This window comes from Cherax quadricarinatus, chromosome 98 (assembly GCF_038502225.1).
Source record: "Cherax quadricarinatus isolate ZL_2023a chromosome 98, ASM3850222v1, whole genome shotgun sequence".
Taxonomy (NCBI): Eukaryota; Metazoa; Arthropoda; class Malacostraca; order Decapoda; family Parastacidae; genus Cherax; species Cherax quadricarinatus.
The window spans coordinates 10,254,202-10,326,290 of record NC_091389.1 but is presented as its reverse complement, the minus strand read 5'-3'; the positions used below and the strand labels follow the sequence as shown (position 1 = coordinate 10,326,290).

Sequence of the window (72,089 nt, the reverse complement as noted above, 5' to 3'; positions counted from 1 at the left end):
ATCGGGGGATCGACGCCATGCCCAGCCCTTCTAGGGTAGGGTAGGTCCCTGAGCCAGAGCTTGTACATCAACACCATGCCCAGCCCTTCTAGGGTAGGGTAGGTCCCTGAGCCAGAGCTTGTACATCAACACCATGCCCAGCCCTTCTAGGGTAGGGTAGGTCCCTGAGCCAGAGCTTGTACATCAACACCATGCCCAGCCCTTCTAGGGTAGGGTAGGTCCCTGAGCCAGAGCTTGTACATCACCACCATGCCCAGCCCTTCTAGGGTAGGGTAGGTCCCTGAGCCAGAGCTTGTACATCACCACCATGCCCAGCCCTTCTAGGGTAGGGTAGGTCCCTGAGCCAGAGCTTGTACATCAACACCATGTCCAGCCCTTCTAGGGCAGGGTAGGTCCCTGAGCCAGAGCTTGTAGCTTACAAGACTGTCATTCCCATTAGCCCCCTTGGGGGGGGGTTGGCAGACCAAAGAGGCCTAGCTTGTGGCTAGGCCTGGGGACAGTTGGTCCCAAAAATGAGGAGGTACTTGTGCCTCCTCCCATGGCAGACTTAGGTCTCACACACTCCCTAGACAGGGAGCCAAGGCCTGGGCCACCACTTGGAAATGGCCGGGGCCGGAAAAATACCGGCGAATCTTTACTAATAACAATAGTAATATCTGGGGTAAAGGAATTTCTGTACTGAGAGTGTTAAGTCTGGACGTGAGGGGTTGGGATGAGTGTCATCAGGGCTGTCAGGTACATTAAAGTACATTATATATACAGTATATATATATATATATATATATATATATATATATATATATATATATATATATATATATATATATATATATATATATATATTGATCTCTGGCTGAAGGAGACTCGAACCTACGAACCTTAGGACAAGGTACGCAGTGCTTTACCAATCTACCCACACTGGACAATACCTTGGCGTGTAGCATGCGCTACACGTTTTGATCCAAGGCAGCCAGCTTTCAGGGAGAAGGCTTGCAGCTTTTCATCTCATCCCCTGCATGCATCAGCCTTACTAGAGATTTGAACAATGCAAGGAATTCGCGAGAGCATGCGAAATATACACAAACACTGATCTCTGGCTGAGTTCGAGTCTCCTTCAGCCTAGAAGTAGGGAAATCTATGGGAGGAGGTGGGAGAGGGATATTTCAGGGGGATACAGGGAACTTACGTTAGGGGTTTTATTAGATTTGTAATGTATGGAACGTAGGTACATGCACCTGTGGAGATGTCTAGTGTCTTATGTGTGAGGACTTAATGTTAAGAATTAATCTAAGTCTGCTGGAAATGCCTAGCCATGCTAGGTGTCCTAGTGGCGCCCTCTGTAATACCTAGCCATGCTAGGTGTCCTAGTGGCCCCCTCTGTAATTAGTATTTTATAACAAGTAAACCATAAAATACCCAAAACCTGTAAATCCCACATTGTAACCATTATAGAGAATAAACTTGAATTGACTGTACACCATACAGTCCTTATGTACCTTCAAGATAGAAGTGAATGATGAATAAGGTATAAGTGTGGGGGGGGGGTCTTTGCCTCTATCACTGTGCAGAGTGAGGCGTAGGTACATTATATTGTGATGGAAGTGAGGGGTCCCCTCAAGGAAGGTTCCTTGATGTTGGTGAGGGGCTCTTGATTTAGAGAATTGGATCTGTGCTCCAGTTCCCCGAATTAAGCCTGAATGCCTTCCACATCCCCCCCCCCAGGCGCTGTATAATCCTCCGGGTTTAGCGCTTCCCCCTTGATTATAATAATAATAATGGAAGTGAGGGACAGTTGATTGTCCATTGATGTTGTACTGTCTCACACGTGGAGATAAGAAGTATATTGTATGGAGAAACCTGGAGTTTACCTGGAGAGAGTTCCGGGGGTCAACGCCCCCGTGGCCCGGTCTGTGACCAGGCCTCCTGGTGGATCAGAGCCTGATCAACCAGCCTGTTGCTGCTGGCTGCACGCAAACCAACGTACGAGCCACAGCCCGGCTGGTCAGGAACCGACTTTAGGTGCTTGTCCAGTGCCAGCTTGAAGACTGCCAGGGGTCTGTTGGTAATCCCCCTTATGTGTGCTGGGAGGCAGTTTAACAGTCTCGGGCCCCTGACACTTATTGTATGGTCTCTTAACGTGCTAGTGACACCCCTGCTTTTCATTGGGGGGATGTTGCATCGTCTGCCAAGTCTTTTGCTTTCGTAGTGAGTGATTTTCGCGTGTAAGTTCGGTACTAGTCCCTCTAGGATTTTCCAGGTGTATATAATCATGTATCTCTCTCGCCTGCGTTCCAGGGAATACAGGTTTAGGAACCTCAAGCGCTCCCAGTAATTGAGGTGTTTTATCTCCGTTATGTGCGCCGTGAAAGTTCTCTGTACAAGTGGGACACGGAACTGTTATAACGAGAATTACTCTGTTATGTCTGATTACGTTAAGGCGGATTCTATCTGTTCAAAGGTAATCCATTGTGTACGAAAGTTGTTTTCGGGATTAGTGGAACTTCAAGCCGAGATGTTCAAGGAATCATTAATGCAGTGATTGTATATCCACCTGGCTGAGGAGATACGGTGTATTACGGTGTATGCCTCCCAGCATACATAAGGGGGATTACCAATAGACCCCTGGCTGTCTTCAAGCTGGCACTGGACAAGCACCTAAAGTCGGTACCTGACCAGCCGGGCTGTGGCTCGTTCGTTGGATTGCGTGTAGCCAGCAGTAACAGCCTGGTTGATCAGGTTCTGATCCACCAGGAGGCCTGGTCACAGACCGGGCCGCGGGGGCGTTGACCCCCGGAACTCTCTCCAGGTAAACTCTAGTAAGGTGAGTGGAAGCAGGAGGAGGCGGGGTCACAGTGGGACCTGCCACTGCTGTAAGTAGGTCCCATAATGTTGCAGTGTCTGACAGATGTGATGAATGGTTTTGAAAACCTTTGAACGACGACCTACTTACAGCAGTGGCAGGTCCCACTGTGACCCCGCCTCCTCCTGCTTCCACTCACCTGACTGCAGTATATAAACCACCTCTCTGGCCCTTATTATCATTATTTATTATTAAAGATTAGCCGGTATTCTCCCGGCCCGGGCCTTTTCCAAGTGGTGGCCCGGCCTTGGCTCCCTCTTTAGGGAGTGTCTGAGACCTAAGATAAGATAAGATAAGATTTCGTTCGGATTTTTAACCCCGGAGGGTTAGCCACCCAGGATAACCCAAGAAAGTCAGTGCGTCATCGAGGACTGTCTAACTTATTTCCATTGGGGTCCTTAATCTTGTCCCCCAGGATGCGACCCACACCAGTCGACTAACACCTGGGTACCTATTTGCTGCTAGGTGAACAGGACAATAGGTGTAAGGAAACGTGTCGGAATTTCCACCCGCCGGGAATCGAACCCGGGCCCTCCGTGTGTGAAGCGGGAGCTTTAGCCACCATGGGAGGAGGCACAAGTACCTCTTCATCTTTGGGACCAACTGTCCCCAGGCCTAGCTTCTGGGACCAACTGTCCCCAGGCCTAGCCACAAGCTAGGCCTCTCTGGTCTGCCATCCCCACCACAAGGGGGCAAATGGGAATGACAGTCTTATGAGCTAAAGGCTCGGGCTCAGGCACCTACCCTACCCTAGAAGGGCTGGGCATGGTGTCGATCAGATTTAAATTTTTATTATTATTAAAGATTAGCCGGTATTTTCCCGGCCCGGGCCTTTTCCAAGTGGTGGCCCGGCCTTGGCTCCCTCTTTAGGGAATGTCTGAGACCTAAGTCTGCCATGGGAGGAGGCACAAGTACCTCCTCATCTTCGGGACCAACTTTCCCCAGGCCTAGCCACAAGCTAGGCCTCTCTGGTCTGCCATCCCCGCCACAAGGGGCTAATGGGAATGACAGTCTTGTGAGGTAAAGGCTCGGGCTCAGGCACCTACCCTACCCTAGAAGGGCTGGGCATGGTGTCGATCAGATTTAAATAATATTCCCAGACATTAATCAATAATTTAATTTACTAAAATAAACACCATTAAAGGTGTATATAAAAATTTATTTAGATACAATATTTCTTATGTATAAAAAGTTTAACTTTAATTATATATAAAAATTTAATATTTTATTTTTACGAACTTTTATATTTTATGTCAATTTATTAAAATTTTTGAGAATATCTAAACTTATTTTATTGTTTGTTTTTAATTTTCTTTGTTTTAATTTTTGTTAATTGTGTAATTAAGAAAATTTTATTGATTAATAGATAATTAAATATTTATTTATTGGGGGAAACTTAGTTAATTTTTGTTGTTTTATTAGGGGAAACTTAATTAATTTTTGTTTTGTTAGGGGAAACTTAATTAATTTTTGTTTTGTTAGGGGAAACTATCTTTTTGTATTGATTTACTTATAAGAAAGTAGGGTAGGTCCCTGAGCCAGAGCTTGTACATCAACACCATGCCCAGCTCTTCTAGGGTAGGGTAGGTCCCTGAGCCAGAGCTTGTACATCAACACCATGCCCAGCCCTTCTAGGGTAGGGTAGGTCCCTGAGCCAGAGCTTGTACATCAACACCATGCCCAGCCCTTCTAGGGTAGGGTAGGTCCCTGAGCCACAGCTTGTACATCAACACCATGCCCAGCCCTTCTAGGGTAGGGTAGGTCCCTGAGCCAGAGCTTGTACATCAACACCATGCCCAGCCCTTCTAGGGTAGGGTAGGTCCCTGAGCCAGAGCTTGTACATCAACACCATGCCCAGCCCTTCTAGGGTAGGGTAGGTCCCTGAGCCAGAGCTTGTACATCAACACCATGCCCAGCTCTTCTAGGGTAGGGTAGGTCCCTGAGCCAGAGCTTGTACATCAACACCATGCCCAGCCCTTCTAGGGTAGGGTAGGTCCCTGAGCCAGAGCTTGTACATCAACACCATGCCCAGCCCTTCTAGGGTAGGGTAGGTCCCTGAGCCAGAGCTTGTACATCAACACCATGCCCAGCTCTTCTAGGGTAGGGTAGGTCCCTGAGCCAGAGCTTGTACATCAACACCATGCCCAGCTCTTCTAGGGTAGGGTAGGTCCCTGAGCCAGAGCTTGTACATCAACACCATGCCCAGCCCTTCTAGGGTAGGGTAGGTCCCTGAGCCAGAGATTGTACATCAACACCATGCCCAGCCCTTCTAGGGTAGGGTAGGTCCCTGAGCCAGAGCTTGTACATCAACACCATGCCCAGCCCTTCTAGGGTAGGGTAGGTCCCTGAGCCAGAGCTTGTACATCAACACCATGCCCAGCCCTTCTAGGGTAGGGTAGGTCCCTGAGCCAGAGCTTGTACATCAACACCATGCCCAGCCCTTCTAGGGTAGGGTAGGTCCCTGAGCCAGAGCTTGTACATCAACACCATGCCCAGCTCTTCTAGGGTAGGGTAGGTCCCTGAGCCAGAGCTTGTACATCAACACCATGCCCAGCCCTTCTAGGGTAGGGTAGGTCCCTGAGCCAGAGCTTGTACATCAACACCATGCCCAGCCCTTCTAGGGTAGGGTAGGTCCCTGAGCCAGAGCTTGTACATCAACACCATGCCCAGCCCTTCTAGGGTAGGGTAGGTCCCTGAGCCAGAGCTTGTACATCAACACCATGCCCAGCCCTTCTAGGGTAGGGTAGGTCCCTGAGCCACAGCTTGTACATCAACACCATGCCCAGCCCTTCTAGGGTTTACCTGGAGTTTACCTGGAGAGAGTTCCGGGGGTCAACGCCCCCGCGGCCCGGTCTGTGACCAGGCCTCCTGGTGGATCAGAGCCTGATCAACCAGGCTGTTGCTGCTGGCTTCACGCAAACCAACGTACGAGCCACAGCCCGGCTGATCAGGAACTGACTTTAGGTGCTTGTCCAGTGCCAGCTTGAAGACTGCCAGGGGTCTGTTGGTAATCCCCCTTATGTGTGCTGGGAGGCAGTTGAACAGTCTCGGGCCCCTGACACTTATTGTATGGTCTCTTAACGTGCTAGTGACACCACTGCTTTTCATTGGGGGGATGATGCATCGTCTGCCAAGTCTTTTGCTTTCGTAGTTTACCTGGAGAGAGTTTACCTGGAGAGAGTTCCGGGGGTCAACGCCCCCGCGGCCCGGTCTGAGACCAGGCCTCCTGGTGGATCAGAGCCTGATCAACCAGGCTGTTGCTGCTGGCTGCACGCAAACCAACATACGAGCCACAGCCCGGCTGATCCGGAACTGACTTTAGGTGCTTGTCCAGTGCCAGCTTGAAGACTGCCAGGGGTCTGTTGGTAATCCCCCTTATGTGTGCTGGGAGGCAGTTGAACAGTCTCGGGCCCCTGACACTTATTGTATGGTCTCTTAACGTGCTAGTGACACCCCTGCTTTTCATTGGGGGGATGGTGCATCGTCTGCCAAGTCTTTTGCTTTCGTAATGAGTGATTTTCGTGTGCAAGTTCGGTACTAGTCCCTCTAGGATTTTCCAGGTGTATATAATCATGTATCTCTCCCTCCTGCGTTCCAGGGAATACAGGTTTAGGAACCTCAAGCGCTCCCAGTAATTGAGGTGTTTTATCTCCGTTATGCGCGCCGTGAAAGTTCTCTGTACATTTTCTAGGTCGGCAATTTCACCTGCCTTGAAAGGTGCTGTTAGTGTGCAGCAATATTCCAGCCTAGATAGAACAAGTGACCTGAAGAGTGTCATCATGGGCTTGGCCTCCCTAGTTTTGAAGGTTCTCATTATCCATCCTGTCATTTTTCTAGCAGATGCGATTGATACAATGTTATGGTCCTTGAAGGTGAGATCCTCCGACATGATCACTCCCAGGTCTTTGACGTTGGTGTTTCGCTCTATTTTGTGGCCAGAATTTGTTTTGTACTCTGATGAAGATTTAATTTCCTCATGTTTACCATATCTGAGTAATTGAAATTTCTCATCGTTGAACTTCATATTGTTTTCTGCAGCCCACTGAAAGATTTGGTTGATGTCTGCCTGGAGCTTTGCAGTGTCTGCAATGGAAGACACTGTCATGCAGATTCGGGTGTCATCTGCAAAGGAAGACACGGTGCTGTGGCTGACATCCTTGTCTATGTCGGATATAAGGATGAGGAACAAGATGGGAGCGAGTACTGTGCCTTGTGGAACAGAGCTTTTCACCGTAGCTGCCTCGGACTTTACTCTGTTGACGACTACTCTCTGTGTTCTGTTAGTGAGGAAATTATAGATCCATCGACCGACTTTTCCTGTTATTCCTTTAGCACGCATTTTGTGCGCTATTACGCCATGGTCACACTTGTCGAAGGCTTTTGCAAAGTCTGTATATATTACATCTGCATTCTTTTTGTCTTCTAGTGCATTTAGGACCTTGTCGTAGTGGTCCAATAGTTGAGACAGACAGGAGCGACCTGTTCTAAACCCATGTTGCCCTGGGTTGTGTAACTGATGGGTTTCTAGATGCGTGGTGATCTTGCTTCTTAGGACCCTTTCAAAGATTTTTATGATATGGGATGTTAGTGCTATTGGTCTGTAGTTCTTTGCTGTTGCTTTACTGCCCCCTTTGTGGAGTGGGGCTATGTCTGTTGTTTTTAGTAACTGTGGGACGACCCCCGTGTCCATGCTCCCTCTCCATAGGATGGAAAAGGCTCGTGATAGGGGCTTCTTGCAGTTCTTGATGAACACAGAGTTCCATGAGTCTGGCCCTGGGGCAGAGTGCATGGGCATGTCATTTATCGCCTGTTCGAAGTCATTTGGCGTCAGGATAACATCGGATAGGCTTGTGTTAATCAAATTTTGTGGCTCTCTCATAAAAAATTCATTTTGATCTTCGACTCTCAGTCTGGTTAGTGGCTTGCTAAAAACTGAGTCATATTGGGACTTGAGTAGCTCACTCATTTCCTTGCTGTCATCTGTGTAGGACCCATCTTGTTTAAGTAGGGGCCCAATACTGGACGTTGTTCTCGATTTTGATTTGGCATAGGAGAAGAAATACTTTGGGTTTCTTTCGATTTCATTTATGGCTTTTAGTTCTTCCCGCGATTCCTGACTCCTAAAGGATTCTTTTAGCTTAAGTTCGATGCTTGCTATTTCTCTGACCAGTGTCTCTCTACGCATTTCAGATATATTGACCTCTTTTAGCCGCTCTGTTATTCTTTTCCGTCGCCTGTAAAGGGAGCGCCTGTCTCTTTCTGTTTTACATCTACTCCTCCTTTTTCTTAGAGGAATAAGCCTTGTGCATACATCGAGTGCCACCGAGTTAATCTGTTCTAGGCATAAGTTGGGGTCTGTGTTGCTTAGTATATCTTCCCAGCTTATATCGGTTAGGACTTGGTTTACTTGGTCCCACTTTATGTTTTTGTTATTGAAGTTGAATTTGGTGAATGCTCCCTCGTGACTAGTCTCATTATGTCGGTCTGGGGCTCCGCGCATACATGACTGAACCTCAATTATGTTGTGATCTGAGTATATTGTTTTTGATATGGTGATATTTCTTATCAGATCATCATTGTTAGTGAAGATGAGGTCTAGTGTATTCTCCAGTCTAGTAGGCTCTATTATTTGCTGGTTTAAATTGAATTTTGTGCAGAGATTTAAAAGCTCGCGTGAGTGTGAGTTTTCATCAGAGCTGCCTCCTGGTGTTATTACTGCAACAATATTATTTGCTATATTCCTCCATTTTAGGTGCCTTAAGTTGAAATCCCCCAGGAGCAAGATGTTGGGTGCAGGAGCTGGAAGGTTTTCCAGACAGTGGTCAATTTTTAACAGCTGTTCCTGGAATTGCTGGGATGTTGCATCCGGAGGCTTGTAGACTATCACAATGACTAGGTTTTGGTTCTCGACCTTTACTGCTAAAACTTCCACTACATCATTTGAGGCATTTAGCAGTTCTGTGCAAACAAGTGACTCTGCAATGTACAGGCCAACCCCCCCCCTTTTGCCTGTTCACTCTGTCACATCTGTATAGGTTGTAACCTGGGATCCATATTTCGTTGTCCAAGTGATCCTTTATGTGGGTCTCAGTGAAAGCCGCGAACATTGCCTTTGCCTCTGCAAGCAGTCCACGGATGAAAGGTATTTTGTTGTTTGTTGCTGGCTTTAGACCCTGTATATTTGCAAAGAAGAATGTTATCGGACTGGTGGTATTGTTGGTACTGGGGGGGGATTTTTTTTCCGGCATTAGTATCTGTATCTGTTGGTTTGGAGTGGAGGCCATCGACTGTGGTTCCACTCCAGGAATGACTGGATTTGGTGTACGATTTCTGCCATTTCCTGCCAGTTTTTTTTCCTTCCTGGCACTAAAAAACCTCTCCCTCTTGAGTGGCTGTGGCTACCCAGGTTTTCCCATGGCCTGGATGTTTTGTATCTTTTTGTCCCCTTTAGATGGTATGCCTGGCAATTTAAGTTATAGCACAGTCTTTCCTGTACTGAAGAGGTACACAGTTCAGGGTGAAAAAGCTTACAGGAAGGGAGTTTGCATTTTCCTGTTGTCATATGGGCATGGCATTTCCTAGGGTGGTCATAGTTGCACGTCCCATCTGTTTTTCCAGATTTCCCATGCCAGCAGATACCGAGTGCATAGTATGTGCACAGGCTTGGTTTCCGTTTGCCTTGGGTTTCTGTGACTGTATTCCCTGTTGGTGCATGTTTCCCTGTCTTACTTCTATCCTCCCTAGCACCAACAATGGAGCTCCCACCATTTGTTTTTGGTAATATATCCTCACTATTGCTAGTGGAGTCCTCTTGTTTGCTATTTCCTGCGGTATTTCTAGTTTGCAATATTGGTTTTATCTTATCTTTGACTACACTTGTTTCCCTACTATGGCTCCTGTCCCCTATGGGGTCATTTATATGTATTCCTTCCTGCGTATAATTCCCGACTACCTGGACAAAATCTCCAGCTTCACCATTACTGTCTCCCAGGACAGCATCTCCAGCTTCCCCATTACTGTCTCCCAGGACAGCATCTCCAGCTTCACCATTACTGTCTCCCAGGACAGCACCTCCAGCTTCACCATTACTGTCTCCCAGGACAGCACCTCCAGCTTCCCCATTACTGTCTCCCAGGACAGCACTATCAGCCCCCCATTTACTGACTACCAGGACATCATCTCCAGCCTTACAGTTTCTGACTACATGGCCAGTATCAAGGGCAGTACCATTCAGCCCGGACTTTTTATGTTCCCATCTGTTGTAGAAAGCTTCCAGGTTTTCTATGAAAGCAGCTTTGATGTTGACCTCCTTTAATACCCTTGTGATTTTAGTCCACAGATTTATCTCATTTGGGCATACCCAAAAACACTTCCCTGTTTTAATACTGCTTGTAGCTAGTTCTTGGATATCTGCACAAGGGGCGTGACACCAATTTCCACAGAAATGACAATTTATGCATGTGGAAGCCCGTTTGTTTGACTGACCACAGACTACACACAGCTTCATAATGATTTGAATGGTTGATTTACTGCAATTCTACTAGCAACCTCTTGAATATTCTATTAATAACCTGCTAGGTGGTGCACAACGAAACCGTTTGAAACCAGTCCAGGGTTCGGACCAGTCAAGGGTTCGGACCAGTCCCGGGTTCGGACCAGTCAAGGGTTCGGACCAGTCAAGGGTCCGGACCAGTCGATCTGCTCTGATCAGTGGGTCACTTATTTAAAACATACTGGTCGGTGATTTGATGCTAACACATGAAGGATCTACTGGAAATTATCTACCCGAGTAATATGTGATTTGACTGATACAAAAGTATAACTTGCGTGTTGAAGAGCCGGTGATTACTGGCAGCTCCTACAATGACGAACGGTCACCTCCTTGTTTATCAATCGCTGTATCTGGCTTTTCTAGTGAGTGATTTTCGTGTGCAAGTTCGGTACTAGTCCCTCTAGGATTTTCCAGGTGTATATAATGTATCTCTCCCTCCTGCATTCCAGGGAATACAGGTTTAGGAGCCTCAAGAGCTCCCAATAATTGAGGTCTGAAAAATGGCAGATGAAGTTCAATGTGGATAAGTGTAAGGTACTTGCCCTTGGTAATGAAAATAACCCTCGTGATGAATGGTTTGAAAAACCGACAAGTTGAAGATTGAGACACTTATGCAGCATATGGGAATCTTTATTCAGGAAACGTTTCGCCACACAGTGGCTTCATCAGTCCAATACAAAGAGGAAGGCGTAAGGAGAGGAGGAGTATGAGGTAATCAGTCCCTCAGCCTGGAGTCGATGTGTTCAGTCCATCAATCTTGTAGAATGTACAGCATAGGGCCGTAGACGTGGCTTATATACTGTAGTGAGGTGACTTGAAGCAGGGGGAGGCGGGATCATAGTGGTACCATCCACTAGTCGAAGTAGGTCTTTGTCCAAAGGTTGAACAAGCGTTGAAGAATTCTTTGTAAGAAGATCCCATGATGCTGCAGTGTCTGACAGTTGTGATGAATGGTTTGAAAAACCGACAAGTTGAAGATTGAGACACTTATGCAGCATATGGGAATCTTTATTCAGGAAACGTTTCGCCACACAGTGGCTTCATCAGTCCAATACAAAGAGGAAGGCGTAAGGAGAGGAGGAGTATGAGGTAATCAGTCCCTCAGCCTGGAGTCGATGTGTTCAGTCCATCAATCTTGTAGAATGTACAGCATAGGGCCGTAGACGTGGCTTATATACTGTAGTGAGGTGACTTGAAGCAGGCGGAGGCGGGATCATAGTGGTACCATCCACTAGTCGAAGTAGGTCTTTGTCCAAAGGTTGAACAAGCGTTGAAGAATTCTTTGTAAGAAGATCCCATGATGCTGCAGTGTCTGACAGTTGTGATGAATGGTTTGAAAAACCGACAAGTTGAAGATTGAGACACTTATTCTTCAACGCTTGTTCAACCTTTGGACAAAGACCTACTTCGACTAGTGGATGGTACCACTATGATCCCGCCTCCGCCTGCTTCAAGTCACCTCACTACAGTATATAAGCCACGTCTACGGCCCTATGCTGTACATTCTACAAGATTGATGGACTGAACACATCGACTCCAGGCTGAGGGACTGATTACCTCATACTCCACCTCTCCTTACGCCTTCCTCTTTGTATTGGACTGATGAAGCCACTGTGTGGCGAAACGTTTCCTGAATAAAGATTCCCATATGCTGCATAAGTGTCTCAATCTTCAAAATAACCCTCGAAGCTATAATCTAGGTGAAGTAGAGCTTGGTCATACAGAATGTGAAAAAGACTTGGGAGTCATGGTAAGCAGAAATCTAAAGCCAAGACAGCAGTGCCTCAGTGTGCGCAACAAGGCCAACAGATTACTTGGATTTATCTCAAGAAGTATAAGTAACAGAAGTCCAAAAGTTATTTTACAGCTCTATACATCACTAGTGAGGCCTCATTTAGATTATGCTGCTCAGTTTTGGTCCCCTTACTACAGGATGGACATAGACTCATTAGAGAACATACAGAGAAGAATGACTAAAATGATTTACTGTGTAAGGAACCTCCCGTATGAAGATAGACTTAAAGCCTTAAATCTCCACTCTCTGGAGAGGCGTAGAATGAGGGGAGATATCGTTAGGTAAGACACATATGCAACAGTTAGGTATCTTTATTTCGAAACGTTTCGCCTACACAGTAGGCTTCTTCAGTCGATAGGTAAGACACATATGCAACAGTTACCTGTCTTACCTAACAACCTGTCGGTATTGTATACCATTTTGATGTTCTTCTTCAGTCGAGTACAGAAAAGTTGATAGAAGCAGAAGATACTTGAAGACGATGTAATCAGTCCATCACCCTTAAAGTTTTGAGGTGGTCAGTCCCTCAGTCTGGAGAAGAGCATTGTTCCGTTGTCTGAAACAATATGAAGTTGAAGTGACAGGATGGAGCCTTTATATAGTGCCAGGAGGTGAGACGTAGGTTGCTTTGGGAGGGCAGGTCCCTCTCAAATCCAGCCGTTCTCACTAGTAGAGGTCGAAGTTGATGGTCTGTACCAAGATACCCTTGTGTTGCAGACACTGCAAGGTTTATACCACAACCTACGTCTCACCTCCTGGCACTATATAAAGGCTCCATCCTGTCACTTCAACTTCATATTGTTTCAGACAACGGAACAATGCTCTTCTCCAGACTGAGGGACTGACCACCTCAAAACTTTAAGGGTGATGGACTGATTACATCGTCTTCAAGTATCTTCTGCTTCTATCAACTTTTCTGTACTCGACTGAAGAAGCCTACTGTGTAGGCGAAACGTTTCGAAATAAAGATACCTAACTGAACATTAAAATGGTATAAAATACCGACAGATTGTTAGGTAAGACACATATGCAACAGTTAGGTATCTTTATTTTGAAACGTTTCGCCTACACAGTAGGCTTCTTCAGTCGAGTACAGAAAAGTTGATAGAAGCAGAAGATACTTGAAGACGATGTAATCAGTCCATCACCCTTAAAGTTTTGAGGTGGTCAGTCCCTCAGTCTGGAGAAGAGCATTGTTCCGTTGTCTGAAACAATATGTTTCAGACAACGGCGTATCAAAAGAGGCGAGGGTCATCTTATGAATCAGTATATTGACATTAAGAGGGACATTAAAAAGGGGATAAGAAAAGCTAAAAGGGACTATGAAATTAAAGTTGCTAGGGATTCTAAAACTAACCCAAAAAGTTTTTTCCAGGTATATAGAACAAAAGTCAGAGATAAGATAGGTCCCCTTAAAAATAACTATGGGCATCTTACTGGCAAAGAGAATGAAATGTGCTCGATTTTAAATAATTATTTTCTCTCGGTTTTTACACAGGAAGACACTAATAATATTCCGGTAATTAATTTTTATAGTGGATCAGAAGAAGATAAATTATGTAACATCACAGTCACTAGTGAAATGGTTGTGAAGCAGATAGACCGACTGAAGCAAAATAAGTCACCAGGTCCTGATGAGGTTTTTTCAAGGGTTCTTAAGGAATGCAAAATGGAAGTCTGTGAACCATTAACTAATATTTTTAATTTATCTCTTCAAACAGGTGTAGTGTCTGATATGTGGAAGATGGCGAATGTAATTCCTATTTTTAAAACAGGGGACAAGTCGTTACCGTCAAATTACCGCCCAATAAGCCTGACCTCAATTGTAGGCAAATTACTATAGTCAATTATAGCTGAGATTATAAGAAGCCATCTCGATAAGCATAGCCTGATTAATGATACTCAGCATGGATTCACAAGAGGCCGGTCTTGTCTAACTAATTTATTAACTTTCTTCAGTAAAGCTTTTGAGGCTGTTGACCATGATAAAGAATTTGATATTATTTACTTAGATTTTAGTAAGGCATTTGATAGAGTTCCGCACCAAAGACTGTTGAAGAAAGTAGCAGCTCATGGCATTGGGGGAAGGGTGCTCTCGTGGATCGAGTCATGGCTCACAGACAGGAAGCAGAGAGTGTCCATAAATGGGGTTAAATCCGAGTGGGGATCAGTTACAAGTGGCGTTCCACAGGGATCAGTCTTGGGCCCGTTGTTGTTTATAATATATATCAATGATCTTGATGAAGGAATTACTAGTGATATGAGCAAATTCGCTGATGACACGAAGATAGGTAGGATAATTGATTCAAACGTAGATGTTAGGGAACTTCAGGAGGATTTAGACAAACTCTACTCTTGGTCAGAAAAGTGGCAGATGCAGTTCAATGTAGATAAATGCAAGGTTCTGAAGCTCGGGAGTGTCCATAACCCTAGCACTTATAAGTTAAATAATGTAGAACTTAGCCATACAGATTGCGAAAAGGACTTGGGGGTTATGGTAAGCAGCAACCTTAAACCAAGACAGCAATGCCTAAGCGTACGTAATAAGGCAAATAGATTACTGGGATTTATATCAAGAAGTGTAAGCAACAGAAGTCCAGAGGTCATACTGCAGCTTTATACATCATTAGTAAGGCCTCACCTAGATTATGCAGCTCAGTTCTGGTCTCCATATTACAGAATGGACATAAATTCGTTAGAAAACATTCAGCGTAGGATGACTAAATTAATACATAGCATTAGAAACCTTCCTTATGAAGAAAGATTGAAGACTCTTAAGTTACATTCACTTGTTAGACGAAGAATGAGGGGAGACCTGATCGAAGTGTATAAGTGGAAGATAGGTATTAATAAAGGGGATATTAACAAGGTCTTGAGGATATCTCTCCAAGAGAGAACCCGCAGTAATGGATTTAAATTAGATAAGTTTAGATTTAGAAAGGACATAGGAAAGTATTGGTTTGGAAATAGGGTAGTTGATGAGTGGAACAGTCTACCTAGTTGGGTTATTGAGGCTAGGACTTTGGGTAGTTTCAAATTTAGGTTGGATAAGTACATGAGTGGGAGGGGTTGGATTTGAGAGGGGCTTGCACATCGGAGCATGTTTCTTATCTCAAGAAGTATAAGTAACAGAAGTCCAAAAGTTATTTTACAGCTCTATACATCACTAGTGAGGCCTCATTTAGATTATGCTGCTCAGTTTTGGTCCCCTTACTACAGGATGGACATAGACTCATTAGAGAACATACAGAGAAGAATGACTAAAATGATTTACTGTGTAAGGAACCTCCCGTATGAAGATAGACTTAAAGCCTTAAATCTCCACTCTCTGGAGAGGCGTAGAATGAGGGGAGATATCATTGAAGTGTATAAGTGGATGACGGGCATAAACAAGGGAGACATTAATAAAGTACTGAGGGTGTCGAACCAGGTAAGAACCAGGAATAATGGATTTAAGTTGGATAAATTTAGATTTAGAAAGGACATAGGTAAGTACTGGTTTTCTAACAGAGTTGTAGATGCGTGGAACAGTCTTCCCAGTGGGGTGATAGAGGCTAGGACCTTGGGTAGCTTTAAGAAGAGACTGGACAAATATATGAGCGGGAGGGGCTGGGTTTGATTGGTGTTGGGGGGTGCGGGAGTTGTTTCTTGAGTAGCTTTAGGTAGATGTCGTTTTGATAAGGACCTGCCTCGTATGGGCCAGTAGGCCTTCTGCAGTGTTCCTACATTCTTATGTTCTTATGTTCTTGGGTGGCATTGAAAATTGGGTTGGTCAAATGTTTGTTAGTGGGATGAATTGTAAAGGACCTGCCTAGTATGGGCCAACAGGCTTGCTGCAGTGTTCCTCTTTTCTTATGTTCTTATGTTCTTATGTTTCCCCAATATCTCGTTGTTTCCCCAACATCTCGTTGTGTCCCCAATATCTCGTTGTTTCCCCAATATCTCGTTGTGTCCCCAATATCTCGTTGTGTCCCCAATATCTCGTTGTTTCCCCAATATCTCGTTGTGTCACCAACATCTCGTTGTGTCCCCAATATCTCGTTGTGTCCCCAATATCTCGTTGTTTCCCCAATATCTCGTTGTTTCCCCAATATCTCGTTGTGTCACCAATATCTCGTTGTGTCACCAACATCTCGTTGTTTGTAATAAAGTTGGTAGAATTACCGACAATATGTAAAGTAAAAGGACACAAGTGCAACTAATGTGACATTTATTGTGGCAACGTTTCGCTCTCCAGGAGCTTTATCAAGCCATTACAAACAATACATGGACACAGAGGGTATATAAAGGCTCAGAGTGAGGTGAATACTAGTGAGGTACCATTTCGATGTTCACTAGTGGTAGTAGTAGTAGTAGTAGTAGTAGTAGTAGTAGTGGTAGTGACAAAAGTAATACAATATGGTAGAGCAATTAATTCGTACATGAGTAAAAGGATATAAAAGCTATTACTTGGGTAACATAAAAATAGGTTGGACAAATATAGACTGGAATGAGGCAGGTTGTTTCAGTGTTCACTCTCTGTGCTTTGTGTAGTATAACAGGAGAGACTATGTGATGGCAGGGTTTACTGTTTTCAGGAGGATTCTTGCTAAGACTTCGGAGATGGTGAAGCTGCCGTTGTTTTGTTTAATTGTATTCGAAACAGCGATCAGTGCTGATTCAAGGCACTTGCGTGTGCGGAAATTAGTTTCTTTTATCACTAATTGGGCGTCTCTGAATTTCATAAGATGATTGGTGGAATTTCGGTGTTGTACACAGGCGTTGTTTAAGTTGTCGTTCCTACATGCGTATATGTGTTCATTGAGGCGGGTGTCGAGGTTTCTTGCTGTTTCACCTACGTAGATCTTGTCACAGCCTCCACTATACCCTGTGGAGGCTGTGACAAGATCTACGTAGGTGAAACAGCAAGAAACCTCGACACCCGCCTCAATGAACACATATACGCATGTAGGAACGACAACTTAAACAACGCCTGTGTACAACACCGAAATTCCACCAATCATCTTATGAAATTCAGAGACGCCCAATTAGTGATAAAAGAAACTAATTTCCGCACACGCAAGTGCCTTGAATCAGCACTGATCGCTGTTTCGAATACAATTAAACAAAACAACGGCAGCTTCACCATCTCCGAAGTCTTAGCAAGAATCCTCCTGAAAACAGTAAACCCTGCCATCACATAGTCTCTCCTGTTATACTACACAAAGCACAGAGAGTGAACACTGAAACAACCTGCCTCATTCCAGTCTATATTTGTCCAACCTATTTTTATGTTACCCAAGTAATAGCTTTTATATCCTTTTACTCATGTACGAATTAATTGCTCTACCATATTGTATTACTTTTGTCACTACCACTACTACTACTACTACTACTACTACTACTACCACTAGTGAACATCGAAATGGTACCTCACTAGTATTCACCTCACTCTGAGCCTTTATATACCCTCTGTGTCCATGTATTGTTTGTAATGGCTTGATAAAGCTCCTGGAGAGCGAAACGTTGCCACAATAAATGTCACATTAGTTGCACTTGTGTCCTTTTACTTTACATCTCGTTGTTTCCCCAATATCTCGTTGTTTCCCCAATATCTCGTTGTGTCCCCAATATCTCGTTGTTTCCCCAATATCTCGTTGTTTCCCCAATATCTCGTTGTTTCCCCAATATCTCGTTGTTTCCCCAACATCTCGTTGTGTCCCCAATATCTCGTTGTTTCCCCAATATCTCGTTGTGTCCCCAATATCTCGTTGTTTCCCCAATATCTCGTTGTGTCACCAACATCTCGTTGTGTCCCCAATATCTCGTTGTGTCACCAACATCTCGTTGTGTCCCGAATATCTCGTTGTTTCCCCAATATCTCGTTGTTTCCCCAATATCTCGTTGTTTCCCCAATATCTCGTTGTTTCCCCAATATCTCGTTGTTTCCCCAATATCTCGTTGTTTCCCCAATATCTCGTTGTTTCCCCAATATCTCGTTGTGTCCCCAATATCTCGTTGTTTCCCCAATATCTCGTTGTTTCCCCAACATCTCGTTGTGTCCCCAATATCTCGTTGTTTCCCCAACATCTCGTTGTGTCCCCAATATCTCGTTGTTTCCCCAACGTCTCGTTGTGTCACCAACATCTCGTTGTGTCCCCAATATCTCGTTGTGTCCCCAATATCTCGTTGTGTCCCCAATATCTCGTTGTTTTTGGGGGGAGGGGGGTAAAAAGGGCAGATTTTTTCAACGTCAAACCGTACCAAATGTTTTTTTTCCGGCAGGAAGACAAGATATATAACATTATTTAATTTCACCAGAAATTCGGGTTATTCCTGATGGCTAAAGCTTTGTAGATGAATGGTTCAGAGAAAGCTTTGTAGATGAATGGTTCAGAGAAAGCTTTGTAGATGAATGGTTCAGAGAACCGACATGTTGATAAATTAGACACATGTGCAACTCTTGGGTATCTTTATTGAGGAAACGTTTCTCATTCTCCTCCTGTTCTTCAAGATTCTCCTTTGTGAACATCAAAATGGTATACAATACCGACAGGTTGTTAGGTAAGACACATATGCAACAGTTAGACAACTTTATTCCGAAACGTTTCGCCTACACAGTAGGCTTCTTCAGTCGAATACAGAAAGTAGGCAGGAACAGTAGAGATGTGAAGACTTTAAGGGTGATGGACTGATTACATCGTCTTCACATCTCTACTGTTCCTGCCTACTTTCTGTATTCGACTGAAGAAGCCTACTGTGTAGGCGAAACGTTTCGGAATAAAGTTGTCTAACTGTTGCATATGTGTCTTACCTAACATTCTCCTTTGTATGGACTGATGAAGCCACTGTGTGGCGAAACGTTTCCTCAATAAAGATACCCAAGAGTTGCACATGTGTCTAATTAATCAACATGGCTAAAGCTGTCGATTCAGACGCTGAGATTCCAGGTTCGATTCCCGGCGAGGGTAGAAACATTAGACGTGTTTCCTTACACCTATTGTCCTGTTCACATAGCAAGTAGGTGACTGGTGTGGGCGGCATCCTGGGGGGACGAGACTAAAGCACCACAATGGAAATAAGACAGACAGTGGGTTATCCCGGGTGGCAAACCCCCCGGGGTTAAAAAAGTGGGTTATTCCGGGTGGCAAACCCCCCGGGGTTAAAAAAGTGGGTTATCCCGGGTGGCAAACCCCCCGGGGTTAAAAATCCCAACAAAATCTTACCTTAAGTCATCCGCCTCCTCGCTCAAGACACTGTGAAAACCCGGAACTGCATTTGGAAGACCCGGACCGGGATCCAGACCAGCGGAGAACCTACAAAAAAATAATTTAATTATCCACGTTATACAGACCATAGCTGATATTAATAACGAATTACTATGTAGGAAGTTCCTGGTTATGTTGAGCACTTCCCGTAAATTATGTCAGTTTTGTGCCAGGATGTGACCCACACCAGTCCACTAACACCCAGGATGTGACCCACACTAGTCCACTAACACCCAGGATGTGACCCACACCAGTCCACTAACACCCAGGATGTGGCCCACACCAGTCCACTAACACCCAGGATGTGACCCACACCAGTCCACTAACACCCAGGATGTGACCCACACCAGTCCACTAACACCCAGGATGTGGCCCACACCAGTCCACTAACACCCAGGATGTGACGCACACCAGTCCACTAACACCCAGGATGTGACCCACACCAGTCCACTAACACCCAGGATGTGACCCACACCAGTCCACTAACACCCAGGATGCCACCCACACCAGTCCACTAACACCCAGGATGCCACCCACACCAGTCCACCGGTGTAAGGCAACACTACCAATGTGTCAGCCCTCGCCGAGAATCGAACCCGGACACCATCGCGTGAAGTGAGAACTTTGCCTACCAGGACACGGGCCAGTTACCCATGTACAGGTACACGTAAATATAATTACACGTTAGTACACGTATATTAAGAGAAAAAAAATGTTTCTCAAATATGGTGGAAATTAGGCGAGTTTCCCCTAGCAAATAATTATCATCTAATTATCTACTAATTATTTATCTAATTATCTACTAATTAACAAAGTATTTATTAAATTTGTTGTTGTAATAAAATAATACGATAAATAATAATGTCAAATCTATAAAAATATTATCAAAATTCGATAGAAATATGAGAGAACTTACATAAGAATCTCAAGTTCGTTATAAAAAGTCAACTAATTTATATATGAGTTTATTCGGGGGACCATAAATAATCGGGGGTAATTTAGCCCCTTCACCACGACAAATATTTTTTATAGACACCTTAGGTGTTAATTATGACGATAATTACTTTAAATTGTTGTATAATTATTTAAATGAATAGTACAAACAGTAATGCTTGCAACAGAAACAGGAGCTACTGTTGACTTAGGTGACTTAAGAAATCGTAATGACACGATTGCAAATAAACCATACCCCCGGCCGGGATTGAACCCGCGGTCATGTTGACGGCAGTGAAGGGACTTGAGCTAGAGTTCGTCACGGCCACGCTAGCTGGAGATTCGTCTGTAAAAACTTGCATTTGTGGTCACAGAGGTGCCTGTGCTAACCTTCCTATGGTGTAGAAATATACCTAGTTGGATGAATCTTATTGTGGCTAGCTGGTCTAGTGGCTAGCGCGACGGGCTGGGGTTTTGAGACTCTATGACCGCGGGTTCAATCCCGGCCGGGGGTATGGTTGACTTAGGTATCTGAAGGTAGGTATCTAAAAATTGATGTTAGGTGCAACTCTGACCACCTCAGTATTATAATCATGGGGGGGGGGGGGCGCTAAACCCATAGGATTATACAGCGTCTGTGGGGGGGGGGAGATGTGGAAGGTATTCAGACTTAATTTAGGGAAGTGGAGCACAGATCCAATTCCCTAGATGAAGAGCCCCCTCACCAGCGTACCACCTCAGTATATGTCATGGACATATTGCCAGGTACATCCGAATCACAGACGATGGCCTCCACTACTTGGTTATTTCTGGAGTGGAATCACAGTCGATGGCCTCCACTACTTGGTTATTTCTGGAGTGGAATCACAGACGATGGCCTCCACTACTTGGTTATTTCTGGAGTGGAATCACAGACGATGGCCTCCACTACTTGGTTATTTCTGGAGTGGAATCACAGTCGTTGGCCTCCACTACTTGGTTATTTCTGGAGTGGAATCACAGTCGATGGCCTCCACTACTTGGTTATTTCTGGAGTGGAATCACAGTCGATGGCCTCCACTACTTGGTTATTTCTGGAAGTGGGCCTCCACTACTTGGTTATTTCTGGAGTGGAATCACAGTCGATGGCCTCCACTACTTGGTTATTTCTGGAGTGGAATCACAGTCGATGGCCTCCACTACTTGGTTATTTCTGGAGTGGAATCACAGTCGATGGCCTCCACTACTTGGTTATTTCTGAAGTGGAATCACAGTCGATGGAGGTTATTTCTGGAGTGGAATCACAGTCGATGGCCTCCACTACTTGGTTATTTCTGGAGTGGAATCACAGTCGATGGCCTCCACTACTTGGTTATTTCTGGAGTGGAATCACAGTCGATGGCCTCCACTACTTGGTTATTTCTGGAGTGGAATCACAGTCGATGGCCTCCACTACTTGGTTATTTCTGGAGTGGAATCACAGTCGATGGCCTCCACTACTTGGTTATTTCTGGAGTGGAATCACAGTCGATGGACTCCACTACTTGGTTATTTCTGGAGTGGAATCACAGTCGATGGCCTCCACTACTTGGTTATTTCTGGAGTGGAATCACAGACGATGGTCTCCACTACTTGGTTATTTCTGGAGTGGAATCACAGTCGATGGCCTCCACTACTTGGTTATTTCTGAAGTGGAATCACAGTCGATGGACTCCACTACTTGGTTATTTCTGGAGTGGAATCACAGTCGATGGTCTCCACTACTTGGTTATTTCTGGAGTGGAATCACAGTCGATGGTCTCCACTACTTGGTTATTTCTGGAGTGGAATCACAGTCGATGGTCTCCACTACTTGGTTATTTCTGGAGTGAAATCACAGTCGATGGTCTCCACTACTTGGTTATTTCTGGAGTGGAATCACAGTCGATGGCCTCCACTACTTGGTTATTTCTGGAGTGGAATCACAGTCGATGGCCTCCACTACTTGGTTATTTCTGGAGTGGAATCACAGTCGATGGTCTCCACTACTTGGTTATTTCTGGAGTGGAATCACAGTCGATGGCCTCCACTACTTGGTTATTTCTGGAGTGGAATCACAGACGATGGCCTCCACTACTCGGTTATTTCTGAAGTGGAATCACAGACGATGGCCTCCACTACTTGGTTATTTCTGGAGTGGAATCACAGACGATGGCCTCCACTACTCGGTTATTTCTGAAGTGGAATCACAGACGATGGCCTCCACTACTTGGTTATTTCTGGAGTGGAATCACAGACGATGGCCTCCACTACTTGGTTATTTCTGGAGTGGAATCACAGACGATGGCCTCCACTACTCGGTTATTTCTGAAGTGGAATCACAGACGATGGCCTCCACTACTCGGTTATTTCTGAAGTGGAATCACAGACGATGGCCTCCACTACTCGGTTATTTCTGAAGTGGAATCACAGACGATGGCCTCCACTACTCGGTTATTTCTGAAGTGGAATCACAGACGATGGCCTCCACTACTCGGTTATTTCTGAAGTGGAATCACAGACGATGGCCTCCACTACTCGGTTATTTCTGAAGTGGAATCACAGACGATGGCCTCCACTACTCGGTTATTTCTGAAGTGGAATCACAGTCGATGGCCTCCACTACTTGGTTATTTCTGGAGTGGAATCACAGTCGATGGCCTCCACTACTTGGTTATTTCTGGAGTGGAATCACAGTCGATGGTCTCCACTACTTGGTTATTTCTGGAGTGGAATCACAGTCGATGGCCTCCACTACTTGGTTATTTCTGGAGTGGAATCACAGTCGATGGCCTCCACTACTTGGTTATTTCTGGAGTGGAATCACAGTCGATGGCCTCCACTACTTGGTTATTTCTGGAGTGGAATCACAGTCGATGGCCTCCACTACTTGGTTATTTCTGGAGTGGAATCACAGTCGATGGCCTCCACTACTTGGTTATTTCTGGAGTGGAATCACAGTTGATGGCCTCCACTACTTGGTTATTTCTGGAGTGGAATCACAGTCGATGGCCTCCACTACTTGGTTATTTCTGGAGTGGAATCACAGTCGATGGCCTCCACTACTTGGTTATTTCTGGAGTGGAATCACAGTCGATGGCCTCCACTACTTGGTTATTTCTGGAGTGGAATCACAGTCGATGGACTCCACTACTTGGTTATTTCTGGAGTGGAATCACAGTCGATGGCCTCCACTACTTGGTTATTTCTGGAGTGGAATCACAGTCTCCACTACTTGGTTATTTCTGGAGTGGAATCACAGTCGATGGACTCCACTACTTGGTTATTTCTGGTGGAGTCGATGACTCCATACTTGGTTATTTCTGGAGTGGAATCACAGATGGCTCCACTACTTGGTTATTTCTGGACACAGTCGATGGTCTCCACTACTTGGTTATTTCTGGAGTGGAATCACAGTCGATGGTCGGTTATTTCTGGAGTGAAATCACAGTCGATGGTCACTACTTGGTTATTTCTGGAGTGGAATCACAGTCGATCCCCTCCACTACTTGGTTATTTCTGGAGTGGAATCACAGTCGATGGCCTCCACTACTTGGTTATTTCTGGAGTGGAATCACAGTCGATGGTCTCCACTACTTGGTTATTTCTGGAGTGGAATCACAGTCGATGGCCTCCACTACTTGGTTATTTCTGGAGTGGAATCACAGACGATGGCCTCCACTACTCGGTTATTTCTGAAGTGGAATCACAGACGATGGCCTCCACTACTTGGTTATTTCTGGAGTGGAATCACAGACGATGGCCTCCACTACTCGGTTATTTCTGAAGTGGAATCACAGACGATGGCCTCCACTACTTGGTTATTTCTGGAGTGGAATCACAGACGATGGCCTCCACTACTTGGTTATTTCTGGAGTGGAATCACAGACGATGGCCTCCACTACTCGGTTATTTCTGAAGTGGAATCACAGACGATGGCCTCCACTACTCGGTTATTTCTGAAGTGGAATCACAGACGATGGCCTCCACTACTCGGTTATTTCTGAAGTGGAATCACAGACGATGGCCTCCACTACTCGGTTATTTCTGAAGTGGAATCACAGACGATGGCCTCCACTACTCGGTTATTTCTGAAGTGGAATCACAGACGATGGCCTCCACTACTCGGTTATTTCTGAAGTGGAATCACAGACGATGGCCTCCACTACTCGGTTATTTCTGAAGTGGAATCACAGACGATGGCCTCCACTACTCGGTTATTTCTGAAGTGGAATCACAGTCGATGGACTCCACTACTTGGTTATTTCTGGAGTGGAATCACAGTCGATGGACTCCACTACTTGGTTATTTCTGGAGTGGAATCACAGTCGATGGACTCCACTACTTGGTTATTTCTGGAGTGAAATCACAGTCGATGGACTCCACTACTTGGTTATTTCTGGAGTGGAATCACAGTCAATGGCCTCCACTACTCGGTTATTTCTGAAGTGGAATCACAGACGATGGACTCCACTACTTGGTTATTTCTGGAGTGGAATCACAGTCGATGGACTCCACTACTTGGTTATTTCTGGAGTGGAATCACAGTCGATGGACTCCACTACTTGGTTATTTCTGGAGTGGAATCACAGTCAATGGCCTCCACTACTCTGTTATTTCTGGAGTGGAATCACAGACGATGGCCTCCACTACTTGGTTATTTCTGAAGTGGAATCACAGACGATGGCCTCCACTACTTGGTTATTTCTGAAGTGGAATCACAGTCGATGGCCTCCACTACTTGGTTATTTCTGAAGTGGAATCACAGTCGATGGCCTCCACTACTTGGTTATTTCTGGAGTGGAATCACAGTCGATGGCCTCCACTACTCGGTTATTTCTGAAGTGGAATCACAGACGATGGCCTCCACTACTCGGTTATTTCTGAAGTGGAATCACAGACGATGGCCTCCACTACTCGGTTATTTCTGAAGTGGAGTCACAGACAGGGCCGCGGGGGCGTTGACCCCCAGAACTCTCTCCAGGTAACCTCCAGGTAAACAGACGATGACCTCCACTACTTGGTTATTTCTGGAGTGGAATCACAGTCGATGGACTCCACTCCGACACAACAGATATTAGTGCCAGGAAAGAGAGATCCCCTACATACCACCAATATGGCGACCTTCATCTTTGCAAATATACAGGGTCTAAAACCAGTAACGAACAACAAAATACCTTTCATTCGTGGACTGCTTACAGAGTCAAACGCAATGTTTGCGGCTTTCACAGAGAAACCATACCATGGGTGGGGTTAGAACCCGCGGTCTGTCATAAAACTCCAGACTGTCGCGTCAGCCACTGGGCCAGCTAGCTTCAATGAGATTCATCCAACTAGGTATATTTCTACACCATAGGAAGGTGGTGCCTATGCTAACCTTCCTAGTTTTGAGACTCTTTGACCGTGGGTTCAAACCCCACCCATGGTATGGTTTGTTTACAATCGTGTCATTACGATTTCGTGAGTCATTTCACAAAGACTCACATAAAGGACCACTTTGACAAAGAAATATGGATCCTGGGTTATAACCTATACAGATGCGACAGTGAACAGGCAAAAGGGGAAGTTGGCCTGTATATCACAAGTCACTTATATGCCGGGAACTGATAAATGTCTCAAATGATGTTGTTGAAGTTTTGGCAGTAAAGGTCGAGAACCAAAACCTGGTCATTATGGTCGAGAACCAAAACCTGGTCATTGTGGTCGAGAACCAAAACCTGGTCATTGTGGTTGTATGCAAGCCTCCAGATGCAACTTCCCAACAATTCCAGGGACAGCTTTTAAAAATAAGACAATGTCTGGAAAATCTTCCAGCTCATGGCCCAAATAAATTGCTCATGGGGGATTTCAACCTAAGGCACCTAAAATGGAGGAATGTAGTAAATAATGTTGTAGCAGAGGTAACCCCAGGATGCAACTCAGATGAAAACTCGCGCGCACACACCAGCTTTCAAATCTTTGCACCAAATTTCCTTTAAACCAGCGATGAAGTCACACATAGTGTGGTAGTCACCACGTACCCCTAGTGTGGGTGGTAGTTACTTCTTGATTCACCGGTATTATCCCGGCCCGGGCCTTTTCCAAGTGGTGGCCCGGGCCTTGGCTCCCTGTCTAGGGAGTGTGTGAGACCTAAGTCTACCATGGGAGGAGGCACAAGTACCCCCTCATCTTTGGGACCAACTGTCCCCAGGCCTAAAATCTAGGCCACTCTGGCCTGCCATCCCTGCCCCAAGGGGGTTACTGGGAATGACTTTTAAGCTGCAAGCTCTGGCTCAGGGACCTACCCAACCCTAGAAGGGCTGGGCATGGTGTTGATCTTCCAGATGGTGACCTGGTCTTGGCTCTGTCCTGGGAGTCTGAGAATTATGTCTCTCAGGGGAGGAGGTACAAGTACCCCCTCATGGGAGGAGGTACAAGTACCCCCTCATGGGAGGAGGTACAAGTACCCCCTCATGGGAGGAGGTACAAGTACCCCCTCATGGGAGGAGGTACAAGTACCCCCTCATGGGAGGAGGTACAAGTACCCCCTCATGGGAGGAGGTACAAGTACCCCCTCATGGGAGGAGGTACAAGTACCCCCTCATGGCAGGAGGTACAAGTACCCCCTCATGGCAGGAGGTACAAGTACCCCCTCATGGCAGGAGGTACAAGTACCCTCTCATGGCAGGAGGTACAAGTACCCTCTCATGGCAGGAGGTACAAGTACCCTCTCATGGCAGGAGGTACAAGTACCCCCTCATGGCAGGAAGTACAAGTACCCTCTCATGGCAGGAGGTACAAGTACCCCCTCATGGCAGGAGGTACAAGTACCCCCTCATGGCAGGAGGTACAAGTACCCCCTCATGGCAGGAGGTACAAGTACCCCCTCATGGCAGGAGGTACAAGTACCCTCTCATGGCAGGAGGTACAAGTACCCCCTCATGGCAGGAGGTACAAGTACCCCCTCATGGCAGGAGGTACAAGTACCCCCTCATGGCAGGAGGTACAAGTACCCTCTCATGGCAGGAGGTACAAGTACCCCCTCATGGGAGGAGGTACAAGTACCCCCTCATGGCAGGAGGTACAAGTACCCCCTCATGGGAGGAGGTACAAGTACCCCCTCATGGGAGGAGGTACAAGTACCCCCTCATGGGAGGAGGTACAAGTACCCCCTCATGGGAGGAGGTACAAGTACCCCCTCATGGGAGGAGGTACAAGTACCCCCTCATGGCAGGAGGTACAAGTACCCTCTCATGGCAGCAGGTACAAGTACCCCCTCATGGGAGGAGGTACAAGTACCCCCTCATGGGAGGAGGTACAAGTACCCCCTCATGGGAGGAGGTACAAGTACCCCCTCATGGGAGGAGGTACAAGTACCCCCTCAAGGCAGGAGGTACAAGTACCCCCTCATGGCAGGAGGTACAAGTACCCCCTCATGGCAGGAGGTACAAGTACCCCCTCATGGCAGGAGGTACAAGTACCCCCTCATGGCAGGAGGTACAAGTACCCTCTCATGGCAGGAGGTACAAGTACCCTCTCATGGCAGGAGGTACAAGTACCCTCTCATGGCAGGAGGTACAAGTACCCTCTCATGGCAGGAGGTACAAGTACCCCCTCATGGCAGGAAGTACAAGTACCCTCTCATGGCAGGAGGTACAAGTACCCCCTCATGGCAGGAGGTACAAGTACCCCCTCATGGCAGGAGGTACAAGTACCCCCTCATGGCAAGAGGTACAAGTACACTCTCATGGCAGGAGGTACAAGTACCCCCTCATGGGAGGAGGTACAAGTACCCCCTCATGGGAGGAGGTACAAGTACCCCCTCATGGGAGGAGGTACAAGTACCCCCTCATGGGAGGAGGTACAAGTACCCCCTCATGGGAGGAGGTACAAGTACCCTCTCATGGCAGGAGGTACAAGTACCCCCTCATGGCAGGAGGTACAAGTACCCCCTCATGGCAGGAGGTACAAGTACCCCCTCATGGGAGGAGGTACAAGTACCCCCTCATGGGAGGAGGTACAAGTACCCCCTCATGGGAGGAGGTACAAGTACCCCCTCATGGGAGGAGGTACAAGTACCCCCTCATGGGAGGAGGTACAAGTACCCCCTCATGGCAGGAGGTACAAGTACCCCCTCATGGCAGGAAGTACAAGTACCCCCTCATGGCAGGAGGTACAAGTACCCCCTCATGGCAGGAGGTACAAGTACCCCCTCATGGCAGGAGGTACAAGTACCCCCTCATGGCAGGAGGTACAAGTACCCTCTCATGGCAGGAGGTACAAGTACCCCCTCATGGCAGGAGGTACAAGTACCCCCTCATGGCAGGAGGTACAAGTACCCCCTCATGGCAGGAGGTACAAGTACCCCCTCATGGCAGGAGGTACAAGTACCCCCTCATGGCAGGAGGTACAAGTACCCCCTCATGGCAGGAGGTACAAGTACCCCCTCATGGCAGGAGGTACAAGTACCCCCTCATGGGAGGAGGTACAAGTACCCTCTCATGGCAGGAGGTACAAGTACCCCCTCATGGGAGGAGGTACAAGTACCCCCTCATGGGAGGAGGTACAAGTACCCCCTCATGGGAGGAGGTACAAGTACCCCCTCATGGGAGGAGGTACAAGTACCCCCTCATGGGAGGAGGTACAAGTACCCCCTCATGGGAGGAGGTACAAGTACCCCCTCATGGGAGGAGGTACAAGTACCCCCTCATGGGAGGAGGTACAAGTACCCCCTCATGGGAGGAGGTACAAGTACCCCCTCATGGGAGGAGGTACAAGTACCCCCTCATGGGAGGAGGTACAAGTACCCCCTCATGGGAGGAGGTACAAGTACCCCCTCATGGGAGGAGGTACAAGTACCCCCTCATGGGAGGAGGTACAAGTACCCCCTCATGGGAGGAGGTACAAGTACCCCCTCATGGGAGGAGGTACAAGTACCCCCTCATGGGAGGAGGTACAAGTACCCCCTCATGGGAGGAGGTACAAGTACCCCCTCATGGGAGGAGGTACAAGTACCCCCTCATGGGAGGAGGTACAAGTACCCCCTCATGGCAGGAGGTACAAGTACCCCCTCATGGCAGGAGGTACAAGTACCCCCTCATGGCAGGAGGTACAAGTACCCCCTCATGGCAGGAGGTACAAGTACCCTCTCATGGCAGGAGGTACAAGTACCCTCTCATGGCAGGAGGTACAAGTACCCTCTCATGGCAGGAGGTACAAGTACCCTCTCATGGCAGGAGGTACAAGTACCCTCTCATGGCAGGAGGTACAAGTACCCTCTCATGGCAGGAGGTACAAGTACCCCCTCATGGCAGGAGGTACAAGTACCCCCTCATGGCAGGAGGTACAAGTACCCCCTCATGGCAGGAGGTACAAGTACCCTCTCATGGCAGGAGGTACAAGTACCCTCTCATGGCAGGAGGTACAAGTACCCCCTCATGGCAGGAGGTACAAGTACCCCCTCATGGCAGGAGGTACAAGTACCCCCTCATGGCAGGAGGTACAAGTACCCCCTCATGGCAGGAGGTACAAGTACCCCTCATGGGAGGAGGTACAAGTACCCCCTCATGGCAGGAGGTACAAGTACCCCCTCATGGCAGGAGGTACAAGTACCCCTCATGGCAGGAGGTACAAGTACCCTCTCATGGCAGGAGGTACAAGTACCCTCTCATGGCAGGAGGTACAAGTACCCTCTCATGGCAGGAGGTACAAGTACCCTCTCATGGCAGGAGGTACAAGTACCCCCTCATGGCAGGAGGTACAAGTACCCCCTCATGGCAGGAGGTACAAGTACCCCCTCATGGCAGGAGGTACAAGTACCCCCTCATGGCAGGAGGTACAAGTACCCTCTCATGGCAGGAGGTACAAGTACCCCCTCATGGCAGGAGGTACAAGTACCCCCTCATGGCAGGAGGTACAAGTACCCCCTCATGGCAGGAGGTACAAGTACCCCCTCATGGCAGGAGGTACAAATACCCTCTCATGGCAGGAGGTACAAGTACCCCCTCATGGCAGGAGGTACAAATACCCTCTCATGGCAGGAGGTACAAATACCCTCTCATGGCAGGAGGTACAAGTACCCCCTCATGGCAGGAGGTACAAGTACCCCCTCATGGCAGGAGGTACAAGTACCCCCTCATGGCTTTTTTGTGTATACTATTGTATATTGTATAATATAAAAATTTAGTTAAAATAAATTAGATTCCCCTCAAATATAAATATTTTCCCATTTTCTTTATTAATTTACAAAAAATACAAAATAAATAAATATTATTAATTATAAATAATAAAATACCTTTTAAGCCCGCTAACCACTTTTAAAAAAAATGCTGCCATAATATTTTAGGCCTAAATGCCTATATAAAATCACAGAATAATGCGATCGTTAAGAATTATTTCGTTTATCTACTTATGTGGATAATAATAATAGGTGTTTCGGGGGTCATACCCCTTGGGTATTTTTGCAATGCCCTCGGGCAATACCATTATATTCCCTTGTTTCTAATACCCTCTTTGGTCAGGTACTTCGATATATGTAATGTATGTATTAATGGGTTTACTGGCCTATTGTATGTGCCAGTAGGCCTCCTGCAGTGCTAATGTTCTTGTAAAATAACGTATGTATTAATGGGTTTACTGGCCTATTGCATGTGCCAGTAGGCCTCCTGCAGTGCTAATGTTCTTGTAAAATAACGTAAATCCTGTTATCTGCACACATAAATCACTGCCTATGTAAGCAAAAGTCTTGACAGGAGATATAACATTCCCACAATGACCACCAGTGACGCCACGAGTAAACTGAGAGACAACACAGTGTCAGGGGACCAAGACTGTTCAACTGTCTCTCACCATACATTAGAGGGATTACCAATAGATCCCTGGTTGTTTTCAAGACCCCTGGTTTTCTTCAAGACCCCTGGCTGTCTTCAAGACCCCTGGTTGTCTTCAAGACCCCTGGCTGTCTTCAAGACCCCTGGTTATCTTCACGACCCCTGGCTGTCGTCAAGACCCCTGGTTATCTTCACGACCCCTGGCTGTCGTCAAGACCCCTGGTTATCTTCACGACCCCTGGCTGTCTTCAAGACCCCTGGCTGTCTTCAAGACCCCTGGCTGTCTTTAAGACCCCTGGCTGTCTTCAAGACCCCTGGCTGTCTTCAAGAACCCTGGTTGTCTCCAAGACCCCTGGCTGTCTTCAAGACCCCTGGCTGTCTTCAAGACCCCTGGTTGTCTTCACGACCCCAGGCTGTCGTCAAGACCCCTGGTTATCTTCACGACCCCTGGCTGACGTCAAGACCCCTGGTTATCTTCATGACCCCTGGCTGTCTTCAAGACCCCTGGCTGTCTTCAAGACCCCTGGCTGTCTTTAAGACCCCTGGCTGTCTTCAAGACCCCTGGCTGTCTTCAAGAACCCTGGTTGTCTCCAAGACCCCTGGCTGTCTTCAAGACCCCTGGCTGTCTTCAAGACCCCTGGCTGTCTTCAAGACCCCTGGCTGTCTTCAAGACCACTGGCTGTCTTCAAGACCCCTGGCTGTCTTCAAGAACCCTGGTTGTCTCCAAGACCCCTGGCTGTCTTCAAGACCCCTGGCTGTCTTCAAGACCCCTGGCTGTCTTCAAGACCCCTGGCTGTCTTCAAGACCCCTGGCTGTTTTCAAGAACCCTGGTTGTCTCCAAGACCCCTGGCTGTCTTCAGGACCCCTGGCTGTCTTCAAGACCCCTGGCTGTCTTCAAGACCCCTGGCTGTCTTCAAGACCCCTGGCTGTCTTCAAGACCCCTGGTTGTCTTCAAGACCCCTGGCTGTCTTCAAGACCCCTGGCTGTCTTCAAGGAGCTGGGCACACACACACACAGTCAGTACCTGATCCATGTTGGTTTACACGCGGCCAGCAGAAACAGCCTGGCTGATCAGGTCCTCATCCACCACGAGGCTTGGTCATGGACCTGGTCCCAAAGGTGTTAACCCCAAAACCCCCTCCAAGTATACACTAACCCACATCCAGAAACCAAGAACTGCGGTGAAAATAATCCACGCTGAAATTCCTGGGTTATCCTGGGTTACTAACCCTCCCTACCCTGGATCACTTACACTCCCTACCCTGGGTTACTAACCCTCCCTACCCTGGATCACTTACACTCCCTACCCTGGGTTACTAACCCTCCCTACCCTGGATCACTTACACTCCCTACCCTGGGTTACTAACCCTCCCTACCCTGGATCACTTACACTCCCTACCCTGGGTTACTAACCCTCCCTACCCTGGATCACTTACACTCCCTACCCTGGATTACTAACCCTCCCTACCCTGCGTTACTAACACTCCCTACCCTGGGTCACTAACACACCCTACCCTGCGTTACTAACACTCCCTACCCTGGGTCACTAACACACCCTACCCTGCGTTACTAACACTCCCTACCCTGGGTCACTAACACACCCTACCCTGCGTTACTAACACTCCCTACCCTGGGTCACTAACACTCCCTACCCTGGGTCAGTAACACTCCCTACCCTGGGTCACTAACACTCCCTACCCTGGGTCACTAACACTCCCTACCCTGGATCACTTACACTCCCTACCCTGGGTTACTAACCCTCCCTACCCTGCGTTACTAACACTCCCTACCCTGGGTCACTAACCCTCCCTACCCTGGGTCACTAACCCTCCCTACCCTGGGTCACTAACCCTCCCTACCCTGGGTCACTAACACTCCCTACCCTGGGTCACTAACACTCCCTACCCTGGGTCACTAACACTCCCTACCCTGGGTCACTAACCCTCCCTACCCTGGGTCACTAACACTCCGTACCCTCTAACACTCCCTACCCTGGGTCACTAACACTCCCTACCCTGGGTCACTAACACACCCTACCCTGGGTCACTAACACTCCCTACCCTGGGTCACTAACACTCCCTACCCTGGGTTACTAACACTCCCTACCCTGGGTCACTAACCCTCCCTACCCTGGGTCACTAACACTCCCTACCCTGGGTCACTAACACTCCCTACCCTGGGTCACTAACACTCCCTACCCTGGGTCACTAACACTCCCTACCCTGGGTCACTAACACTCCCTACCCTGGGTCACTAACACACCCTACCCTGGGTCACTAACACTCCCTACCCTGGGTCACTAACACTCCGTACCCTGGGTTACTAACACTCCCTACCCTGGGTCACTAACACTCCCTACCCTGGGTCACTAACACACCCTACCCTGGGTCACTAACACTCCCTACCCTGGGTCACTAACACTCCCTACCCTGGGTCACTAACACTCCCTACCCTGGGTCACTAACCCTCCCTACCCTGGGTCACTAACACTACCCTGGGTCACTAACACTCCCTACCCTGGGTCACTAACACTCCCTACCCTGGGTCACTAACCCTCCCTACCCTGGGTCACTAACACTCCCTACCCTGGGTCACTAACACTCCCTACCCTGGGTCACTAACACTCCCTACCCTGGGTCACTAACACTCCCTACCCTGGGTCACTAACACTCCCTACCCTGGGTCACTAACACTCCCTACCCTGGGTCACTAACACACCCTACCCTGGGTCACTAACACTCCCTACCCTGGGTCACTAACACTCCGTACCCTGGGTTACTAACACTCCCTACCCTGGGTCACTAACACTCCCTACCCTGGGTCACTAACACACCCTACCCTGGGTCACTAACACTCCCTACCCTGGGTCACTAACACTCCCTACCCTGGGTTACTAACACTCCCTACCCTGGGTCACTAACCCTCCCTACCCTGGGGCACTAACACTCCCTACCCTGGATCACTAACACTCCCTACCCTGGGTCACTAACACTCCCTACCCTGGGTCACTAACACTCCCTACCCTGGGTCACTAACACTCCCTACCCTGGGTCACTAACACACCCTACCCTGGGTCACTAACACTCCCTACCCTGGGTCACTAACACTCCGTACCCTGGGTTACTAACACTCCCTACCCTGGGTCACTAACACTCCCTACCCTGGGTCACTAACACACCCTACCCTGGGTCACTAACACTCCCTACCCTGGGTCACTAACACTCCCTACCCTGGGTTACTAACACTCCCTACCCTGGGTCACTAACACTCCCTACCCTGGGTCACTAACACACCCTACCCTGGGTCACTAACACTCCCTACCCTGGGTCACTAACACTCCCTACCCTGGGTTACTAACACTCCCTACCCTGGGTCACTAACCCTCCCTACCCTGGGTCACTAACACTCCCTACCCTGGGTCACTAACACTCCCTACCCTGGGTCACTAACACTCCCTACCCTGGGTCACTAACACTCCCTACCCTGGGTCACTAACACTCCCTACCCTGGGTCACTAACACACCCTACCCTGGGTCACTAACACTCCCTACCCTGGGTCACTAACACTCCGTACCCTGGGTCACTAACACTCCCTACCCTGGGTCACTAACACTCCCTACCCTGGGTCACTAACACACCCTACCCTGGGTCACTAACACTCCCTACCCTGGGTCACTAACACTCCCTACCCTGGGTTACTAACACTCCCTACCCTGGGTCACTAACACTCCCTACCCTGGGTCACTAACACACCATACCCTGGGTCACTAACACTCCGTACCCTGGGTTACTAACCCTCCCTACCCTGAGTCACTAATACTCCGTACCCTGGGTTACTAACGCCCTACCCTGGGTTATTCTAGGTTACTAACCCTCCCAACCCTGGGTTATCCTGGGTTACTAACACTCCCTACCCTGGGTCACTAACCCTCCCTACCCTGGGTTATTCTAGGTTACTAACCCTCCCTATCCTGGGTTACTAACCCTCCTTATCCTGGGTTACTAACCCTCCAAATAAACCCACATAAAACCTCACAGGGAGAGCTAAACCCATAGGGCTCATATAGCACCTGGGAGATATTCAGGTTCAATCCAATGAAGGGAAGGGCAAGTCCAATTCCTTGGATCAAGAGACAATCACTGGCATCGAAGAACCTGCTTTGAGGAGTCATAGAGGACAAAAGTGTGATCACTCCATCTCGACAAACTGATCACGTCGACTCCAGGCTAAGGGACTGATCACCTCAAACTCCTCCTCGTCTTTTCTCTGCGCTGGACTGAAGATGCCACTGGTTGGTGGACCGTTCCCAGAATTAAAAACACTCAGATGTTGCACAAGTCATGTATCAACTTGTCACGCTTTCCAAATCATTTACAGGCGGGTCTCCCGTTACGGCGCTTCACTTTACTGTACACCAGTAGTCCGGAACCTAACTTGCTGTATAAGTGCGGCCCTCCTGTACACCAGTAGTCTGAAACCTAACTTGCTGTATAAGTGGGGCCCTCCTGTACACCAGTAGTCCGGAACCTAACTTGCTGTATAAGTGGGGCCCTCCTGTACACCAGTAGTCTGGAACCTAACTTGCTGTATAAGTGGGGCCCTCCTGTACACCAGTAGCCTGGAACCTAACTTGCTGTATAAGTGGGGCCCTCCTGTACACCAGTAGTCCGGAACCTAACTTGCTGTATAAGCGGGGCCTACCTGTACAGCAGTAGTCTGGAACCTAACTTGCTGTATAAGCGGGGCCTACCTGTACAGCAGTAGTCCGGAACCTAACTTGCTGTATAAGCGGGGCCTACCTGTACAGCAGTAGTCCGGAACCTAACTTGCTGTATAAGTGGGGCCCTCCTGTACACCAGTAGCCTGGAACCTAACCTGCCTCCTGTGGGGCCCTCCTCTACCAGAGTAGCCTTGAACCTAACCTGCCCTCCTGTAGGGCCCTCCTCTACTATTTCAGGGTTGTCTCACCACCATTTTACTACAAGCAAAATGTGCTGTACAGAAATCATCAAGGTTAATACTGGTCATTATGAAGAAAAACAACAATGAACAGTTAAATTTATAATGACGAGCTACAAGATGACAAACCTCAGACCAGAGTATAATGACTATACGACTCTCTGAATGCGGGTTCTAACCCCACCCGTGGTATGTTTTGTTTTTAGGGATACATTACAGACACACACATAGGCTTTTCTTTGATAGTTATTAAGATCATACATCAAAAATGTTACATTCCGACAAAGTACAGTGGACCCCCTGTTTACGATCAGCTCCGAATGCGACCAATTATGTAAGTGTATATATGTAAGTGCGTTTGTATGTGTATGTTTGGGGGTCTGAAATGGACTAATCTAATTCACAATATTTCTTATGGGAACAAATTCGTCCAGTACTGGCGCCTGAACATACTTCTGGAATGAAAAAATACCGTAAACCGGGGGTCCACTGTATATCAATACACATTGTGCAGTTTATGGCATTGTGTTGAAAAGACGTTTTGCCCACAGTGTAAATTCAAGACATTGGACAAAATGACTTATCAAAAATTTACAAAGTGCCTGGTGGGCAAAATGTTCTGTCTAAAAAAATTTGAGTCCCTGGTGGACAGAGCATCTTGTCAATAAAATACACCTACCATCCGACTTACGACCGAGTTCGGTTCCAAGAAACCGGTCGTAAGTCGAAATGGTCGTAAGTCGAACTTTACTACTGAATATCAACAAAACATTTTTGTAATGACTTTATTTTATTGTTTTATTTTGGTATTTCATGTTTTACTTTACTTTTTATGTTGTTAGTACTGTGTTTTATACTGTAAGGTTTAGCATAAACACTGTTTACAACACAAATACTGGTTTATTTCCCAGAAATTTGGCATAAAAACACGGTCGTAAGTCGAGTGGTCGTAAGTCGAGCAGGTCATAAGTTGGATGGTAGGTGTACCCTAAACCGCACATTGTACTGTTAAACATATACACAAAGCAAATTAACAAACCTATGATACTGTATGTACACGAAGTGGCGGCTCTGGAATTTCTATTATAGGAGGGTCATAAAGGGTGGCAACCTGGTTGAAGGTCCGGGGCTATAGGACTCGTCTTGCAGCAGAATTATTATTAATATTAATTAGGGGTGGTTAAGGGGCTAAAATGTCCTCTTGGTGCTGCCACTGCATACATGTCTGAAAATAATGTGACCTTGAAGGTGATAATGTAAGCGAAAATATAATAACTATGTTGCCTGAAACATGTCCGATGTCAAGTTGCTAATGTTTATATTGCTTTCATCAGTGTTTGCAATTACCGTAAATGTTGCCGTAACATTTACAATTACCATAAATATTCCCTTAGTTAACATTTACACCTGCTGTAAATATTGCCTTGGTTAACATTTACACCTGTAAATGTTCCTTCAGCCAACATTTACAACTTACAAACATGCCATGCATGTACACAGGGTAAAAAAAAAGCAACTACCATATTTTACGACACAAAAGACGCTTCAGTGTCAAGAATACCCCCAACTCTGACTGGCTAAATTTTTGAAAAAAAAAAAAAAAAAAAAAAAAAAAAAAAATAAATAAATAAAAAAAAAAAAAAAAAAATAAATAAATAAATAAATAAATAAATAAATAAATAAATAGTACTTCAGCCTCCAAAATGCTGGGTAAATTTTGACTTATTTTGGGAACAAATTAGCATCTTTAATGCCCTAAAATACAGTATTTACACATGGGAGTAAAAAATATAATTAAAGACAGCCTTAGAAATGAAAAAAAAATAACCCAATATAATAAATTCCATATAAAAGTATATACTGTTTATTTCAATAAATTCATCCCTTACATTTAATGACAGAGAAACAAAACGAGAATAACTGATAAATTATTTAAGTATCGAATATAATAATGATTTATCCTACACTTACATATTGTAGTCATCATTCTTTTTTTAAATATAATCTGAACCAAATTGCTAATAAAATCTATGAAAATTAAATCCATTAAACTGTAAATTAAACAGAATTAATGGGCAATGCGGTGGATTCACATCGTTCTCATGTTATTTTATTTTAAATTGCACATATACACAAATAACTGGCTCATAGGAGACAGAAACTGGTGACAATGTTGCGGTCCAACTTGGAAACAATGTCATAAGCTCCTGTCTTCTATATGTGAGTTATTTGTGTATTGTCTCAGTCGTGGTATTGTGCCTTGTTGTTGTTTATGTCAGTAGATATGAGTGAGTGGGTTTGCTGTCGGTACATTATGCAGGTTAACCCGTAAACGGTCCAAACGTATATACAGTGGACCCTCGACTAACGATCAGCTCCCAACTCGACCAGTTATGTAAGTGTATTTTTGTAAGTGCTTTTGTACGTGAATTTTTGGGGGTCTGAAACGGACTAATCTATTTCACAATATTCCTTATGGGAACAAATTCGGTCAGTAACGGCACCCGAACAGACGTCTGAAATGAAATAATATCGTTAGTCGAGGGTCCACTGTATACGTTTTTTCAACATTTGAAAGTATGTAAAAAAAGTAGATCTTCTTTTTGTTTTTTTACATTTGAAAATGTGTAAAAAAACTTTGATCTACTTTTTTTTTTGTTATATTTGAAAATATGTAAAAAAAACGTAGATCTACTTTTGTAGCTCTACATATGTGAACGTAGATCTGCTTGGACTGTTTATGGGTTAAGACAACACTATGATTATGTACACTTAGAGTTTAATTAATGAAAGGAATTAACAAAGTGTGTGTGGAGGAGGCATCAGAAAATAGACAGAAAGGGTGCTCCCCACCCCCTCTTCTTTTGAATAACTTGACTTAACTAAATTAAGAAAGATAAAATCAGACGTCTACTTAGAAATCTAACATATTTTGGGGGGAAATTGCTGTTTATCATTTTAGTTCATTGCTTATTTGTAATTCAATTAATTTCCACGTTGAAGGCCCTTAAAGGGACTTAAAGTTCCCCGGGCCCCCCCAAGGTCTAAATCCAGCCCTGTGTACAGTATCTGGATGCACTGACAAGTATTAACTTGACTAGCACTAGTTTGGGACTCAAGAAATCTTAATAATATTATTGCAAACCACAAAACAGGTGGGATTTGAACCTATGGCAAGCGAAGACTAAAACTCCAGGCCAGTACAAGTGTTGAAAGCGCTGGCCTGGAGTTTTATGACTTGCTTGCCAGGGGTTCAAGCCGCACCTGTTCCATGGTTTGGTTTCCTCAGCTTGTGGTCATATAACTGGATGGGCACACCTGATGAATGGCTCATGTTTAAGTAGCAACAGCATTAGTAGTAAAAATAGTACTTGCACCTTACAAATGAAGGACCTAGGTTCAGTCCTTGCGCTAGTGGTGCTGGGCGTGTTCCCGAACACCTGTTGTCTGTTTATCTACAAACAAATTAGTGGTATAAACCTTGGTAATAAATACCGACAAGTTGGTTTAGAAAGACACGTAAGCAAACACTATGACATATTTATTAGAAAACGTTTCGGTTCTGGGACCTTGATCAAGGTCCCAGGACCGAAACGTTTTCTAACAAATATGTCATAGTATTTGCTTACGTGTCTTTCTAAGCCAAACAAATTAGTACCTGAGTGTTAGCCGACTGCTGTGGGTGGCATTCTCAACAGGAGATAATATACAGTGGACCCCCGCATAACGATTACCTCCGAATGCGACCAATTATGTAAGTGTATTTATGTAAGTGCGTTTGTACGTGTATGTTTGGGGGTCTGAAATGGACTAATCTAATTCACAATATTCCTTATGGGAACAAATTCGGTCAGTACTGGCACCTGAACATACTTCTGGAATGAAATAATATCGTAAACCGGGGATCCACTGTATAAGTTTCCTTACACTTGCCAACACCCAGGTACCTATTTGCTACTTGTAGCAAGTAGGTACCTGGGTGTTAGCTGACTACTGTGGGTGATATCCTAGGATGAGATATACTTTACAGTAGGTAAGTCTCCTTACATCAGTTACCTTTGTTCACTTATTAGTCAACAGGAACTTGGATATTAGACAGTGGCAGTAGGTGGTATCTTCACATGAACGAGGACGAGGTGTCATACCCCAGACGTAGCTGGGCTTTGAAACGAACTTAAGAGGCATGTTAAGCTACCCCATCTTCTAATAATATACAGTGGACCCCCGGTTTACGATATTATTTCACTCCAGAAGTATGTTCAGGTGCCAGTACTGACCGAATTTGTTCCCATAAGAAATATTGTGAAGTAGATTAGTCCATTTCAGACCCCCAAACATACACGTACAAACGCACTTACATAAATACACTTACATAATTGGTCGCATTTGGAGGTGATCGTTATGCGGGGGTCCACTATATTCATTGTTCTTCTATAATCTACCTTGAACACAACTGCTATCGCATTTCCTTTGTCTGCTTCGTAAGGTGAAGTCTAGGATCTTTCCTTAACCCGTAAACGGTCCAAACGTATATATACGTTTTTTCAACATTTGAAAGTATGTAAAAAAAGTAGATCTTCTTTTTGTTTTTTTTACATTTGAAAATGTGTAAAAAAAATTTGATCTACTTTTTTTTTGTTATATTTGAAAATATGTAAAAAAAACGTAGATCTACTTTTGTAGCTCTACACGTGTGAACGTAGATCTGCTTGGACCGTTTACGGGTTAATTTATGGTATAACTTAACAAATCTCAGACCTCTACAACACAACTATCATGGAAATAAATGGTATAAAATACCGACACAATGGAAATATAAACATATATGTAGTATAATGTGATCCTTTATTGACTACGTTTCGCCCACACAGTGGGCTTTTTCAAGTCACAAACAGAACTTGAAAAAGCCCACTGTGTGGGCGAAACGTAGTCAATAAAGGATCACATTATACTGCATATGTGTTTATATTTCCACAACTATCATCAAAGATTTTTAAGTTATACCATGAATTAAGGAAAGATCCCGGACTTCACATTATGAAACAGACAAAGCAAATGCGATAGTAATTATGTAAAGTAAAAGGACACAAGTGCAACTAATGTGACATTTATTGTGGCAATGTTTCGCTCTCCAGGAACTTTATCAAGCCATTAGCTTGATAAAGCTCCTGGAGAGCGAAACGTTGCCACAATAAATGTCACATTAGTTGCACTTGTGTCCTTTTACTTTACATATTGTCGGTAATTCTACCAACTTTATTATGATAGTAATTATGGATAAGGTAGATTATAGTGGAAAAATAACATATTAGAAGACGGTGGAACTTATGTGAGTCTTGAGCAGCCTAACACGTCTTTGCTTGTAAATTTCCAGTGTAAAAAAACAAAAACAAAAAAAAAAAAATTATATTTTTGTACATTAATCACAATATACTGAACAAAAAAAAACTTTTTTCAATTTAAAGGGAAAATTTATATGAATTTCTTGGTTATGTAAATGTATCGACTGAGAACAACAAAGCCACATACCTATGCTGAGAGTGTTATTATTATTGCAATCACAAGTAAGCACTAAACCCACATGGGTCATAGTCTGAAAGTATATAGTATATTAATATCACTACGACTACACAATATACTCTCCTGTAATTAAGAAAATATACGACAAATATGGAAATGCTGTATAATTATATATATACACCTACCATCCGACTTACGACCGAGTTCGGTTCCGAGAAACCAGTCGTAAGTCGAAATGGTCGTAAGTCGAACTTTACTACTGAATATCAACATCCTACCATCCGACTTACGACCGAGTTCGGTTCCGAGAAACCGGTCGTAAGTTGAAATGGTCGTAAGTCGAACTTTACTACTGAATATCAACAAAACATTTTTGTAATGACTTTATTTTATTGTTTTATTTTGGTATTTCATGTTTTACTTTACTTTTTATGTTGTTAGTACTGTGTTTTATACTGTAAGGTTTAGCATAAACACTGTGTACAACACAAATACTGGTTTATTTCCCAGAAATTTGGCATAAAAAACACGGTCGTAAGTCGAGTGGTCGTAAGTCGAGCAGGTCGTTAGTTGGATGGTAGGTGTATATATAACATTCCTGTATATCAGAGGCAAAATTTACAAACTTAAAGGCAATTGACAAACTTAAGAGAACTTATAAACTTAAAGGGAATTTACATACTTAAGGGAATTTACCGACATAAGGGAGTTTACCAACATAAGGGTTGATACACAAATATTGTATTCCTAAACTTACTTGTTCCTATATCGAAGGATAACTCTAAACACCTACATAAACTTTATGAATCATAATGTGTTAATTGTAAAGTATAAGAAACATCAGTATATACATAACAAATCCTACCAGCATTGTAGAGTCAAGTAGGGAAAGCTAGGAAGCTCGCTTCTGGAAGAATCTTGAAGTTCGTTATGGTTCCGGGACAATGAAGACGTCCTCTTAGATTTACACTGTGTTTGGAGCAACTCTTATTTGAAAATATTATTTTAGATTTTTGCAGTGGGTTAGGCAGGACCATTTGTAAGTTGAGAGTTCCTTCAACCATTATCCATCTCAACTCTCCCTCCTCGACTCTTACACAGAATGTAGCAACATATCCATAAAAGCTAATTCGCATATTAATTATGAAGCCTTTTGAAATAAACAGGAATAAGATGCATTTTTTATTCATAAAAAATGGTTGTTCAGTCCACGTTCTCCTTAGTTCATCCCCAGTTCCCTTCAGTTCATCCCCAGTTCCCCCTCAATTCATCCCCAGTTCCCTTCGGTTCAATTCTTCTCAGTTCAATTCCACTTCTACTTGGCTCAGGTCCAGTTCTCCTCAGCTCAGCCCCAGTTCTCCTCAGAGCGACCAATCTTGTAGATGATGGAGCTGAAGAAGATGAACATGTTCTGGAGGAAGATGGCAACTCCTGGCCACTGGATCTGCGACTCTGAAAAAAATTAACACATCACCTAGAGGGAATCAAAATTATACCGTATTTCACGGCTTATAAAACTTGTTTTAGTTTCAATGGCTCGGCATCGGATGTAACTGGGAGAGCTGCAGTTCCAAACTTATAGCTCCTGTTACTGACCCTGAGTCTATAGGACGCGGGGTGGTTTTTGGAGACATTACATGGAAAAAAAATGCGTCTAATAAGCCGCAAAATACGGTAATTGTTATGGTTCTCGTTTTAATCAAACCACAGAACAGGCAGGGTTTGAATGTGTGGCAGAGTTCAGACCCCACCCGTTCAGTGATTTGTTTGCAATTGAATTATTACGTAATAATTTCAGGAGTCGCCTCTTATTTTCATGGCACGGATGGCACTTCTCGAGGATAAAATACCAATTTATGGAAAGCTTTTATTCATTCCAAATACAGTGGACCCCCGCCTCATGATGTTATTTCACTCCAGAAGTATGTTCAGGTACCATTACTGGACGAATTTGTTCCCATAAGGAATATTGTGAAGTAGATTAGTCCATTTCAGACCCCCAAACATACACGTACCAAAGCACTTACATAAATACACTGACATAATTGGTTGCATTGGGAGGTGATCGTAAAGTGAGGGTCCACTGTACTTGTACAGGTGCTCCTCGACTTATGATATTGCAACATTATGATGGTACAAAAAACAATTACTCTGGAGACGAAACTTGAGATAATTACCCAGAATGAAGCTGGAAAGTTCATAACTTGTATTCACTTATTTAGTTACAGTAATTTATTGTTTATTTATTCAGTGACAGTATTCAGCGACGGTGTCCCATAGTTGGATCGCTAGCGCACTCAGCTCACACACCGAGGTCTGGAGTTTGAATTTCCGGTATAGTTGGAAAACATTAAGGACGTGTTTCCATGAGACACCTACTGCCCCTGTTCACCCATCAGTATAAAATGGGTACCTGGGTGTTAGTGGACTGGTGTGGGTCACATCCTGGGTGTTAGTGGACTGGTGTGGGTCACATCCTGGGTGTTAGTGGACTGGTGTGGGTCACATCCTGGGTGTTAGTGGACTGGTGTGGGTCACATCCTGAACAAAACTAACCTTATTTGTGCAAAATGCTCAGCATAACAAGTGGCTTTCTATATAGTAATATGTCACTGATGTCAGCTAGTCCTGTATACCCTGTACATATACAGTGGACCCCCGGTTTACGATCAGCTCCCAATGCGACCAATTATGTAAGTGTATTTATGTAAGTGCGTTTGTACGTGTATGTTTGGGGGTCTGAAATGGACTAATCTAATTCACAATATTCCTTATGGGAACAAATTCGTTCAATACTGGCACCTGAACATACTTCTGGAATGAAATAATATCATAAGCCGGGGATCCACTGTACTTGTACAAATAAAATTATTTTCATCTTTCAACGTACCAGCAGTATCCCACCGAGGCGGGGCGGCCCAAAAGGAAAAACAAAAGTTTCTCCTTTCAAATTTAGTAATTTATACAGAAGAAGGGGTTACTAGCCCCTTGCTTCCAGCATTTCAGTTGCCTCTTACGACACGCATGGCTTACGGAGGAAGAATTCTGGTCCACTTCCCCATGGAGAAATAAAATTATTATTGTTATTATTATTATTACTTATTTATTTAGCACATATTCATATTCGACTTAGGATATTTTCAACTGACGATGGGTTCGTTGGAATGTAACCCCATCATAAAACAAGAACTGTCTGTACTATATCATTTGATGGCTAGTAATAAAAACCTGTTCTAAAAAAATCATACCACGGATGGGATTTGAACCCGCGGTCAGAGTCTCAAAACTCCAGACCATCGTGCTAGCCACTGGACCAGCTAGCCACAATAAGATTCGTCCAACTAGGTATATTTCTACACCATAGGAAGGTTAGCATAGGCCACCACTGTAACCACAAATGCAAGTTTTTACAGACGAATCTCCAGCTAGCGTGGCCGTGGCAAACTCTACCTCAAGTCCGCTCAAAGCCGTTAACATGACTCACGTCCGTGGTATGGTTCGTTTGCAATCGTGTCATTATGATTTCGTGAGTCGTAAACCTGTTCTATATGTTGCATCTTCGACTACATACTTCACAAGAAACATTCAAGTCTGTAGGCAAGACAAATACAGCGGTACCCCGGGTTTCAGCCATAATTCGTTCCAGAAGGCTGTTTGAGTGCCGTTACTGAACAAATTTGTTCCCAAAGGAATAATGTAAATTAGATTAGTCCATTTCAGACCCCCAAAAATAAACTTACAAAAGCACATACAATAATACACTTACATAATTGAGTTGGGAGTTGTACGAGCTACAACAAATGAACACTTAAGTTATGGATCTAACAAATACTTTACACCGCTCACATTTTTGTAAGGATAACATTTATCAACACATTAACAACTAACTCAGGGAGTTGTGATCACAGGTGTCATGTTTTAGCTCCTGGCCCTGCTGCTTAAACTACAATTGTCATTATAATCCTGTAATTATTAAGTAGCAATTGACTGCTTGTTTATTCTCCTTGTAGTTCCTAAATTTATTGTTTATGAGCCCTTAGAGACCATATATGTATACAGTGGACCCCCGCTTTACGATCAGCTCCCAATGCGACCAATTATGTAAGTGTATTTATGTAAGTGCGTTTGTATGTGTATGTTTGGGGGTCTGAAATGGACTAATCTAATTCACAATATTCCTTATGGGAACAAATTCGTTCAGTACTGGCACCTGAACATACTTCTGGAATGAAATAATATCGTAAACCAGGGGTCCACTGTATATATGAATAAGCAATTAATTATTGCCATTTTAGTCCTAAGTTTGGCTTAGGTCTGCCCAAAATGCTCTACATAACAACGGCCTTTCTGTACGTACACCTAAATGTCACCCATCTCTACACAAACACTGTATCAAATTGAAACAAATATTATTATTATTATTATTTTATTATTACACCTACCATCCGACTTACGACCGAGTTCAGTTCCGAGAAACCGGTCGTAAGTCGAAATGGTCGTAAGTCGAACTTTACTACTGAATATCAACATCACATTTTTGTAATGACTTTATTTTATTGTTTTATTTTGGTATTTCATGTTTTACTTTACTTTTTATGTTGTTAGTACTGTGTTTTATACTGTAAGGTTTAGCATAAACACTGTGTACAACACAAATACTGGTTTATTTCCCAGAAATTTGGCATAAAAAACACGGTCGTAAGTCCAGTGGTTGTAAGTCGAGCAGGTCATAAGTCGGATGGTAGGTGTATTATTATTATTATTAGAATGACCATTCAAGCCCTGTCATACAATGTCTGGCAATGCTATGAGATAAGGACTGAGGGAAAGTCGCAATTGTAATGACATAACCATCAAAGATGATCCAGCAAGCAGCACTGAGTGTGCCGAAGCTCAGGAAGTTGTGATTGCAGGCGTCGAGTCATAGCTCCTGGCCCTACTTCTTAAATTACAAATGTCCTTATTGGTTAATGACCCCTCGAGCCCTGTCATACTACGTGAAGAGGGAGGGACAGACTCACTTGGAATGACATAACCTCCAAAGAGGATCCAACAAGCAGCAATAAGAGAGCCAAAGCTGAGCATGAGTCCGAGGAAGAGCCATATGCGTGCCCCATAGGGTCCAATGCAGCCATCGGTGTACATGTCGCCCCGCACCTGCCCATTGCTAACCGTATTCACCCTGAAAATAAATCAAACATTAGAAATCAATGTCTCACGAAGTCATAACAACACTATTGCAAACAAACCAGGGAACAGGTGGGGTTAGAACTCATGGTGAGTGAGACCCATGGGGTATAGAAATACAGTGAACCCCCAGTTAACGATATTTTTTCATTCCAGAAATATGTTCAGGTGCCAGTACTGACTGAATTTGTTCCCATAAGGAATATTGTGAAGTAGATTAGTCCATTTCAGACCCCCAAACATACACGTACAAACGCACTTACATAAATACACTTACATAATTGGGCGCATTGGGAGGTGATCGTTAAGCGGGGGTCCACTGTATACACGTACCTACTTGGATGAGTCTTATTATAGCCAGCTAGCCCAGCAGTTAACATACTAGCCTGGATTTTTACTTCTCACTTGCCATGAGTTCAAGTCCCACCCATTCCCTGGTTTGAAATCCATGTATTTTTTAACAACCTTCAAACTATTGATCAGTTTGCATACTCGAATCAAAATTTTTTTTTAACACATCGGCCATTTCCCACTGAGGCAGGGCGACCTGAAAAAGAAGAAACACCTTCATCACCACTCACTCCATCACTGTCTTGCCAGAGGCATGGCAGTGACTTACAAAACTCGTCTACGGAGTACAATTTTTGGCGAATGCAATTGAAAACATGCCCGCACCGTGCGGGATGGGTGGGAATGCTTCAGTTCAGAGGTTGTTTCAACTGTTATATCCGTGTGTTTGTGGCAAGGCAGCCACTGAGTGATGGTGAAGGTGTTTGTCTAGAATTAAGTACGTGTAGTCTTTAACCCTTAAACGGTCCAAACGTATATATACGTTTTTTCAACATCTGAAAGTATGTAAAAAAATGTAGATCTTCTTTTCTGTTTTACATTTGAAAACGTGTAAAGAAAACTTTTATCTACTTTTTTTTTTGTTATATTTGAAAATATGTGAAAAAAAAGTATATCTACTTTTGTAGCTACGAATTTGAACATCAATCTGTTTGGACCGTTTAAGGGTTAAGTACGGCCTCTCCCCACTTAACGATGGAGTTCCGTTCCTGAGACAACATTAGTAAACCAATTCGTGGCTAAGCAAGGAGCATACTATAATGGTAGTGGGTTTGTGTCAACCATCTTTGATATTGTTTTAAGTGTTTATACAGTAGCGTACTGTATATTGTAATAAACAGAATAGAGACAATCAGCTCTAATATGCACTATTTAGGTAGGGATACTGGTCAGAGAGCCCGTCGTAAGTCTGAGTCGTTGGTAAAAGGATACGTCGCTAAGTGAGGAGACGCTATATTACATTAAGTCTGCCCGAAATGCCTCGGCATGATAGTGGTTTTCTTTGTACCATTGAAATTATGAAATGTAAACACACGTTGTAACCTTTGCAAAGAAATAAACTTTTGATTGTTTTGTTGTTTTGTTTAGTCGCCGCACCTCGGTGGGAAGTGATTTATCTGCTAAAAAAATAATGCAGTAAATAGAGTATATAAATCCCCTGTGATTAAGTAAGGCATTACATTACTAATGTAAACTATATATGTGTAGGCCTAGTCTTGTACAGTAGGTAAACCTTACAAGGCCTAGTCTTGTATAGTAGGTAAACTTTACAAGGCCTAGTCTTATTCAGAATCATCTATCTTAACCTCCCACTTCAAGAATAAAATATAACAACATAAGAGATCGTCTCCGTCAATGTACAAAAATATGTTGGAGAGAAAAGGAAAAAAAATCAATTTTAAAAAACTAATCAGAATGTGACTCGTATATCTCTGGAAATTTTGAGTCGGTTACAAGTCGTCAGATCATAAAGACGTTTTCAAATTGAATTCTAATTGTCTTCTGATAATTACACAGTACACAGGTGTTGAGAAGTCATTATCTAGTATAGTCAATTACCCTTAACAATTCAGGACAGTCATTATCAATGCTAAATTTTAATTTATAAAGAACTAATTAGATTAACCCGTAAACGGTCCAAACGTATATATACGTTTTTTCAACATTTGAAAGTATGTAAAAAAAATTAGATCTTCTTTTTGTTTTTTTACATTTGAAAATGTGTAAAAAAACTTTGATCTACTTTTTTTTTTGTTATATTTGAAAATATGTAAAAAAAACGAAGATCTACTTTTGTAGCACTACACGTGTGAACGTAGATCTGCTTGGACCGTTTACGGGTTAATCTATGAATAAACAGAAGAGTGGATGAGAGGCCTGAACTAGGGTCCGTAAAGTAACAGTCCAACACTCTGCCCGCTAGGCTAACCCAGGCCTCTAACAGGAAGGAATCCTATAATTACCAATAAAAATTTAAATCCATAACTTTTAATATTATAATCTATAAATATCAGTTAAAAATATTGATCTACAATCATTATCAATGACTATTAATAAAAAACTACGATGGATATCGTTATCATTTAATGATGAGTAAAAGCCACCCCAGTGTGACGTGGAGACTGGAGACACTGAACACGTTTTCTCTTACAATAGTGATCATTGTGTACCATTCTGACTTACATAAGCAAGGCGAGAGTGGCAATGACTCCACACACATGGTACGCATGATTGAAGTCTGTGGTGCTGGGGTATCTGGCAGCTGCGTCGATGACAAACCACCAGCCCAGGGCAAACTGTGGGTGGAAGGCACAACGTGTTGTAGTACTGATGCTATACAAGACCGACAAGTGGCTAGTTAGCCCTTAAACTGTCCAGACAGATCTATGTTCACATGCGTAGTGCTCCAAAAGTAGATCTACGTTTTTTTACATAATTTCAAATGTTCAAAAAACGTAGATCTACGTTTGGGCAGTTTAAGGGTTGATGGTTCAAGTCGGACCTTCTCCTGGTTTCCTTCTCCTATGAGAAGGGTGTGTATTGTTCAAGTCACAGTATTGACATTTATTATTCTTTACGACAAATAGGCTTCGTCTCCAGAGAGAAGCGGAAAAAAACTTCTTCCTCCATCACCCATGCATGTCGTAAGAGGTAAAAAACTTCTTCCTCCATCACCCATGCATGTCGTAAGAGGTAAAAAACTTCTTCCTCCATCACCCATGCATGTCGTAAGAGGTAAAAAACTTCTTCCTCCATCACCCATGCATGTCGTAAGAGGTAAAAAAACTTCTTCCTCCATCACCCATGCATGTCGTAAGAGGTAAAAAACTTCTTCCTCCATCACCCATGCATGTCGTAAGAGGTAAAAAACTTCTTCCTCCATCACCCATGCATGTCGTAAGAGGTAAAAAACTTCTTCCTCCATCACCCATGCATGTCGTAAGAGGTAAAAAACTTCTTCCTCCATCACCCATGCATGTCGTAAGAGGTAAAAAACTTCTTCCTCCATCACCCATGCATGTCGTAAGAGGTAAAAAACTTCTTCCTCCATCACCCATGCATGTCGTAAGAGGTAAAAAACTTCTTCCTCCATCACCCATGCATGTCGTAAGAGGTAAAAAACTTCTTCCTCCATCACCCATGCATGTCGTAAGAGGTAAAAAACTTCTTCCACCATCACCCATGCATGTCATAAGAGGTGTCTAAAATGCCAGGAGCAAGGGACTAGTAACCCCGTCTCCTGTATACATTACTAAATTTAATGAGAGAAATGTTTGTTTCTCTCCTCAGGTCACCCTGCCTTAGTGAGATATTACCAGTGTTGAAAAAAAAAAACTAGACTTCTGAAGAAAGCCTACTGTGCAGGCAAAACACATCATTAATAAAGATGCCCCAGTGATGCACATATGTCTTAGTCATAAAGGCACGAGAAGTCAACAGAGAAGAATGAACTGGGAATTAGAGGGTACGAGGTGCTTTTAACCCATAAACGGTCCAAGCAGATCTACGTTCACATGCGTAGAGCTACAAAAGTAGATCTTCGTTTTTTTTACACATTTTCAAATGTAAAAAAACAAAAAGAAGATCTACTTTTTTTACATACTTTCAAATGTTGAAAAAACGTATATATACGTTTGGACCGTTTACGGGTTAAACGGGGTTGTTACACTTGCCCGTCATCTTCAAAATATTCCTTCAGTAAAATCCCAGCTTCTATGACCTCTGTTGACCAACTATATAAGACCATACAAAATCTGGCATAAAAAAACAGGCCTATTAATAGTAGTAATAGTAATACTAGTAGTAGTACTAGTAGTAGTACTAGTAGTAGTAGTAGTGGAAGTAGTAGTAGTAGTAGTAGTAGTGGTGGTAGTAGTAATAGTAACAGTAACAGTAGTAGTAGCAAAAGTAGTAATAATAGTAATAGTAATATTTGTAACAGTACTAGTAGTAGCAGTAGCAGCAGCAGTAGTAGTAGTAGTAGTACTACTACTACTAGTACTACTACTATTAGTAATACTACTACTACTACTACTAGCAGTAGTAGTACTACTACTAGTACTACTACTACTACCACTAGTACTACTACTACTACTACTACCACCACTACCACTACTACCACCACTACTACTACTACTACTACTAATAATAATAATAATAATAATAATAATAATAATAATACCATAGCACCAGAAGTAACAGCAGCCATAAAGTTAACATTAACAAAGTTAACATACCATAGCACCAGAAGTAACAGCAGCCACAAAGTTAACATTAACAAAGTTAACATACCATAGCACCAGAAGTAACAGCAGCCACAAAGTTAACATTAACAAAGTTAACATACCATAGCACCAGAAGTAACAGCAGCCATAAAGTTAACATTAACAAAGTTAACATACCATAGCACCAGAAGTAACAGCAGCCATAAAGTTAACATTAACAAAGTTAACATACCATAGCACCAGAAGTAACAGCAGCCATAAAGTTAACATTAACAAAGTTAACATACCATAGCACCAGAAGTAACAGCAGCCATAAAGTTAACATTAACAAAGTTAACATACCATAGCACCAGAAGTAACAGCAGCCACAAAGTTAACATTAACAAAGTTAACATACCATAGCACCAGAAGTAACAGCAGCCACAAAGTTAACATTAACAAAGTTAACATACCATAGCACCAGAAGTAACAGCAGCCATAAAGTTAACATTAACAAAGTTAACATACCATAGCACCAGAAGTAACAGCAGCCATAAAGTTAACATTAACAAAGTTAACATACCATAGCACCAGAAGTAACAGCAGCCATAAAGTTAACATTAACAAAGTTAACATACCATAGCACCAGAAGTAACAGCAGCCATAAAGTTAACATTAACAAAGTTAACATACCATAGCACCAAAGTAACAGCAGCCATAAAGTTAACATTAACAAAGTTAACATACCATAGCACCAGAAGTAACAGCAGCCATAAAGTTAACATTAACAAAGTTAACATACCATAGCACCAGAAGTAACAGCAGCCATAAAGTTAACATTAACAAAGTTAACATACCATAGCACCAGAAGTAACAGCAGCCATAAAGTTAACATTAACAAAGTTAACATACCATAGCACCAGAAGTAACAGCAGCCATAAAGTTAACATTAACAAAGTTAACATACCATAAACCATACCCCCGGCCGGGATTGAACCCGCGGTCATAGAGTCTCAAAACTCCAGCCCGTCGCGCTAACCACTAGACCAGCTAGCCACAATAAGATTCATCCAACTAGGTATATTTCTACACCATAGGAAAGTTAGCACAGGCACCTCTGTGACCACAAATGCAAGTTTTTACAGACGAATCTCCAGCTAGCGTGGCCGTGACGAACTCTAGCTCAAGTCCCTTCACTGCCGTCAACATGACTTAAGAAATCGTAATGACACGATTGCCTGTGCTAACTTTCCTATGGTGTAGAAATATACCTAGTTGGATGAATCTTATTGTGGCTAGCTGGTCTAGTGGTTAGCGCGACGGGCTGGAGTTTTGAGACTCTATGACCGCGGGTTCAATCCCGGCCGGGGGTATGGTTTATTTGCAATCGTGTCATTACGATTTCTTAAGTCATGTTAACATACCATAGCACCAGAAGTAACAGCAGCCATAAAGTTAACATTAACAAAGTTAACATACCATAGCACCAGAAGTAACAGCAGCCATAAAGTTAACATTAACAAAGTTAACATACCATAGCACCAGAAGTAACAGCAGCCATAAAGTTAACATTAACAAAGTTAACATACCATAGCACCAGAAGTAACAGCAGCCATAAAGTTAACATTAACAAAGTTAACATACCATAGCACCAGAAGTAACAGCGGCCATAAAGTTAACATTAACAAAGTTAACATACCATAGCACCAGAAGTAACAGCAGCCATAAAGTTAACATTAACTAAGTTAACATACCATAGCACCAGAAGTAACAGTGGCCATAAAGTTAACATTAACAAAGTTAACATTAACAAAGTTAACATATCATAGCACCAGAAGTAACAGCGGCCATAAAGTTAACATTAACAAAGTTAACATTAACAAAGTTAACATACCATAGCACCAGAAGTAACAGCAGCCATAAAGTTAACATTAACAAAGTTAACATTAACAAAGTTAACATACCATAGCACCAGAAGTAACAGCAGCCATAAAGTTAACATTAACAAAGTTAACATACCATAGCACCAGAAGTAACAGCAGCCATAAAGTTAACATTAACAAAGTTAACATTAACAAAGTTAACATACCATAGCACCAGAAGTAACAGCAGCCATAAAGTTAACATTAACAAGTTAACATTAACAAGTTAACATTAACAAAGTTAACATACCATAGCACCAGAAGTAACAGCTGCCATAAAGTTAACATTAACAAAGTTAACATTAACAAAGTTAACATACCATAGCACCAGAAGTAACAGCCGCCATAAAGTTAACATTAACAAAGTTAACATTAACAAAGTTAACATACCATAGCACCAGAAGTAACAGCCGCCATAAAGTTAACATTAACAAGTTAACATTAACAAAGTTAATATACCATAGCACCAGAAGTAACAGCAGCCATAAAGTTAACATTAACAAAGTTAACATACCATAGCACCAGAAGTAACAGCCGCCATAAAGTTAACATTAACAAAGTTAACATTAACAAAGTTAACATACCATAGCACCAGAAGTAACAGCCGCCATAAAGTTAACATTAACAAGTTAACATTAACAAGTTAACATTAACAAAGTTAACATACCATAGCACCAGAAGTAACAGCAGCCATAAAGTTAACATTAACAAGTTAACATTAACAAGTTAACATTAACAAAGTTAACATACCATAGCACCAGAAGTAACAGCAGCCATAAAGTTAACATTAACAAGTTAACATTAACAAAGTTAACATACCATAGCACCAGAAGTAACAGCCGCCATAAAGTTAACATTAACAAAGTTAACATTAACAAAGTTAACATTAACAAAGTTAACATTAACAAAGTTAACATACCATAGCACCAGAAGTAACAGCCGCCATAAAGTTAACATTAACAAAGTTAACATTAACAAAGTTAACATACCATAGCACCAGAAGTAACAGCCGCCATAAAGTTAACATTAACAAAGTTAACATTAACAAAGTTAACATACCATAGCACCAGAAGTAACAGCAGCCATAAAGTTAACATTAACAAAGTTAACATTAACAAAGTTAACATACCATAGCACCAGAAGTAACAGCAGCCATAAAGTTAACATTATCAAAGTTAACATTAACAAAGTTAACATACCATAGCACCAGAAGTAACAGCCGCCATAAAGTTAACATTAACAAGTTAACATTAACAAGTTAACATTAACAAAGTTAACATACCATAGCACCAGAAGTAACAGCAGCCATAAAGTTAACATTAACAAGTTAACATTAACAAGTTAACATTAACAAAGTTAACATACCATAGCACCAGAAGTAACAGCAGCCATAAAGTTAACATTAACAAGGTTAACATTAACAAAGTTAACATACCATAGCACCAGAAGTAACAGCCGCCATAAAGTTAACATTAACAAGTTAACATTAACAAAGTTAACATTAACAAAGTTAACATACCATAGCACCAGAAGTAACAGCAGCCATAAAGTTAACATTAACAAAGCTAACATACCATAGCACCAGAAGTAACAGCCACCATAAAGTTAACATTAACAAGTTAACATTAACAAAGTTAACATACCATAGCACCAGAAGTAACAGCAGCCATAAAGTTAACATTAACAAGTTAACTTTAACAAAGTTAACATACCATAGCACCAGAAGTAACAGCCGCCATAAAGTTAACATTAACAAAGTTAACATTAACAAAGTTAACATTAACAAAGTTAACATACCATAGCACCAGAAGTAACAGCAGCCATAAAGTTAACATTAACAAAGTTAACATTAACAAGTTAACATTAACAAAGTTAACATACCATAGCACCAGAAGTAACAGCAGCCATAAAGTTAACATTAACAAAGTTAACATACCATAGCACCAGAAGTAACAGCAGCCATAAAGTTAACATTAACAAAGTTAACATACCATAGCACCAGAAGTAACAGCAGCCATAAAGTTAACATTAACAAGTTAACATTAACAAAGTTAACATACCATAGCACCAGAAGTAACAGCCGCCATAAAGTTAACATTAACAAAGTTAACATTAACAAAGTTAACATACCATAGCACCAGAAGTAACAGCAGCCATAAAGTTAACATTAACAAAGTTAACATTAACAAAGTTAACATACCATAGCACCAGAAGTAACAGCAGCCATAAAGTTAACATTAACAAAGTTAACATACCATAGCACCAGAAGTAACAGCCGCCATAAAGTTAACATTAACAAAGTTAACATACCATAGCACCAGAAGTAACAGCCGCCATAAAGTTAACATTAACAAAGTTAACATACCATAGCACCAGAAGTAACAGCCGCCATAAAGTTAACATTAACAAAGTTAACATTAACAAAGTTAACATACCATAGCACCAGAAGTAACAGCAGCCATAAAGTTAACATTAACAAGTTAACTTTAACAAAGTTAACATACCATAGCACCAGAAGTAACAGCCGCCATAAAGTTAACATTAACAAAGTTAACATACCATAGCACCAGAAGTAACAGCCGCCATAAAGTTAACATTAACAAAGTTAACATACCATAGCACCAGAAGTAACAGCCGCCATAAAGTTAACATTAACAAAGTTAACATTAACAAAGTTAACATACCATAGCACCAGAAGTAACAGCCGCCATAAAGTTAACATTAACAAGTTAACATTAACAAAGTTAACATACCATAGCACCAGAAGTAACAGCCGCCATAAAGTTAACATTAACAAGTTAACATTAACAAAGTTAACATACCATAGCACCAGAAGTAACAGCAGCCATAAAGTTAACATTAACAAAGTTAACATTAACAAAGTTAACATTAACAAAGTTAACATACCATAGCACCAGAAGTAACAGCAGCCATAAAGTTAACATTAACAAGTTAACTTTAACAAAGTTAACATACCATAGCACCAGAAGTAACAGCAGCCATAAAGTTAACATTAACAAGTTAACATTAACAAAGTTAACATACCATAGCACCAGAAGTAACAGCCGCCATAAAGTTAACATTAACAAGTTAACATTAACAAAGTTAACATACCATAGCACCAGAAGTAACAGCAGCCATAAAGTTAACATTAACAAGTTAACATTAACAAAGTTAACATACCATAGCACCAGAAGTAACAGCCGCCATAAAGTTAACATTAACAAAGTTAACATTAACAAAGTTAACATACCATAGCACCAGAAGTAACAGCCGCCATAAAGTTAACATTAACAAAGTTAACATTAACAAAGTTAACATACCATAGCACCAGAAGTAACAGCCGCCATAAAGTTAACATTAACAAAGTTAACATTAACAAAGTTAACATACCATAGCACCAGAAGTAACAGCAGCCATAAAGTTAACATTAACAAAGTTAACATTAACAAAGTTAACATACCATAGCACCAGAAGTAACAGCAGCCATAAAGTTAACATTAACAAGTTAACATTAACAAAGTTAACATACCATAGCACCAGAAGTAACAGCCGCCATAAAGTTCCTTCTCTCACCAGCGTCCCAGTTCTCACATATAGCTGGCATGTTCTCTGTGATTGTTACACAACACTGAGGCATCATTACCAGGATATCTCGCCTCTAACAACCTTATCTGGGTGGTAATAAGGTTATCTGGGTGGTAATAAAGTTATCTGGGTGGTAATAAGGTTATCTGGGTGGTAATAATGTTGTATCAGTTGTCTTCTCTGACTCACTTCCTGGGGAAAGCTTTTGTTTACCTTCTGAAGTAGAGGTAAACTCTCCCAGCGAATGCTTTTTTCACTGTAACCTCTCCTAGCGACTGTTTTAGTCGGTGTACTCTCCCAGCGACTGTTTTTGTCAGTGTAAACTCTCCGTGATTGCTTTTGTCGGTGAAAACTCCTCCAGCTACTGGTTTTGTCAGTGTACTCTCCCAGTGACTTTTTTTACTGTAAACTCCCCAGCTACTTTTTTTTTATCTGTATAAACTCTCCCAACGACTGTTTTTATCGGTATAAACTCTCCCAACGACTGTTTTTATCGGTATAAACTCTCCCAGCGACTGCTTTTATCGGTATAAGTAAGTTTATTCAGATATACACAAATACATAGATTATCATACATTGCAGCGTATGTGTAGAGAACCTGGGATAACTGAAAAAAGTCAGACTAAGAGACATTTCCATTGGGGTTCTTGACTTATCTTCCAGCGACTTCGTCGGTATAAACTCTCCCAACGAATGTTTTCTTGATATATTGGACATGTGCAACACTTGGGTATCTTTATCGACTCAGGGTTGAGGGACTGATTACCTCTCAAACTCCTGTTCTTCACCATTTTCCTTTGTATGGACTGATGAAGCCACTGTGTGACAGTTTCCTCAAGAAATATACTCAAATGTTGCACGTGTCTAAATTATCAACTAGTCGGTTCTCTGAACCATTTATTGACTGTTTTTATCGGTACCAACCCTCCCAGCGAGGCAACAGCGGCACTTCTCCCCTTAATGGAATATTACCCCTTTCCTAACTACCATCCCTCCATTTCCCCCCAAAATATTTCTTAAATTACAACCAAAGCCTCGCCTTGAAGCCAAACAGGATACATTAAGCTGTATTGATTCACAAAGGCTGAGGTATTGGTTACCTCAAACTACTCCACAAGTCCAAACTGACCTAATCAAAAAGTTCACACTACAACTGGTCGAGATCTCTCTAGACTTGGTCATGTCTAGCAGACCTAGTCTTCTAGACAACACTAGACATAGCCACGATCACATTGATGCTCTGGTCGAGACCTCTCCAGACTTGGTCATGTCTAGCTCATCTAGTCTTCTACACAACACGAGACATAGTCACAATCTCCCTGGTGCTCTGGTCGAGACCTCTCCAGGTATACTCCAGATATCGACAATCACTTTTTGTTTATCATAATTGTCATCTCGTTTGTTAATAGTATTATATTCCCTGGTGAGCACTAAATTCTTAGGGATCGTACAGTGCCTGTGGAATTATTCGGTCATATATGATCCCATATACAAACTATACCACGGGCGGGGATAGAACCCGCGATCAGTCATAAAACTCCAGACCGACGCATTAGCCCCTGGGCCAGCTGGCTACAATAAGATTCATCCAACTAACGCTTCGGTCTGGAGTTCTATGACTCTCTAATCGCGGGTTCTATCCCCGCCTGTGCTATGGTATGTTTGCAATCGTGTCATTACGATTTCTTGAGTCATGTCGAGATATAAACAACCTACACTGCAAGCAGCTCTCAGCTGCTTTGTTTGACTGATATTTTACCACCAGTGTTGCAAAATTCCCAGAACTCACCTCGTGAAGATGGCTGCTTTTGAGTTCCTGATGTCTTTTCCAAACCACCCGAGAGGTAGACATCATGGCTCGTTTTTTTTTTCAGGTGGGTTTCCCCCAAAGGGCCTAGTCCACCGTCCCAACTACACTTCTTCCTGATGGTTCTATAAAGATCAGGTCCCTCTGAGGTACATGGTGAACAAAACTGAACACTCATATTGTAAGTTCTTCTAAGTGTTTGTAAACACTTACTCAACAAGAGGACTTTGGAAAGCTTTAAGAGTCTGCCGAGTGAATCAACCACAAAGGACCCCAATGGAAATAAGTCACTCTGTCTGACTTTTTTGGGTTATCCTAGGTTCTCTACACATATGCTGCTATGTATGATAATTCTATGTAACTGTATTTGTGTATACCTGAATAAACTTACTTACTTACCCTCTTGGGAACAGTTCATATCTTCCCCTCTTAACAGCGTGAAGGGCAATGTGAGAATCTTCAAGACTCCGTTGAGAGGATCTCCGACCTTGTTCACACTATACATCTTAGCTAACACTGGTATGACGGATCTTCTGGATCCCACTGAACAGTTCACTTCATACTGTATTAACTAAGACTAACGCATTTTTTGCAACAAGTGACTTCATGACACCGCAGACTGGCCACTTCATGACACCGCAGATTGGCCACTTCATGACACCGCAGATTGGCCACTTCATGACACCGCAGATTGGCCACTTCATGACACCGCAGATTGGCCAATTCACCATCGAAATAAATCTCAGCCGTAATTCATGCAATAAATGAAGCCTTCAGAACTCCGTCGAGGGGACCTCACCACTAACATCAATCTTAGCTGGACTACAGAGTAATGACAGATCTTCAGGACTCCCGCCGAGTGGACGCTGGAGTTTACCTGGAGAGAGTTCCAGGGGTCAACGCCCCCGCGGCCCGGTCTGTGACCAGGCCTCCTGGTGGATCAAAGCCTGATCAACCAGGCTGTCATTATCAAAATAATGAGTGGTCTTCAGGACTACCAAGGAAGGTTCCTTGACGTTGGTGAGGGGCTCTTGATTTAGGGAATTGGATCTGTGCTCCAGTTCCCCGAATTAAGCCTGAATGCCTTCCACATCCCCCCCCCCAGGCGCTGTATAATCCTCCGGGTTTAGCGCTTCCCCCTTGATTATAATAATAATAATACTCAGAATTATGAGCAGATTGTCGACCATTACCAGGATGTTAGCAAGCAAGTCACCCCAGCAGTCACTGTTCAGTTGCACGACGTTTCAAGATACTATACGTGGGTACGTGTGCGAAACGTGCCTTTTGAGGCCAATGAAGTCGACATACGTGACGCTTTGAACGTTCTGGGAAGATCCACCAAGTTACTATGGGTCGATGGTCTGACGGTCTCTATGCTGGTCTTCAAGAGGGGTCCGTCACTTTGAAAATGTCCCTACGAGAGCCAATTCCTTCGTAAATAACAAAAAAAAAGGCACAATACCGTGACTGGAACGGTACACAAATAACCCGCACATAAAAGAGAGAAGCTTACGACGACGTTTCGGTCCGACTTGGACCATTGACAAAGTCACACTAACCAGAGGTAGAGCAGGACGGCTATATATAGGCAGGAAGAGGATTTTCGTTCCCAGGTGTACATTACGAATCCTGGACAGAGACGAACTTGCCGCCCGGTGGCCCGGTGGCTAAAGCTCCCGCTTCACACACGGAGGGCCCGGGTTCGATTCCCGGCGGTTGGAAACATTCCGACACGTTTCCTTACACCTGTTGTCCTGTTCACCTAGCAGCAAATAGGTACCTGGGTGTTAGTCGACTGGTGTGGGTCGCATCCTGGGGGACAAGATTAAGGACCCCAATGGAAATAAGTTAGACAGTCCTCGATGACGCACTGACTTTCTTGGGTTATCCTGGGTGGCTAACCCTCCGGGGTTAAAAATCCGAACGAAATCTTATCTTATCTTATCTCTCTGCGGCGCTTTGGATCACATCGCAACACAAAGTGTTCAGCGCCAGCCGCCCTCGGGACGTGGTCGTCGTCCGGACGGCGAGGTTACCCGTCAGACTCCGGAAGACGAAGTCGTCGAGGACTTGCCGCACCTGACATAGTGGAGTGCTGAGGTTGATCGGGCCATGCTAGTCGAGTCATCTTGTGTGACTACCTGGGAGTGTCACCCATGATGAGGTGGAACACGTGAGAAGTGAGATCCCTCTAGCAAGAGAGGCGGATGACATAGAGGCTAATATTGTATCTACATTGAGAGACCTTTTAGCGTCGCATGAGTATGATTCTGTGCCGTGTGTGCCTTTGTTGAAGTGTTCAGGCGAGGAGTTAGTTTAATGTTTATTATGCACCCCATACCCATCCTGTGGGCGGTAGTCACCCCATACCCATCCTGTAGGCGGTAGTCACCACATACCCATCCTGTGGGCGGTAGTCACCCCATACCCATCCTGTGGGCGGTAGTCACCCCATACCCATCCTGTGGGCGGTAGTCACCACATACCCATCCTGTGGGCGGTAGTCACCCCATACCCATCCTGTGGGCGGTAGTCACCACATACCCATCCTGTGGGCGGTAGTCACCACATAACCATCCTGTGGGCGGTAGTCAAAAGATTACAGAGGTACATAATTGGTCCAGGGACTGGGCCTCAAAGTTTTGATAGCTGAGCAAGTTACAGAGGTAATGAACTCACAATTTACAAAGGTAATGAACTCACAATTTACAAAGGTAATGAACTCACAATTTACAAAGGTAATGAACTCACAATTTACAGAGGTAATGAACTCACAATTTACAAAGGTAATGAACTCACAATTTACAAAGGTAATGAACTCACAATTTACAAAGGTAATGAACTCCAGGTAGGTCTAGTCACAATCATGACAAGTTACAAAGGTATTTACAGATTACAGAGGTACATAATGGGTCCAGGAACTGGGCCCCCAAAGTTTTGAAAGCTGAACTAGGTACAAAGGTAATGAACTCACAAGTTACAAAGGTATTTACAGGTTACAGAGGTACGTAATGGGTCCAGGAACTGGGCCCCCAAAGTTTTGAAAGCTGAACTAGGTACAAAGGTAATGAACTTACAAGTTACAAAGGTAATGAATCCTGTAAGAATGGTTACTTACGTTTATACATGGCTACAATCAAGTGCTTGCCGACGCAAAGAGAAAAAGGGTGTGGTGGCCCCTAGAGGAAAATCTCCTTTGGTGAAGTTACGTGTGTAACTATTAATGTTAATGGTTTAAAAACTCTTAGATGTGTAACTATTAATGTTAATGGTTTAAAAACTCTTAGATGTGTAACTATTAATGTTAATGGTTTAAAAACTCTTAGATGTGTAACTATTAATGTTAATGGTTTAAAAACTCTTAGATGTGTAACTATTAATGTTAATGGTTTAAAAACTCTTAGATGTGTAACTATTAATGTTAATGGTTTAAAAACTCTTAGATGTGTAACTATTAATGTTAATGGTTTAAAAACTCTTAGATGTGTAACTATTAATGTTAATGGTTTAAAAACTCTTAGATGTGTAACTATTAATGTTAATGGTTTAAAAACTCTTAGATGTGTAACTATTAATGTTAATGGTTTAAAAACTCTTAGATGTGTAACTATTAATGTTAATGGTTTAAAAACTCTTAGATGTGTAACTATTAATGTTAATGGTTTAAAAACTCTTAGATGTGTAACTATTAATGTTAATGGTTTAAAAACTCTTAGATGTGTAACTATTAATGTTAATGGTTTAAAAACTCTTAGATGTGTAACTATTAATGCTAATGGTTTAAAAACTCTTAGATGTGTAACTATTAATGTTAATGGTTTAAAAACTCTTAGATGTGTAACTATTAATGTTAATGGTTTAAAAACTCTTAGATGTGTAACTATTAATGTTAATGGTTTAAAAACTCTTAGATGTGTAACTATTAATGTTAATGGTTTAAAAACTCTTAGATGTGTAACTATTAATGTTAATGGTTTAAAAACTCTTAGATGTGTAACTATTAATGTTAATGGTTTAAAAACTCTTAGATGTGTAACTATTAATGTTAATGGTTTAAAAACTCTTAGATGTGTAACTATTAATGTTAATGGTTTAAAAACTCTTAGATGTGTAACTATTAATGTTAATGGTTTAAAAACTCTTAGATGTGTAACTATTAATGTTAATGGTTTAAAAACTCTTAGATGTGTAACTATTAATGTTAATGGTTTAAAAACTCTTAGATGTGTAACTATTAATGTTAATGGTTTAAAAACTCTTAGATGTGTAACTATTAATGTTAATGGTTTAAAAACTCTTAGATGTGTAACTATTAATGTTAATGGTTTAAAAACTCTTAGATGTGTAACTATTAATGTTAATGGTTTAAAAACTCTTAGATGTGTAACTATTAATGTTAATGGTTTAAAAACTCTTAGATGTGTAACTATTAATGTTAATGGTTTAAAAACTCTTAGATGTGTAACTCTTAACGTTAATGGTTTAAAAACTCTTAGATGTGTAACTATTAATGTTAATGGTTTAAAAACTCTTAGATGTGTAACTATTAATGTTAATGGTTTAAAAACTCTTAGATGTGTAACTATTAATGTTAATGGTTTAAAAACTCTTAGATGTGTAACTATTAATGTTAATGGTTTAAAAACTCTTAGATGTGTAACTATTAATGTTAATGGTTTAAAAACTCTTAGATGTGTAACTATTAATGTCAACGGTTTAAAAACTCTTAGATGTGTAACTATTAATCTTAATGGTTTAAAAACTCTTAGATGTGTAACTATTAATGTTAACGGTTTAAAAACTCTTAGATGTGTAACTATTAATGTTAATGGTTTAAAAACTCTTAGATGTGTAACTATTAATGTTAACGGTTTAAAAACTCTTAGATGTGTAACTATTAATGTTAATGGTTTAAAAACTCTTAGATGTGTAACTATTAATGTTAATGGTTTAAAAACTCTTAGATGTGTAACTATTAATGTTAATGGTTTAAAAACTTAGATGTGTAACTATTAATGTTAATGGTTTAAAAACTCTTAGATGTGTAACTATTAATGTTAATGGTTTAAAAACTCTTAGATGTGTAACTATTAATGTTAATGGTTTAAAAACTCTTAGATGTGTAACTATTAATGTTAATGGTTTAAAAACTCTTAGATGTGTAACTATTAATGTTAATGGTTTAAAAACTCTTAGATGTGTAACTATTAATGTTAATGGTTTAAAAACTCTTAGATGTGTAACTATTAATGTTAATGGTTTAAAAACTCTTAGATGTGTAACTATTAATGTTAATGGTTTAAAAACTCTTAGATGTGTAACTATTAATGTTAATGGTTTAAAAACTCTTAGATGTGTAACTATTAATGTTAATGGTTTAAAAACTCTTAGATGTGTAACTATTAATGTTAATGGTTTAAAAACTCTTAGATGTGTAACTATTAATGTTAATGGTTTAAAAACTCTTAGATGTGTAACTATTAATGTTAATGGTTTAAAAACTTAGATGTGTAACTATTAATGTTAATGGTTTAAAAACTCTTAGATGTGTAACTATTAATGTTAATGGTTTAAAAACTCTTAGATGTGTAACTATTAATGTTAATGGTTTAAAAACTCTTAGATGTGTAACTATTAATGTTAATGGTTTAAAAACTCTTAGATGTGTAACTATTAATGTTAATGGTTTAAAAACTCTTAGATGTGTAACTATTAATGTTAATGGTTTAAAAACTCTTAGATGTGTAACTATTAATGTTAATGGTTTAAAAACTCTTAGATGTGTAACTATTAATGTTAATGGTTTAAAAACTCTTAGATGTGTAACTATTAATGTTAATGGTTTAAAAACTCTTAGATGTGTAACTATTAATGTTAATGGTTTAAAAACTCTTAGATGTGTAACTATTAATGTTAATGGTTTAAAAACTCTTAGATGTGTAACTATTAATGTTAATGGTTTAAAAACTCTTAGATGTGTAACTATTAATGTTAATGGTTTAAAAACTCTTAGATGTGTAACTATTAATGTTAATGGTTTAAAAACTCTTAGATGTGTAACTATTAATGTTAATGGTTTAAAAACTCTTAGATGTGTAACTATTAATGTTAATGGTTTAAAAACTCTTAGATGTGTAACTATTAATGTTAATGGTTTAAAAACTCTTAGATGTGTAACTATTAATGTTAATGGTTTAAAAACTCTTAGATGTGTAACTATTAATGTTAATGGTTTAAAAACTCTTAGATGTGTAACTATTAATGTTAATGGTTTAAAAACTCTTAGATGTGTAACTATTAATGTTAATGGTTTAAAAACTCTTAGATGTGTAACTATTAATGTTAATGGTTTAAAAACTCTTAGATGTGTAACTATTAATGTTAATGGTTTAAAAACTCTTAGATGTGTAACTATTAATGTTAATGGTTTAAAAACTCTCAGAAAGTGTGTGCAGGTACGTGAGTGGTTGGAACACTGCAGTGGATGTGTGTTTCTTGTATTTAAAGTTCAATGTTGGACTTAAGTACAATGTTGGACTTAAGTACAATGTTGGACTTAAGTACAATGTTGGACTTAATCAAGTACAATGTTGGACTTAAGTACAATGTTGTACTTGATTAAGTACAATGTTGTACTTAATCAAGTACAATGTTGGACGTAATCAAGTACAATGTTGGACGTAATCAAGTACAATGTTGGACTTAATCAAGTACAATGTTGTACTTGATCAAGTACAATGTTGGACGTAATCAGTACAATGTTGTACTTGATCAAGTACAATGTTGGACGTAATCAAGTACCATGTTGGACGTAATCAAGTTCAATGTTGTACTTAATCAAGTACAATGTTGGACTTAATCAAGTACCATGTTGGACGTAATCAAGTACAATGTTGTACTTAATCAAGTACAACGTTGCACTTAATCAAGTACAATGTTGTACTTAATCAAGTACAATGTTGGACGTAATCAAGTACAATGTTGTACTTAATCAAGTACAATGTTGGACTTAATCAAGTACCATGTTGGACGTAATCAAGTACAATGTTGTACTTAATCAAGTACAACGTTGCACTTAATCAAGTACAATGTTGTACTTAATCAAGTACAATGTTGGACGTAATCAAGTACAATGTTGTACTTAATCAAGTACAATGTTGGACTTAATCAAGTACCATGTTGTACTTAATCAAGTACAATGTTGGACTTAATCAAGTACAATGTTGTACTTAATCAAGTACAACGTTGCACTTAATCAAGTACAATGTTGTACTTAATCAAGTACAATGTTGGACGTAATCAAGTACAATGTTGTACTTAATCAAGTACAATGTTGGACGTAATCAAGTACAATGTTGTACTTAATCAAGTACAATGTTGGACGTAATCAAGTACAATGTTGTACTTAATCAAGTACAATGTTGGACTTAATCAAGTACAATGTTGGACTTAATCAAGTACAATGTTGTACTTAATCAAGTACAATGTTGGACGTAATCAAGTACAATGTTGTACTTAATCAAGTACAATGTTGGACGTAATCAAGTACAATGTTGTACTTAATCAAGTACAATGTTGGACGTAATCAAGTACAATGTTGTACTTAATCAAGTACAATGTTGTACTTAATCAAGTACAATGTTGGACTTAATCAGGTACAATGTTAGACTCAATCAAGTACAATGTTGTACTTAATCAAGTACCATGTTGGACGTAATCAAGTACAACGTCTGTACCTAGATAAACTTAATTACTGTACTCGCCTAACTGTGGTTGCAGGGGTCGAGTCACAGCTCCTGGCCCGTTATATTTCCCACGTCAGCGGCCGGTGTACCACTGGTCCAGGAGCTGGACTTTCATGTATAAAATGTTTATATATATATCTTCCTAAGAAATGGAAGCTAAATTGGCTAATTAATGAAGAATTTAAGTGTATTGATGTTACCTCCATTGATGTGTTGTCCTGGTGACGACCTCCTCGTATCTTCCACTTTCACAGCTCTATTATGGGGGTTTCATATCAATTTTGTGGCAATTTTTGAGCCGGGGATATTAATCAATATTTCAGTTATATATTCAGGCTGATATACACGTTTATGGCCTCGATGACGCCTGATTTAAAAAAAAAAAAATTCCAACCTGTGTTTGTGTACCAAATTAAAAATGGCGTCTCTCCTCCTCATTCAAAATTGTCAGAAAATTTGGCCAAAATCCACATTTTTAAACAATTACATGATTCAAGTTTACACATTCTGTATTTAGGCAAATTATAAAAAAATTTCTACACGTTATATGTTATATTATTATTATTATGATCACAGGGAAGCGCTAAACCCGTTGGATTGTACAGCGCATGTGGGGGATGGAAGGTATTCAGGGAACCGGAGCACAGATCCAATTCCCTAGATCAAGAGCCCCTCACCAGCATCAAGGAACCCTTGAGGGTTTATATCTTATAACATGTATTAAGATGACAGTAAACAGGTGAGATTACAATATGCAGAACAACTGTGAAAAAATGGTAAATGTAAGCTATGTCTGGCCATTTTCCTCCATTATTAATGGTCAGGTGTTGTAAGTCGACCTCGAGGTGTAGTCTCCTCCATATATGTCTTCTGGTCTTTCATTTGTAGTTACTTGATAATGTGAGAAATCTCGAAAGCGCTTGGAAATTCACTATTTTTTTCACATTGGTTGTTGTACATTTTGATGTAGGAATACTGTATATTTTATCCATGAATTTTAATATATTTCACATATGAAAAATGTAAATATCTTGACTATGTTATTGCATGAATGATGGTGAATGTTCCTTCTTCTAGATCTCTCATTATTATAATAAAAAGAAGCGCTAAACCACAAGGGCTATACAGCTTCTAGATCTCTACATTGGTGGCAGATTATTATTATTATATCAAAGACAGCCACTTAAGAGCGTTAATGACTGTTATTGTTACAAATTTTGATATTTTGTGTGATTATCATGATAGCGAATATTTTTAGTGCACGAACTCTCCTAGCGAATGTTCTTAATGCACGAACTCTCCTAGCGAATGTTTTTAGTGCACGAACTCTCCTAGCGAATGTTCTTAATGCACGAACTCTCCTAGCGAATGTTTTTAGTGCACGAACTCTCTTAACGAATGTTTTTAGTGCACGAACTCTCTTAACGAATGTTTTTAGTGCACGAACTCTCTTAACGAATGTTTTTAATGCACGAACTCTCTTAACGAATGTTTTTGGTGCAGGAACTCTCCTAGCGAATTTTCTAGAGCACATTGATCTGTTCGGTATTTTCTCATCTATATTGGCAACTGCCTCTTAATCCAAGGAACTGGAGTCACCCCCCCCATTCCTCGGAGACTCCTCATCATTTCATATACCCCATTCCTGTACAACTCCTACAGGTTTAGCGCTTAATACAAAATACGTTTCTTAAATACCTCAGAACACCATAAAGAACTCAAGGGAAAAAAACAATTATATTTTATTACAAGATACAAAATTTTGAGCCACGAAACTGTACAAGAAAACTCACATTACATCCATAACAACAAATATTTTGAGTTTCTAAACAAAAGTCTGGCTAATTTTTATTATTTTAGCCGAGACTAATACTTACTAGACAAGACAATTAGTGTATATACATTGTTGCCCTTGATGTATACAAATCAAGATATATATATATATATATATATATATATATATATATATATATATATATATATATATATATATATATATATATATATATATATATATATATATATATATATATATATATATATATATATATATATATATATATATATATATATATATATATGTCGTGCCAAACAGGTAAAATTGATCAATTATCAGGAACTCATTTAAAATTAAGTCCTTTCTAAAATTTTCTCTTATCTAATATTTTTATTCATTTAGGAGGCTGAAGGTCCACCTCAATGGGCCTGGGAGAGAGTGTGAGGTGGTTGGAGATGTGGGGAATGAGGCTTCTAGCAGTGAGGTGCAGTCTGTCTCTCACTGTGAGGAGGCTGTAGGTGGGGAGGTAGCAACGGGTACCAGCAGTGAGGTGCAGCCCAGCACCTGCTACAAGTGGCGAGTTGTTCACAGTAATGGGAGGCGCATCAGAGTAAGGAAAGTTAAGAGTGAAGATCTGAAGGTAGGAAATCGCTTCTCTGTTCTCCAGGATGAATGTACTTCAGTGGCCAGTGAAGGTAAGGGTACTACTGCCCCTGCTAATGAAGGTAAGCGCATTCTTGTGGTTGGTGACTCTCAGGTAAGATATGTTGACCGTGCTTTTTGTAATAGGAATAAGAAGATGAGAGATAGAGTGTGCTTCCCTGGAGCTGGTGTTGGGGACATTGTCAACAGACTGGATAATATCATGTCAGGTAATGGGAACAAGCCCATTATCTGTCTCAGTGCTGGTGGAAATGATATTGGGAAGGGTAGGAGAGAAGAGCTGCTAGATAAGTACAGGTCAGCTATAGATTTCATTAAGTCTAAGGGAGGGATCCCAATCATATGTAGCATCTTGCCTAGAAGGGGAGTAGGAAATGAATGGTTGTCTAGGGCAATTGGTGTAAATTGCTGGCTAGACAGATACTGCAAGGAACTTGCAATCCCATTCATTGACAACTGGAACAACTTTTATGGCAAACATGATATGTATGCAAGGGATGGGGTTCATCTCTCTGGGGCTGGGGTGGTAGCACTTGCAGACTCGATTGAGAAGGCCATTGGTGAAATGCCTATGATTTTAAACTGATGGAAGATAGAGGTATGGGTGTGTGTGGGAAACAAGCAGGTTGCAACACTAGGGTTGGAAACAGTAAATGTATAAAAGGCATTCAGCATGAAGTTATAAATAAAGACAATAGAACAGGTCAGAAAACAAAGGGGGACAGCAGAGGGCAGCAAGGGACTAGCTCCCTTAAGGTTTACTATACTAATAGCAGGAGTGTTAGAAATAAGATAGATGAGCTAAGATTAATTGCAAGTGCAGGAAACATAGATATTATTGCTATAACAGAGACCTGGCTCAATCTGAAAGATAGAGAGATGCCATCTGAATGTCACATACAAGGCTATAAATTATTCCACACTGACAGGGTCAACAGGAAAGGTGGTGGAGTAGCGATGTATGTCAGAGACAATTTAAATTGTTGTGTTAGACAAGATATTAAATTAGAAGCGTCAGCCACTGAATCTGTTTGGTTACAGCTTCTCGAGGGCCGAGAAAAACTAATTTTGGGTGTGATTTACAGGGCCCCAAATCTTGATAGGGAGTGCAGTAAACTTCTATGGGACGAAATTCGTAAGGCATCTACATACGAAAATGTTGTGCTAATGGGAGATTTCAACTATAGACAGATTGACTGGAGCAATTTGACAGGAAATTTAGAGTCGGGTGACTTTCTTGATACGATCCAGGATTGTTTTTTAAAACAGTTTGTGACAGAGCCAACTAGGGGAAATAACCTCCTTGACTTGGTTCTTGCCAGTAGGGAAACACTAATTAATAATCTTGAGGTTAATGATGAGCTTGGGGAGAGTGATCACAAATCACTCAGTTTTAACATATCATGGAATTCCCCTAATAATGGCAATCAAGTCTCCGTCCCTGACTTTCGCTTGGCTGATTTCATAGGACTGAAAAATTACTTAGGTGGGCTGAACTGGAATGACCTGACTAGGGGTCAGGTAGGTGGTGATGGTTGCCGATATGATGCTTTCCAGGGCATAGTTCTAGCTGCTCAGTCAAATTATGTTCCAAATAGGGAAATCAGATCAAACAAAAATGATCCTAAATGGATGAACAATAGATTAAAATATCTGATTGGTCAAAAGAGAGGCATATATAGGCAAATCAAAAGAGGAGAGGGGCAATTAAGAAATCGATATATTCAGTTAAAGAGAGAAATAAAAAAGGGAATTAGAAAAGCAAAAAGAGATTATGAGGTTAAAGTTGCAAGAGAATCGAAGACTAACCCAAAAGGATTCTTTCAGGTATACAGAAGTAAGATCAGGGACAAGATAGGCCCACTCAAAAGTTCCTCGGGTCAGCTCACTGACAGTGATAAGGAAATGTGTAGAATTTTTAACACATACTTCCTCTCAGTTTTTACACAGGAGGATACCAGTGATATTCCAGTAATGATAAATTATGTAGAACAGGACGATAATAAACTGTGCACTATTAGGGTCACAAGTGACATGGTCCTTAGGCAAATAGATAAATTAAAACCTAACAAATCCCCAGGCCCTGATGAACTGTATGCAAGGGTTCTAAAGGAATGTAAAGAGGAGCTTAGCACACCTTTGGCTAATCTTTTCAACATATCACTACAAACTGGCATGGTGCCAGATAAGTGGAAAATGGCAAATGTGATACCTATTTTCAAAACAGGTGACAGGTCCTTAGCTTCGAACTATAGACCAATAAGCCTAACCTCCATAGTGGGAAAATTTATGGAATCAATAATTGCCGAGGCAGTTCGTAGCCACCTTGAAAAGCATAAATTAATCAACGAATCTCAGCATGGTTTTACAAAGGGACGTTCCTGCCTTACGAATTTATTAACTTTTTTCACTAAGGTATTTGAGGAGGTAGATCATGGTAACGAATATGATATTGTGTATATGGACTTCAGTAAGGCTTTTGACAGGGTCCCACATCAGAGACTATTGAGGAAAATTAAAGCACATGGAATAGGAGGAGAAATTTTTTCCTGGATAGAGGCATGGTTGACAAATAGGCAGCAGAGAGTTTGCATAAATGGGGAGAAATCAGAGTGGGGAAGCGTCACGAGCGGTGTTCCACAGGGGTCAGTGTTGGGCCCCCTGCTGTTCACAATCTACATAAACGACATAGATGAGGGCATAAAGAGCGACATCGGCAAGTTTGCCGATGACACCAAAATAGGCCGTCGAATTCATTCTGACGAGGACATTCGAGCACTCCAGGAAGATTTGAATAGACTGATGCAGTGGTCGGAGAAGTGGCAGATGCAGTTTAATATAGACAAATGCAAAGTTCTAAATGTTGGACAGGACAATAACCATGCCACATATAAACTAAATAATGTAGATCTTAATATTACGGATTGCGAAAAAGATTTAGGAGTTCTGGTTAGCAGTAATCTGAAACCAAGACAACAGTGCATAAGTGTTCGCAATAAAGCTAATAGAATCCTTGGCTTCATATCAAGAAGCATAAATAATAGGAGTCCTCAGGTTGTTCTTCAACTCTATACATCCTTGGTTAGGCCTCATTTAGATTATGCTGCACAGTTTTGGTCACCGTATTACAGAATGGATATAAATTCTCTGGAAAATGTACAAAGGAGGATGA

The 72,089-nt window shown here is 42.2% G+C and overlaps 1 protein-coding gene across 1 annotated transcript; it reads right to left on the bottom strand.

The window, feature by feature from the left end:
* Window positions 1–42,841: 42,841 nt before the first annotated feature.
* Window positions 42,842–57,154, bottom strand: LOC128702566 (transmembrane protein 50A). The gene is made up of 4 exons (XM_053796856.2): window positions 56,867–57,154; window positions 49,392–49,504; window positions 46,694–46,854; window positions 42,842–43,124 (listed from the first exon to the last, which is right to left on the bottom strand). The coding sequence occupies exons 1-4, from the start codon at window positions 56,975–56,977 to the stop codon at window positions 43,018–43,020; spliced, it is 492 nt and encodes a 163-aa protein (XP_053652831.1). The 5' UTR covers window positions 56,978–57,154; the 3' UTR covers window positions 42,842–43,017.
* Between the last annotated feature and the right edge of the window lie 14,935 nt (window positions 57,155–72,089).

Coding starts and splice junctions, on each gene's coding strand:
- LOC128702566 (XM_053796856.2), bottom strand. CDS start 56,977: ATGATGCCTCAGTGTTGTGTAACAATCACAGAGAACATGCCAGCTATA. Junction 49,505..56,866: donor CTGTTACTTCTGGTGCTATG/GTATGTTAACTT, acceptor TTCCACCCACAG/TTTGCCCTGGGCTGGTGGTT. Junction 43,125..46,693: donor TGGAGGTTATGTCATTCCAA/GTGAGTCTGTCC, acceptor AATTTTTTTCAG/AGTCGCAGATCCAGTGGCCA.